The sequence below is a fragment of the Archocentrus centrarchus genome, chromosome 19 (genome assembly GCF_007364275.1).
Source record: "Archocentrus centrarchus isolate MPI-CPG fArcCen1 chromosome 19, fArcCen1, whole genome shotgun sequence".
NCBI lineage: Eukaryota > Metazoa > Chordata > Actinopteri > Cichliformes > Cichlidae > Archocentrus > Archocentrus centrarchus.
Window position 1 is genome coordinate 1928427 of NC_044364.1, and position 72089 is coordinate 2000515.

The 72089-nt window shown below is 41.3% G+C and overlaps 2 protein-coding genes across 2 annotated transcripts; one reads left to right on the forward strand and one right to left on the reverse strand.

Annotated features, from left to right (window-relative positions):
* Window positions 1-8998: 8998 nt before the first annotated feature.
* Window positions 8999-39208, forward strand: gsg1l2b (gsg1-like 2b). The gene is made up of 5 exons (XM_030755120.1): window positions 8999-9432; window positions 10335-10382; window positions 13220-13372; window positions 31480-31591; window positions 36240-39208. Exons 1-5 carry the CDS (start codon window positions 9132-9134, stop codon window positions 36538-36540), a joined length of 915 nt encoding a protein of 304 aa, XP_030610980.1. The 5' UTR covers window positions 8999-9131; the 3' UTR covers window positions 36541-39208.
* A 282-nt stretch (window positions 39209-39490) lies between these two features.
* hs3st3l (heparan sulfate (glucosamine) 3-O-sulfotransferase 3-like) lies at window positions 39491-55569 on the reverse strand. Its single transcript, XM_030755286.1, has 3 exons — window positions 54765-55569; window positions 42296-42525; window positions 39491-40961 (listed from the first exon to the last, which is right to left on the reverse strand). The coding sequence occupies exons 1-3, from the start codon at window positions 55265-55267 to the stop codon at window positions 40573-40575; spliced, it is 1122 nt and encodes a 373-aa protein (XP_030611146.1). The 5' UTR covers window positions 55268-55569; the 3' UTR covers window positions 39491-40572.
* Between the last annotated feature and the right edge of the window lie 16520 nt (window positions 55570-72089).

Sequence of the window (72089 nt, forward strand, 5' to 3'; positions counted from 1 at the left end):
CAGCTTTGGTGATAACAGTCTTCTATTAATGAACTACCAGGTGCTTTTTGGTCAGTATGGATGGTGGTTTTCGACTCTTCCATAGCTCCCACTTGCGTTGCATAAATAAAGTATTTGTTATCCTGTCAATTATACCCTGACATATTCCAGGGATTAGCAATTAGTTTCATGTGTTGTCTAGTCTTTTTTAGCACAAATGTTATCAGTTTGTTTCACTTTTGGAACTGGTTATTTCTTTTAATTAAGTTTAATAACTCAGAACAGCTACACAGCACCTAGCAGTTTTACATTTCATATTTAGAGCAGCAGTTTATTCTACCTGTAGGAGTCATAAAATCCTGCACAGAGATGCTTCATGATTCTGTTTTCTGACATTAAGAAAATCTAATACTCATTCTTGTTGAAAGTACTGACCAAATCACCCATTACTAAAATCTTTAAAATCTAAAACTACTAAAATGTTTTAACTATTAAATACTAAAATACATTAGATGGAGCCCCTGAAATGGGATCTGCAGGTAAAGCCTATTCAGTGGGGATACAAAACAACAAAGAAATAATAGAAATGAGCATAAGAAAACTGCTACATTTTATTGATGGTCAATTACAATTTTAAAGACCACTTTTACTACAGTGCTCAGACCTGACCAGTGTCATAATTGAGGGAACTACATTTACTTAATGAAGATAGTAACAGGACAAGCAATAATGCCTGATAGTCAGGCTATTGCAGTGTTCTGGACACATTTTTCTTCAATTAGCTAACAGACTCATATAAAGATGCACAGTTTATATGCCTGTAAAATAAATAAATAAATAAAACAACTTTATGTCCATTTAGTAGATTGGATTTTAAACTCATTATTCTCTGCATGCTGGGGAGTGATGTGCCGAACAGATTTCCACTATAAATATAAAGACGTCTGTTGTGTTTGATGTCTTTGATTAGAAAAAGCTGACAGGCCTCCACAGGCAGTGAAATGTGCTTCCACGCAAGTGGAGGAATTTAACGATGGAGGCAGGTGAGTCACTTCCTTTCCATGCTTCCTACTTCTCTTCTTCGAACCCACCCCCCCACCCCCCACAGTCTCTCAATCTCGCTCTGTCTTTGTTGATTCGTGTCTGTGATGAATGATTCTGAGCTGTAACTAACAGACAGACTGTGACAGATGCTCACAGCCAATTCATCCCTCTACATAATTACTCTCTTGCCACCAACAGAGGCCACGCATGTAAAGTACATACAGGCACACACCCCTCACGTATACTCAGTCCTCATAGTAGTCAGTAAGACCTTGTGTGCATACAAATTGGCAAAACTCAAATTTGACTACGATTGAATCCCTCTAGGTGGCGCTCTTCTTAATATTACAATGTTCACGCAAGCAGAAAGTATGGGATTGTCTAGAAGGCGATCATGTGCAGGGTAACAGAGGGTAACAGTTGCCTATGTTTTTTTTAATTCCCTGGGCCTGGACCACAGACCACACATATCAGGCTGAATGAATTCACTGAGACACCCACTGGTTCATGGACTATTTTTTATAGACCTCAAGTTTGATATGACTTTTTTTAGCTGGATGTGACCATATTTGGACAAGGGGGGGGTTGAAGCATCATTGCTAGCACTGACTAGCTAGCTTGGTTGCCAAGCTGTAGTGCTGATTCACGGTGATATTAAATGTGAAATGCCAAAAAAGGCTTACAGAAAAGTGTTTAAGTGTCTTTTAGTGCAGCTAAACAAGACCAAACAGCACCCAGCTGTCACTCAAAGCAGTCAGTCCTGTAATCATACATAACTTTCCTGTAAATGTTAATATGATTTAAATGTCACATGCCCATCACATGCTTGATTTGGCAGAGTTTGTGAATTTGTGTCTCTGGCCATTCACTTGCCAAGCAAATATGTAAATATGGAGCCACATCTTAATAATAATCTTAATTTAAATATGTGACTTGTGTAAAAATGTATTCCTGTCATAAATTAAGAAATTAGCTTTAGGTACCGAAACTGTTTTACATGTTTGTGGTAGTTCTGCTTCATTTTTATGCCCCCAAGCCTTGAAGTTGAGAAAAGTTTGTTGTTGGACCAACCCACGTTTTGAAGGACCAGACAGTTTAAAAGATGGACGTAGCTACTGTGATGTCATCCACTCTTTTCTGAAGTCCCATTTTGAAGCCTTGAGATTAATGTTTTCATTGTTTTTTTTTACAAAATCAAGACAGCAACAAACAACAACAACAAAAAAAAAAAAAACCAGGGCTGAGTCTGACTGTTAAATTGCTTGTTCATTGGCTAACAACTTGCCAGAGTGAAGTTGTTAGCCAATGAGATCCCACGGATAATCCTCCAAGTTGAAAGATAGTATGACAAAGGCTGGTAAAATCGACTTACTGTCATGGTCAGGGGTCCGTTGGACCCTGTGGGTTTTGGTTTGGCTTTAATTTATCTGTTCTGGGGTTTTTCTTTTGTTGTGGGATTTGGTTACGTTTGATTTTCTAGTTCCTTGTGTTTTTTTATAGGACACTGTATAGTACCAGAGAGACACCATCAACCGGAACCAAATTCCTTGTGTGTGTAAACATACTTAAAAATAAACCTGATTCTGATTCTGATTTCCCAGTGTTCAGTGTCAGGTTTGTGTCTCTGTTCCCTTGTGTCACTTCCTGTTTTATTTTGACAGTCTCGTGTTCCCTCTGCTTTGTGTTTAGTTTTACTTCCCCTTTGTCATTAGGTTCATTTGGTTCACCTGTCATCCCCTGTTGTTTTCACTTGCCCTAATTCCCTTGTGTGTATTTAAGCCCTTAGTTTTCCTCTGTTCTTTGTTGCGTTGTTGTTCCCCAGTGTCCCCTCTTAGCTGTGTGTTTTGTTTTTGCTTTCTCCCAGGCTTCTGGTTTGTTTTTGCCCTGGTGGAGATTTCAAGTTTTTGTGTTTTGTATTGTTCAAGTTCCTGCAAATAAACCAGTCTTAGTTTACGTCTGCGTCTGTCCTGCATTTGGGTCCTCTCCCTCCACACACAGGCCCCCACCGTGACACTTAGTGGGTGTTTACACCCATAAACTCATTTTGGAGTCCTTAAACTCATTAGGAAAGTGTTTACGGGGGTCACATCAGAGAGGCATTTCCTCATAGACTTCTATAGGACTGGAAATCTTTTTGCAACCACAGCTACTGCCTTCTGGTGGCTTTCAGATAGAATACAGCTTTATAGCTCTTCCACATTGGTTTCATTTTTTTTACCCTGGGAGCTACATCCATGTTTTACACTGCATTTGAGACTGACTCACTCTTGGAGTGAGCCTGAGTGAGCCTTAAGGGGCCATTTGAACTGCTTGTTTTTTGGGGGGGGGTTTGTTTTAACTTTTCAACCTTTGAAGCTGCAGGTTGGTCTGATTTCTTTCTTGAGAATTTGTCATTTTGTTAGTGTGTGGTGTTGCTCACCAGAATGGAGCCATAGTTAAACTATATTCCCAAACAAAATTTCTCCAACTTAACCCTTTCTGCCCCAGACCAGACTGAAGTGGTCATTAAACCGACTTGACATTTAAAAGGCTGCCAAGTATGGGAAATTTCTGCTTTGACTGAAATTGCACAGTTTTCTTTAATTTCTGCTGTGTGCTAAGTGCTAAGTGCACTCTAATATTAACAAGTTAACAAGCCTTGTGTAACTTTGATTCCAGAGCAAATCTGTTGTGCCTCGAATCTCTTTGGTATTCTTCAGTATACAGTACATACAGTACCTTTCTCTGAATTTGACCTCAGCCAGTAGCATCACCCTTCTTCTCACCCAAGGTGACTATGTGAACCAAGGCAGATGAAATCTCTCCAGTATTTATTTCCCTGCCTCTGCTGCTTGCTGTCACATATTCAGGAATGGCGCTGCTGGCACACGAGACACCTGACATCTTTTATCTGGGCCCGCACAAGGTCATCCCATATCGTGAGAATGTGCCTTGCTGCTTGCCCTTGGAGTTTTTCTTCTCTGGCTTTAGGGCAGAAAATGAGTCAAGCAGCAGTGCAGGCACCCTCAGTCGGATATTCCAGCTGGAGTGAGTCCTCCTTCCTTCTCATACGTTACACGTCAATATACATCAACCTGACGGTGACGGAGAGCCTTGAATCAGGATAACAGACCGGGGATTAAACACTGTGTGTGTGTGTGTCATATCCATGAACTGTAGATACAGCAACCCACTATTGATTATATGTAATTCCCCTTGGAAAGGACACACACACACATACACACACACACACACACACTCACACACAGAGTGAGGTTATGTTGGGTGTGGCAGCAGAGGCAGTGCATACATTACTGATATTAATTATAATGATTTTAGCTCAAGTGTTGGAAGAAAAATGTAAAGAGGGCTAAAACTAAAGTATTGCCAGACTATATTGTGTCTCCTCTGAGGCTACAGCAGCATAAAGCTACTGCACCAGTTTAGTGTGTGTAACGATGCAGTGGTATAGGTCAGAAAATGGGGGGAGGGCAAATAAGAAAGAATGATGAGTAGTAATCTCACGGGACAAACATTTGCAGCTCTTTGACAGCCTCCTATGACAAACAGGCACCATTTTGCTCACTATTTTTCATATCTGCAGCGTGTAGGCAGAGGAAATTACAGATGGACATCCCAGCATGCTGAATCTTCTCAGAAAAGCAAGAATACACAGTCATTTGAACATAATATTTGCACAGAGATAAAACCCTGTTCCACATATTAAGTGACTTGAGACAGTCTGGGTATTTTCACACCCACGCCGGCCTTTTAACCACCCTCATCCACTCCCTGTGTGTTTCTATCACTGATTGAAAGCCGTCTTGCCCACCCTGACCTGATACAGGCAGAGCAATTCCCCTAGTAGCAATTACATGGAGGTGCTATCTGTCTGTTTGTGGGGTGATAAACTTTTTGCTGTCAGCAGTTAGTTATACTCTCTCCTTTCGTGGAGGGACCTGCGGTAAAGCTTTCAGATGTTATGGCTCCAGAAAAATAAACCACATATTCAAGCAGGAATTTTATAGATTTTGAAGCTTCTCCACTGTCTGGGGTTTACCTGAGGTTTATTCATTTATTTAGATATACAGTATCATCTCCTTTCATCACGTTAGACGAGCTCTTTGAATTTTCCTCAGTATCCTAAAATCTGCTACGTTATGGAAAAACATGTTCTTATTGTATTTTTAAGAACATAAATGTGTCATTATTTGGTTGTGTCCTCTGAGGAGAAGGCTAGTAGTATTTTTTGCTTCCAGCTGCTTGTAGGAGTCTTTCCTCAGAATCAGGACTACCTACAGGATCCATGCATACATCCCACAAAGTGAGAACAATATCGTTAACTTCATTATTTGATTATAGCTATTATTTATTCTCAGAGATGCAGCTTGTCACCAGCAGTGATGTCAGTTACACATTACTCTAATCTACAGTAACTTACAGTAACTTATCCAAGTCACTGTGCGTTACTATTTTTGTCATTTTCCTCAGTACAAAGATGTATTTATGCTTTCTTCTTGCGTCTCAGGGACTGATGTCTGACAGATGTGACAATTAAGTCCCGTTTTCAGCATGAGGACAATAACAGCACACAGACACACAAACGTAACAATGGAGGGAGGAGAGAGATGCGCGTGTTCTAGCTGGAAACACAGGCACTATTGTGTCAGGGCTGAGGGCTGAAAAACTTAAAACTACAGCCATCGAGTGCACAATTTTTTTTATTGATGTCAGATTATTTATAACATAATGGTGATGGATGCTAGTTCGGGGGCGCCCTGTGCCCAATGCCCCGACTGACTGTAGAACCACTGCTGTTTATTTCCTTTTATAGAGGAACTAATGGTAAATCACAATCTTCTCTTCTACACCTCACACAGGTTTGATGTCATACACTCTCATCAAAGTGAGGTCAGTTTTATTGGTTGAATATTATGTGATCATTTTCAACTGGCTAATTAGTTTTCTAACCTGTGTTCCATTAGCTTCATTACCAGCAGTGTAAAATGGATTTGGGAACAAATCAATGCAGATTGAAGCATTTTCTGCATCTCCAACTGAAATGCATGCAAATCCCCTTAACATTGCCACTGTAACTGCACAGCTTTATTCATTGGCATGACTAACTTATGGTTCAACAGGTTTTCATGCAGCACTGGGACACGAAAACTCCGAGTTTGAGTTAAACTATTGGGATAAAATATCCTGCAGCAGGATTTGGTCGTGTTTCCTGGATTTAATGCTCATTTCTACAGTTTGTTGTTTTCTCTCACGCTTTGATATGTTTCACTTTTTCTGAACGAACTCTCCTGCCTTTTCAGCCCAGACACTTTAGCCCATGTTCCTGCCTGCTGCATCACCAAACCTGCTCCACCCTTCTGCTCACCTTCTTCCTCCCTCTCTCCTGATTAACCCCTGTGTACCCCCATCACACACATGGTTTTGGACATATGTCTGTCTTGTAAGTTACTTGTTACAACTGCACATCAATCTGATTTATCAGACTGTGTCTGCCTCACACATTTGGGCCTGTTATTAGCTGTTTTATATATTTGCAGTTTCTCTGTTTAGGGTGCATTTCTGCATTTGGCCGTGCTCTCAGTTAATTGTGTTTTTCTCAGTTTTCTTGTCTAAATGCTTTTAAAAATTTTTCTTTCTTAATTTCTTTATTTTATATGCGCACGTGTTTTCTTAAGTAACATGTTAGAGCAGCACAAACAGAAGGCTAAGGGTAAACATGTATGAATTGGTTAAATGAAATAAACGTAATGCTGTTAGAAACATGCTGTAATCACAAATTCATTTCATATTATATAAAATAGAAGAGAGGGACATGTTGCAGTGTTAGATGCCCGTTCAGCCTTAAAGTGTTCTTGAGGCTGAAAATCTGGTCGTTCTTCAGTCAGCGTGAGGAGGAGAACCAAGAGAAAATGTTTTATTCAGGTGGACCTCGTGGGTTCGTTACCAGGGCAGAAATAATTCAACAGGACTGATCTTTACAACAGATTAACTCCACTGAATCAAAATCGTTTTATCACACAAAAAAATCTGACACAGTGACGCGAAAAAATAAGAAATGATTGCAGCTCATTTCTTGAATGTAGTTCTGCACTGAGGGCGGTCAGTATCAGATTTAAACTTCACTATTATCATGAAACTCACAATATTATCATGATCTTGATAGAAAGTTTGACAAAAATGCAGTAACAATAATACTCTCTGTCAAATTCATTTCTTTAAGTCAGTATATTGTACTTTCTCTGCAGGCATGAGACCATAACTGCACAAAAGCAGACAATAAGAACGATTACATTTATTTTAAATTCTCATGTGTGCATTTCTGAGACGATGTGGAGCTTTTATTTTTAAATATGATGGTTATTGTCAGGACACAGTTGTCATGACACCAGAAGTATCAAATTTAGAGATTCAGTGGGTTTCCCAACAGGACAGGCGTGTCAGAACATCTTCAGTAGCATGCAGGGATACCAAGATATGCAGGTTATTTTTTTATTGGTTAACATAAAAAACAGGTGAATACTATACTAATCAGTTATTATTAGGGCTGGGACTTTAACGCGTTAATTTCGATTAATTAATTATGGGGAAAATAACGAATTAAAATTTTTAACGCATTTTAATCGCACTTTGCACCGTGGAACGTTTCTCCGTGCACGAGTTCCAGGCATACAGATTATATCGACGGCCCACGTCCATCGCAGCCCACAAAGACCGCAAAGGCCGGAAGTGAGCGTCTAGCCTTCATATCAGCATCACCTGCCGTCACCTCTGCGTAGCTCATGTCGCCTAGAAAACCGTGAGTGAAGCACAGCTGTGTAAAAGCAGCTGGTTAAACGGAGAACGAACTTTTTCTCCTTTTTGTGGTTTAATTTGAATTATTTTATTCAAAATAAGCTGTTAAAACAAGCATAACACATTTCAACATCAAGGAATACAGCTGAGAGAATGATTAATTTCCATTATAACAAGTGAGACATTAATGTTGAATAAAACTATCCAGTTATGATGCATAACTTTAATTTCAGGAGTTTGTTTATCACAGGAGCACTTCCACCCTTCGTTGGTCTGTGTAGCAGACTGGTGGGAAAATAACATTTTGAAGTTTAAGCTTATGTATATTGATTCATTCATCAACCAGACTTAAATTAATATTTATCATGTTAAATATTGAAATGTGATTAAAATGCGATTAATTTCGATTGATTAATTACAAAGCTCCTAATTAATTCAATTATTTTTTTTTTTCGAGTCCCACCCCTAGTTATTATATGATTTGTTTTGTCTTTGTTTACACATGATCTTTAGATATTTGGTTTGGCTTCATTATCAGTCTAGAAGAATTAAGTGAAATAAAGAAAATGACATGTTCATTGAGTTTAAAAAGTGACCCTTGACTCCAACAAGGAAAGCAAGCACGACTGTCAGATTGTGCTATTTTTGCTCATTTGTCTTCCATTCAAACTCTTCTGTTCAAATACAGCTGTGACCGCACCCCCCACCCCTCACCCACCCACCCAGCTAATGGTTAAAAAAAGCCACAAACCAACACAAAAGTGACTTGATGAAATAAAGTAATAACATAAAAGTATTCTCTGAACAGGCTCTGCTGTAAAAACACTAAATGAATGTGACTGTATTTTTCTGACTGCAGCAGTCAAATCCTGTTGTGCTGGTTATCGCAAACATGATGATGATCAACTGCAGCCTCTGACAACAAGTGTTTAAAAAAGGGTCATTTTTACGACATTTGATAATTCTTTAAAGGGCTCAATGAGTTCTGAGCTCCTTAGTGTCGTGAGACTGAAAGAACTGCGTCCGTGTGTGTGTGTGTGTGTGTGGGGGGGGGGGGGGGGGGGGGGGGGGGGGGGTCAGGTGGGTGTGTGTGTGTGTGTGTGGGTGTGTAGGGTGCCTACAAAATGTGAGAGTCCGCTGCTCAGGAGGAGCAGATGCGAGAGACGCGCTGAAGGAGCCAGATGTACCGCAATAATTAGCCGCGGATATTAATGGGAATAACGGGATTATGAGGATTTGAGGAGAAGTGACCAGAATCCGGTGTCATACAGGGCGAGGGATTAAGTCAGGCGTCTTTACTTCTTCCCTCTGCCGCTATGGGGATAGACCGGCGACGGAGAGCGTCGCTGGCTCTCACCTTGAACTTTCTCGCCTTGTTTCTGGCCGTGTCGGCTCTCACCACCAGCTACTGGTGCGAAGGGACGCGGAAAGTGGTGAAGCCGTTCTGCACCGGACCGGTCACCACCAAGCAGTCGTTCTGCATCAGGTTCAACAGCACCAACATCAACGACACGCGGCTGGTGCAGTACATCTGGGAGACCGGAGAGGATAAGTACGTGCTGAGGAAGTTTCACACCGGCATCTGGTTCTCCTGCGAGCAGAACATCAACATGACCGGTAAGTTTGGGTTTATACCGGAGTAACGCCGGACTGCCGGTGGGGTCGGAGCGCGGCGCGGCGCGGCGCGCTGAGGAGGTGCGTCACCGAGAGAGACGCGCCGGTCCAGTAACAATAAAACTAAGTCCCGCATCAACAAGGACTGAATCTGGAGATTAATATACGAAAATGTCACACACAAAACTTATAATCTGACCATCAGTGTTAATAAACAGGTTTTTGTGCCCATCCAAAGAATATCAGATAATGAAGTTCACAGTAAGATTTGTGGAAACTCAAGTTGAGGATGTAATGCCAGGACAAGGCAACACATTCAAACTGTAAACATGAATAAAAAAATAATTTTATCATAATTTAACATCATAATATAAAATATCAAGAAAACAATAGAACATTTGGGAACCTGAAAAGAGCTAACTAAATATAAGTTATGTGGAGTCTGAATAATTTTTGGATTTGTGTTTTTATGGCGCCACAAAACGTGGAAAAAGCAAAGTTAACGGTGAACCGCACCTGCTTCAATGGTACTGAAAGCTGATTGGCTGACTGTTCCAGAAAAGCCAGCTGAGGGCAGCAATATGAGGCCAGAAAATGTGTCTGTGTGCAGACCACTGTAAAAGCATTGAGTGTGTTGGCAGTGGAATCTCTGGCCAGCACACAGCTACATGCCTCATTGGAGGAGATTGTGGCACCCTGCGGGGGGGGGGCTTGTTACTGCACAATCACAGAAAGGAAATCCCTTCACAGACTGTAACAAATACTGATTTTTTTTTAAATTCTACATCACAGCTTTATCTTCAGAAAATATGGAGGAAAACCAAATGAAGTCTCAGACTCATTATCAGCATGTACACTCCTGTCACTGAGCGCCAATTAAATGTTTAATTTATGTTCTTTTACAGGTGAAAAATGCAGAAACTTCCTTTATGTTGCACCGTCAAATGAAAGAGGTAAGAGTCTGTGTGTATAAAATGTTGCTGCAAATAAGTCTCAGTGGTGGGAAGTTGTGTATATAAGCGAAGGACTTCTTATTTTTTAGTTTTGTCGTCTCGAGGCTGAAAACAACCTGGTTTCTCTCGTCTTCGGAGCTGTTTTCTTGTCACTCTAAATAAGCAGCTTAATCTGAAGTGAGCGTTTTTGCCGGGGTGATGAAATATTGGCCAAAGTCATTCATCACTGAATATGATCCACAGACATGTAAAAACAACATGGGTTAGGTTTAGACACAAAAATAAGTTGGTTTGGTTTAAGAAATAATAAATGACTCAGATTATTACTGCTCAGTGTTTTGTCCACTCATCCATACATCCTAACCTCCTCCCAAAATCCTGTTAATGGCTCCTTCTGCCTCTACTACAGTAACAACAGGTAGCTTAAAAATTATTTGAAAGGGAGTCAACATGAAGCTCCATCCCCAGATGTTTTTCCCCCTCATGTAATTATCTTATATTGGATGAAAAAAAAAATCAATGGCTATTGGTGACACTGGAGCTGTGGCCGCACTGATCGCATGTGCTGCTGGGTAATAAGAAACCAAAATAGAAAATCAATCAGATCTACACAGTTTTCTCCCAGTTAATTAGCGCCCTCCGCCCTGCTCGGTGTTTAGCACACAGACACACACAAGATGGCCTCGGTCTCTGGGTCACTGCATTAAACATGCGTTCTCCCCGATGGTCAGGTGGAGGGACTCATTTAGAAAACACGTTTAAGCCCCGCCTCTGTGACTGACCACTGTGGGTGCTGGGTGGGAACTGGAGCGAGCCATCATGATGTCACACATTACACATTTTTTTTTTTCCAACCAAATATGAAAAGCAAGGAGTGGATGTGAGTGAGAACCCAAGGACACAATCCACCCATGTCCCCCACGAGGCAGCAACGTGTCAATCAGAAGGTAGCCACGCCTTAAAGCAAACCCACGTGTGTTATCTTCTGACCCCAAACGAGACCTGCAAAACATGAAACTCGTGATTAAGCTCATTAGGAAATTAAATACTGAGGTCATAATTCACATGGGAAGTAGGGTTATTTTCTCATGGCCTTAGATACAATTGCACTTGTAAGCAGAGTTTTCCTCTGCAGGCTGTTGCAAAGAAAGCAAACTGTGTTTACTGTTTATGCATTTATGTCCGAAACTAAACCAAACAGGAGAGGAAAAAATCTGTGCTACATTTCCTGGCACCAGCAGGGCCATTAATGGATCCTCCTGTGGGTCACATCCAGAGGGTCAGTAATGTTTCCCAAAATGTCAACTCCTATATTTTAAGTATAGCTAGTGTTTAGTTAATATATTATGTATGATATTCAGTATTTTTCCTGTTTTTTTTTGGTCATCATGTTATATTAAAAGTTCAATTTATGATATTTGCCGGGAGTCAAAAACTATCACATGAGAAGGAAGATACGTACTACACCAGGAACAGAACACACACACACACACACACAGCAGGAAAAAGAAGGAAGGACGTGAACCCAAAGCCTGATTGACCTGCTCCTTTATTTCCAGAAAACTCACACAGATTATTTGAACTCAGTCGTACTAAAACCGACCTCACAGATCCTTCCTCCAGTGAAATTAGATCCTCCAAAATGTCCCATTTCCTCCCGTTTAAGTAACACTTGTTAAAAACTACAGTGTCGATTTTAGAAAATTACTGTTCTCTTAAAATAAAAATAAATGAAATTACATTTGTCTTGGAAGACTGGGGGTTAACTCCCTCAGATGGTACCGAGTGACGGGGTGGCGCTTTGTTTTCAGCCGTTCCACACGATTTGTTTTCATAAAAAAAAATATTGAATTAAAAAATATCATCTTTATCCTTTAATCCCTCCTACACACACTTCTGATAGGCTCGGGTCTTTTTGTAACTATGCAAAAAAAATAATTAACTGTGTGCACCTATGTAAATCCAAGATGTGGGCAGCAAATTATAGATCTGTAACCAGGCAACTCCATATGAGCCTCTCATCAAACAACCAAAAAAAGGATAACTCAGATTTAAAGAGATCTTCAGCCACTGAAACAACGTGAATGTGAGACTCTGTTCTGTTATCCTTTAAGCTTTACATTAAGTTTAGCGCATCCATCTCTTTGCAAACCATTATGATTAAAATATTAGGATATATCAAAGCAAAGAAAAGTTTCTATGAAAGGGATTTAATTGCAGCGTTTTAAAGGCGTAAATCTCCTCTAATAATATTTCCTTATCTTTTCCACCTGCCCACTCGAAATGGAAGAAATCTTTTACTGAAGTCAATTTAGAGCAGCACAAAAAAAAAGACTTTCTAGCTGAAGGATGTAATTCTGTCTGGGTAACAGGCATATTACTTTTATTACACACCTTATGATTAATTAACCACGCAATAACTGCCTGCCCTTGGGTGATATATGCAATTATACTACAGCTCACACTGACAGGTTTTTAAATCCGCTGATATTTTGTCCTAACACGTATACAGACTCAAGCTTATACAGACCCTGCGTCTCTCGGTAGATCATACTCTATATCGTCTCCCTGACTGTGAAGGTTAATGATATGGGGGATGGGGTCACTGGTGCACCATTCCCGACTCACTCCTCCCCGCTTCCTCTGCCTTTTCACGTCGCTGCCTCCCCCCTTCATTCTTGCTTACCCATATTCTCTCCGCCACCCCAGTCTCTCTTCTCTCTCAGCATTGTACCGCACTTCCATTGTTCACTCAACCATGTGCAACACCATTCCCACAATATGAATATTTGTCTTCCTCGTTGCCGTTCCTTTTCTATAACAAATTGTCTTCACAGGCGTGCTGTGGCTGTGCATAGTTGCAGAGTGCCTGTACATCCTCCTGCTGGCCACCGGAGGCATCCTCATGTCCATAGAAGTGTGTCACTTTGGCAATGTCATCGACGGTCTCAAGCTCAATGCCTTTGCCGCCATATTCACTGTGTTATCAGGTGAGAAGCATCAGTGTATGTACCACATTTGCCATCAAATTAGTGAAATTAATCAAATTGTTGGGATTCAGTGGTTGCAAAGAGTAACATGATTTCTGTGTTTTTATTAAAACTGAAGTCATGTTTGAATTTCCTCACTTTTAGTGCAAGGACATGAAAAGATTGACCATGACCAAAGTATCTCCAATCTCCTTTCCTTTCAAGAGAACTAACTAAACTTTATATTATTATAACTGCTCCAACTGATGAACATCAAAAATAAACTGGAATACCAGGATAACCAGCTTCCAAAGGGAGAACTCACTGCATAGCTATGACGTTAGCCTCTCATGGAAACAGGCAGTTTTGGGGGGGGTTTCAGTGCAGCCAAGGATATGTAGATGGCAGATATGCTCTCTACATGGACTGAACCAAAATGTGTTCAGACGGCATGGGTCAGTAAAACAAAAACTGAAATGGAAATCTTGATTAACTGTCTTCCATTTATCACATACAGTACCAGTGCCAAACGTTTGGTACTGGTACTGTATGTGACTGGTACTGTACTCCTCTGGAAATGGTCATGTACAGGGACTGGACTGAAACTGAGTGGAACCAAGCAGTTAATGTCCAATGCAAGGAGGTCTGGCTCCATGGAAGTAAAATCCACTGCAAAGAAGAATTAAAGGGACACTTTGAAAACACGTCGGAACTCAATAGTGAAAAAAATCATGTTGGATATCTATACTGATATGGATCATCATTTGATGAAAATGAAATTTGTCAACCTCCGGAGGCTGAATTCAAAGATGCCCCGAAAATCAAAGTGAAAAAAATGATGCAGCAGGCTGGAACCAAAATTTCATTGCAGGAACTCAAAATGGTTCTCAGTAGGTTGTATGACAATGTCGGGGCTCCTAATGAGATGACAAATGGTGTCCTGGGGATCTCCCCCCAGATCTGGACCAGGGCATCACTGAATTCCTGGACAGTCTGAAATGCAACGTAGTGGTGGACGGACCAAAGCATAATGTCCCAGAGGGGTTCTGTTGGCAAGCATGGAGGCCAGTCAGAGGTATCAAGTCCTTCATCCTCCAGGAACTGCCTGCATACTCTCGCCACATGAGGCCGGGCACTGCTGTGCACTAGGAGGAACCCAGGACCTACTGCACCAGCGTAGGGTCTGACAATGGGTCCAAAGATTTTATCCTGATACCTGATGGCAGTGTGTCCCTCCATGGGTATGCCTCCCCAGACCATCACTGACCCACCCCCAAGCCGGTCATGCTGAACGATGTTACAGGCAGCATAATGTTCTCCACGGCGTCTCCAGACCCTTTCAGGTCTGTCACGTGATCAGGGTGAACCTGCTCTCATCTGTGAAAAGCACAGGGGGCCAGTGGTGGATCTGCCAATTCTGATATTCTATGGTAAATGCCAATCAGGCTCCACGGTCAGTCAATTATTAATAAGATAGTGTTTATTTGTCACATGCACAGTTATACACAGTACAATGCACAGTGAAATGTATTTTGTACCTGCAACCATATATACACACACATATAAATAAGAAGAATAAAAATTAAAAAAAAGTAATTCACACTATACACTATACTCTATATACTATACACTATACACACTTTTATAAATTATAATATTTACATTGTGCAATAATGGTCCAGTTAGGGCTCAGAGTTGAGCAGACGGATGGCTTGTGGGTAACGCCGGCCTGATGGGAGCAGGGAGAAGAGAGAGTGTCCGGGGTGGCTGGGCTGTTTTAGGATCTTCATGGCCCTCAGCCTGCACTGCTTGGTGTAAATGTCCTGCAGGTTGGGGAGGGTGGTTCTGATGGTCCGTTCAGCTGAACGAACCACCCTTTTTAGGGCCATGAAGTCCTGCTTGGTGCAGTTTCCCATCCAGGTGGTGATGCTCCCACGCATGATGCTCTCGATGGTGCAGGTGTAAAAGTTCCTGAGCACCTTGAGTGGGAGCTTGAAGTGTCTCAGCCGCCTGAGGAGGTAGAGACGCTGTCTGGCCTTCTTCACAGTGATGTTTATGTGATGAGTCCAGGACAGGTCCTGTGAGATGGTCACTCCCAGGTATTTGAAAGTGTCCACTCTTTCCACCTCAGCACCACTGATGACAAGTGGATGGTAGTCCCTCTGCTGCTTCCTGCTGAAGTCCACGATCAGTTCCTTTGTTTTGCTGACGTTGAGCAGGAGGTGGTTCTCCTGGCACCAGTTCTCCAGGCGGGAGACCTCTCTCCTGTAGGCTGTCTCCTCATTGTGAGAGATTAGTCCCACAACAGCAGTGTCGTCAGCAAACTTGATGATGACGTTGGACTCTGACGTGGCCTCGCAGTCATGGGTGTACAGTGAGTACAGCAGAGGGCTGAGCACACAGCCTTGGGGGGATCCAGTGTTGAGGGTGAGGGAGGATGAGGTGAGGTGACCCACTCGTACCACCTGTGGTCTGCTGGTCAGGAAGCTGTGAACCCACCTGCACAGGGATGGGCCCAGGCCCAGGTCCAGCAGCTTAGAGACCAGCCTGGAGGGAACTATGGTGTTGAATGCTGAGCTGTAATCTACAAACAGCACTCTCACATAGTTCCCCTTACCAGTGTCTATGTGTGAAAGGGTCTTGTGGAGGAGGAAGGATATGGCGTCATCTGTGGATCTGTCTGGCCGGTATGCAAACTGTAGTGTAATATTAAGTGAATGCAGCTTAACTGTAAATGCCTTTGGAACAGATGTTTATTAGAGACGTGAGTTTGTTAGTCCTGATATCAGCTCACATTAAAAAAGAAATACTGTTCCAGAATGCAGAGCTTTTAATAAAATGTGGACTTCTAAGTATTTATTTACTGAGGTCAAAGGTAAAATGGTGTGCTGTATGTGGAGAGCAGATTGCTGTTTGAGGATTACAGTTTGCACCAAATAAGTAGGTAACAGTGTGGTCACTGAAACTGCAGTGATGTTACGCTCCTTATAGATACTGCCTTCTTTGTCTCACAAAACACTGCAGGAACACACACTGATCAGGTATAACATTATGACCACCTAATATTATGTAGCTCCCCCTTTTGCTGCCCAGACAGCCCTCACCCATCAAGGCAAGGACTCCAGCAGACCCCTGAAGGTGTGCTGTGGTCTCTGTACCAAGATGTTAGCAGCACATCCTTTAAGTCCTGTAAGTTGTGAGGTGGGGTCTCCATGGATCAGAGTCCAAGAAACATCCACTTGGACAGCAGGACCCAAGAGTTTCTGGCACCTTTCTGTCAGAACCAGCATTAACTTTTTCAGCAATTTGTTCCTTCCTTGGACCATTTTTGATAGATCCGGACCACTGCAGACCAGGATCACCCCAGAAGAGCTGCAGTCGTGGAGATGCTCTGCAACAGTCGTGTAGCCATCGCACTTTGGTCCCTGTCAAACTCGCTCAAATCCTCACACTGCCGGGCGCCTGGGAGGCTTAGTGGTGAAGCCGGCGACCACATACATATGCCGCGTTGCGGTGTGGGTGGCGCGGGCTTGAGTCCCGGCCCATCACCAACCTGCCCGCGTGCCTTCCCCTGCATCTTTCCCCCATTTCCTGTCTCTCTCCACTGCCCATAAAAGCCGCTGTGGTTAAAAAAAAAAATCATCACACTGCCCATTTTTCCTACTTTTAACATCAACTTTGAGGACAAAATGTTCACTCACTCTCTTTTATATCCCGCCCACTAACAGGTGCCGTGATGAAAAGATAATCAGTGTTATTCATGTCACCAGTCAGCGGTCTAAATGTTATGCCTGATTAGTGTAAATGCATCTTTTGATATACTTTTGCCAAGTACTGTAAGTAAACAATTCAAAAACAAACACTTGGGGTACATCCGGATGTTATTCAGTTTCAGTTACAGTTTAAAGCCACTGAGCCCTTAGTTCTGATTTCATGTTGGCATTTATCCAACCATATATCCAGGCCAGTCGCAGCCTCTCAGCCCCTGAAAAGATTTCCAGCTGGTCTGCAGTCTGCCTCCCTCTCTCGGCGGAGGAATTAACAATGACCTTCTCTCTAATCCACTCTGTGAAAATGATCCTGACCACCACACTCTGGGCAGTGATTCAGCAGTGAAAGATTCTCGGCTCCACAACAGTGACTCACAGCTTTTTACTGCCTCGGCCAGTCAAATTCAGAAAATGTGTAAAAAAGAAAAAAAGCCACAGGCTACGAATCATACACCCTGGTCCACTCTGTGACCAATTTCTTTGATGTTTAAAATTTGTAACATACCGTGTACAATGTATCGATTCTAGTAACTCCCAGTCTGTACTACTTAAACCACTTTTGGACTCTAGAATAACCTCTTGTAGACCTTGTAGTAAATCTAATGCTTTAATAGATCCACAGCTCACCCAAAGTGTGTCAAGATTTCGTGAAACACACTTATTAGCGCTTGTTACGTCTGTGATATGAGAAAATCAATACTATTCTCATGTCTGGCTAGAGAGACATACTTTTTAGCACTGCTTAATTTAAAGACTTCAGGCAGGGGTGCACAGCTAGTCTGGCTATATCAACGAATGCCTCAAACACCTACAAAGATCATAATTTAGCATGTTGTGCTTGATTTGTTTAATCCATTCATAACCTGAAATACAGTACTGTGCAAAAGGCTTGAGGGCTCCTCATTTATTGATGTTTTGTGAAGAAAATAGGAAATACATGCAGGGAAACATTCAGTCATACATGGAAATACATTATATAAGGCAAACACAGAGTTTGTACAATTCTAATACGCTTGAAAGTCAATATTTGGTTTGACCGCCTATGACAGTCTGAACTCTCTGAGGCAGCTTTCTTGTAATTTCTTTAAGCAGTCTTCAGGAACAGTTCTCCAGGCTTCTTGAAGGACATTCAAAGCTCTTCTTTGGATGTTGCTGCCTTTTGTTCTGCTCTCTGTCAGGATGATCCCACACTGCTTCAGGAAGGATGAGGTCTGGGCTCTGGGGAGGCCGATCCATGACTCTTCCATTTTGTGTTTTTCTGTCCAGGTGTGCTTTTACTGCATTGCCAGTAAATTAAAAAGCCATTAAATAACAAATTACATTGCAGTAAAAACCCACCGCAGCAGCCCGGCTCCCCACCAAACTTCTCCGGGGCCGGAAGAGCCGGATCCCAGACCAACAGTCCCGGGAGTGCAGCTGATTGGATGCCACCGAACTAGGTGCTGGTGCAGAGTAAACTACTGATTAATCTGGGGTTATGGATTTAGATACTTTAGCATTTATGCTCTGAGCTAACCTGTCTACACGTTCCAAACACCAATAAATGGCGTGTAATTGTTCAACGATCGAGGGGGGGTGAGTACTGCTTCCTGCTGAACAAGGGCGGCACAAACTGCTGCCGAGTCTGGTCAGATCATTCTGTCAGGTTCAGTTTTGGCTCAGACAACAGTTTGTGCACTTTAAGTGTTTATTTACAGGAGAACAGGTGAGCCCATCTGAAGGGGAGCTGGGCTTGTGCACAGGAGTTCTGTGGAGGAGGACAGATAGGTTTAATGATGGCATGGACAAAAATGCCCAAATCTGGATGTCCAAGGACACGAAAGTTCATTTAACGCACCTGTCCAACAACTGAAAAAGGCAGCGAGAACTGGAGATAGCAAGCAGGCAAGAGCAACAATAACAGGAACCAAGGTTGGGCCAAACTTCCCCATGGCAGCGTGAAACGATCTGGCGAAGAGCTAAAGCAACATCCAGACTTTAAATACCCAGCACAAGAGTAAATCAGGTGCAGGTATGGAAAGGAAAACCCCGCCCACAGCCAAACAGATGCCTGACATCTGACCCAACTCGCCACCTGTGTCCAGACAACAAAAGGTTTTAAACAGAAAAACTCACAACTGCCACATCGTGACACCCTCCTGACCTTCTCCATACCTACTGACCGAAGTTCCAAGTTGCAGCTACTGCCATACAGTAAGGAGCTCACAGCGAGCTTCCCAAGTTTGTACAGAAAACTATGAAGCCATATACAGTGATGAGGAAAAATCTTGAGCCACCTGACATTTCTTTCCAAGGAGACAGGCTTTATTGGTCATTAACAATAGTTTCAGAGGCTTTCTGGTCTATAAAGTTGGATATTGGCTGCTTTTTCACCCATTTTCAGTCCAATCCATTTTTTTTTGTTTTTTTAAGCCACTCAACACTAAGCTTTGAATCATTCAAGCATAAAAAGGTACCTAACTTTAGTCAGAACCACCAGAGCCGTTCTTCTTGCTTTAAGCAAAGTCCTCCTAGAAGCAATGCTTGCAACTTAGCAGACATCTTGAAACACCATCTACATTATTTGGGCCATTGGTTTAAAACACTAAATTAATCTTAATTTCAGTGGTCATTGGGACATAAATACTGCATGTATAGAATCACCAATCAAATCAGAATAAAAACTGCTTTAAACCTTTGCTCACAGACAGGAAACCAATACTGACGTTCTTATCACGAGAAAGAAAATCTGTCCAATATGTAAAAGGTCCCGATGAAGAGAGTCTAACAAAAACCAGGATGGAGATCAATGTCCTAAATAATAGCAAAAAAAACTGTGGAAAGATTAGCTTAACTCAAATCCAGAGGAGCCTTACTGCTTTGGTCTAACTCAAAGACAAATTACTTTGATTGATGATTTTGTTGCAACAGTTTGTTTTAGTGAAATATGTTTTGTTACATTTTATAATTGGCACAAGAATGAGACAAATTACAAAACTGCACTTTTTTTTGGTCTCTGCTTGGTTTAACATTGCTGTCATTTGTACATGAAGGCATGCCCCTGATCAGAAGACAAGGTTTTAAGGCTTTAAGAGAGAGAAATTCTAGAGAAATTCATTCATGAGACATATAGGGATATTTGGTGAGCCTGAGGCTGCGTATTGATTCATTCAGTGTTGGATTGCACTAGTCTGATTTGATTTTAGGCTAAGTACAGAGGAAGCCATGTTCCCTTTTGAACTTGTTGGCATGTGAGGCAATGAAGGAGCTGTGGTATCAATAGTTAAATACCCTTAAAACCTCATATCATGTGTCTGGTGCCTTGTTGGTGCTATATGACTTCTATTATTCCTTGCAGTTCAAAAAAATGGCAATGACCTTTCATATTTCTTTTAACCTGGAATTCTTAAAAAGACAGAAGTAAAAACAGAATGAGAAGTTCTCATTCAAATCCATATATGCTGTTATATGCTGTGAATATCAAAAACTGACAGTCCTGCCAAAGCATTTCAGTTAGTTTCAAGAGGTGGATTTGATCCTGTGCTTCATATTGTTATTTAGAGCTGATATGCATGTTGCACCATATTAATGTAAAGTAGTCACCATGACAGCAGCCCTCACCCCACCCCCCTTGTAGTCACAATGACATCACACATGCATTGATATTACACACAAATACACCACAGACTGTATATAAAAGATGGATGTAACTTAAGCATCTTAAACAAACATTTTTCCTGTTTTCAAAAAGACATCAAGTAACATAGAAGTCTGCGGACAGCGTTCAACGACTTTTGTCTCTGACCTCCAGTACCAAAGGTTTGGACATACTCTCCCATTCATATGAATGGTACTTTTGGTACTGTACATAAACATTTTCTTGATCAGTTTATGTTCTCAATTACTAGTTTGATTAATAATACTCAATATCCTCCATGTTCCTCTAATTATCAGTTTTCTCACGTGATAACACTCTACTCAAGCCTTTACAGCAGCTGTCTCAAACTCCCGGCCCACGGGCCGCTTCCAGCCCCGCCCCCTACTGGAAGTAGGGGACGATTTGATGTCAAAAATATAAGACAATTTGGCCCTTTAAGTTACTGTTTTGACATTTCACTAACTCCTCTTAATTGGAGGGGAAAGTGAAATGTCAAAAAACTTAAAGGGCCAAACTGTCTTATGTTTTTGACATCAAATCGCGGGCTGGAAGTAGGAGACGGGGCCGGGAGTTTGAGACTGCTGCTTTACAATGTGAGCTCAGTTGACCACCTCTTGCCATATCTCAACTGGGATAGGCTCCAGCCGAGAAATGGAAAACATGACAGTAATTTATGCAATTTGTCATATCAATAGTTTGCTTTTATGAAGTTGTGGATTGTGCGTCACTTTTATTTGTGAGACTGTATTTTCTCCTTTCCAAATTATAATCATCAAAGCTGACAAATGAAGCCAATCAGAGGTGCCAAATCACTGTCTGCCGGTCACTGAACAGCTCAATGCAAATAAATATGACTTGAAAACTTGCTTCAGTGCAGAATGAAATTCTAGTGTTTTATCAGTGTGCTGCTTAGCACTAATTACTATATGTGTGTCTGTGTATTACACCTGTGCAGTTTACAGTGCGCTAACCAAGCTAGCTAGCATCAGCTGATCACTCCAGCCTTTCATTCAAATATGACACTTCTGATTCTGAAAAATACGCAAACTTTGAGGTTTCAACATGGAGAGTTCAAAACAGCCAAGACGGCCCTACAGCATCCGGAGCCTTCAGGAACTCAGGGCGAATCTGGCCCTGCCATCAAGGAGTGGTTTAACTACGTCAGTGACCCCCCTCAGTGATGGGTGAGTCGTCCCCCTCATCCTTGGCAAACGATGCCTAGAAATCTTACAAGGTCCTCAACAACCGTGTACAAATTCTCATCCCAGTGTGAGTGAACATTAAAAAACCACCTGAAACCATGCAGTGCATTTTAGTGGCAGGGTCGGTCTGAGATGGCACCTTTTCAGGGTCACAGCAGAAAAACTGTTGACCATCCTTCAGCCATCCTGTTGTGGTCTTGTGATGTTTTTCAGCTGAGAGGAGCTGAACCTAATGTGACCTCCTGCCACTAAAACTCAGGAGCTGTGTTTTCACACACTTACCCCGGTGTTTTGCCAGCTCGAACCTTCAGTCAGATAGTAAGTGACCTCCCAACTCTGCGTCATGTTTTATTTATACATGGCTCGCTGTCTGAAGAAGTGAGCCGTTTGCATAAATGGAAGGGATGAAGCCTGTGAGGTTTGCACTCAGCACTGAGGAGCGCAGTTTTTATCCCACTGAAAAACAAAATCGTTTTTTGTGGCGGTGTGCAGGCTCCCAAACGGCCTCTGGGGTTCAGCGCACTTGTTTGAATTAAGGAAGGTGTTTAAAATTGGCCTGTTTTTAATGGGGTGAACAGGTTGTGAGTGGATATGGTAATGAGGTCCAGAGGAACAATCCAAGAGAGCAGATTATATTTTACTGCAGCTGTCAGCTATGTGGCGCGTGAGGAGGATGTGATGCGATGATGGAAAAGAGAATTGTGTTTTGATATGAAGAATGAACTTGAGTTGAACTGAACTTGGGTAATTAAATTTACCAGTTATTGTGCTGAATGTGTGTTTAGAAAATAAAGACTGGTTTTAATAGGCAGTGCCTGTGGAATACAGTAAGAGTGGTCATACTTACTGTACTGTGTGTGACAGACCGTTGCTCGTTAGTGTGTAAAGAGCCTCAGAGAGCACAAGAAAATACTGAGCAATCTGCAGCTGCTCCAGCAGATACTTAACAATCTGAGACAAAGTGCGGTGACATATTTCTCACTTTTACAACAACTGTTGTAAAAGTGCCGTATATGAGGAGCAAAGCATTCGTATTACTTTAATTATATTTTGCATTACTTTCACAAAGCTTTTATTTAAAACACTGCAGTTCATTAAAAAGCTTACGAAGCATTTAAATCCAGTTTATTAAAGCAGTTAAGTTTTCTTAATATAAAAGGAATCAAATCTTTTATATAATTTCCAACTTTTTCAAAAACACGTCACTCTAGTATCTCTGTTCTCCATTTGTGTTACACAATGATTTACATTGTTGCCAGCTGTCAACTGCTTTCAGACGGTTTCATGCTGCCAAACAAAGGGAGGCTCAACGTTTCATTCTTATGAGAAAGTTAGGCATGAAAGGGAGCGCAGAGTTAACGTGCCTTCAGTTACATGTGAAGGCCCACAGACCTCTTTGAAACACACCATACCGTAGCTCAGGCTTATCTTGTAGCATCCTGCTGTTTGTAGGAGTCTTCTTAGTCTATTAAATAACACAGCAGCCGGTTTCATATTTCCACAGACCGGCCTTTAAGGTGTGGCGGATAAATACAACACAATGACTGATACGTCCAGCATAAAAACTGGGCTATTTTCTAAATGTAATAATAAATGTGAATCGACTGTGTACTTTATCAGCAGCGTCCGGTAACAACGCGCCAACAACATAAGTAACACTGGTCTCTGGTCGCCATGGTAACATTTAAACATGCCTTCAAAATAAGATACATCGCAAAAACAAATATCAAGTACATGAAAAGTACAACTCACCATAACGCTCAATCAGTGTGAGCCCTGAGCTCGATTCTCTGCAGCTTGCGGGTTTAATTTTGGCGTGACCGAGACAAGAATCATCAAGAGTGAGTCATAGGCGGATGGAATGGAGAAGAAGCCCAATTTTCAAAATAAAACATTGTTCAGCCTCAGATAATCCACAGTATTCCTGACTTCTCGCCATTACCCATAATTCATAGTGGAAGCTGGTAGTTTACTTCTGTTTGCGCTGTTGTTCACGGTTGCAGGCTCACACACTTCCAGTTCATTTAAACATTTTGACACTGCAGTTTCTTTTACCTGCCTAAATGGTACCACATCAGAGGTGGAGACATTGCAAAGATGTTTTAAAAAGCAGCGAGGTAACAGTGCCTCACCCGTCACTTGTGTAAATGACATGAAATTATGGCCTGAAGTCGCTACATCCACATTATCAGTTACCTTGTTTTTTCTGAAGGTGTTGATGGTGAGGAATCACGTACTTATAAGAGCACCTTCAAAGTAATAAAATCAATAAAGTAATGCTGAACAAACAAGTCACAGCAGATGACCCCCCCTCCCTGAGCCTGGTACTGATGGAGGTTTCTTCCTGTTAAAAGGGAGTTTTTCCTTCCCACTGTCACCAAGTGCTGCTCATAGGGGGTCGTTTTGACTGTTGGGTTTTCTCTGTATTATTGGAGGGTCTTTACCTACAATACAAAGCACCTTGAGGCGACTGTTGTGAAAGCTCATTTAAAAAGGGTGGCAGCAAAGTGGAAAACTGGTCAGAGAAATTTGAAATTCTTTATGGAAAACATGGATGCTGCATACTCCTGACCAAGGAGGAGAGGGACTGTCTGGCTCTAGCATCCAGTTAAAAAAAGCCTGCATCTCTGATGGTATGGGGGTGCACAAGTGCCTATGAAATTGGCAGCTTGCACATCTGGAAAGGGACCATCAACGCTGAAAGGAATATATATGTTTTAAAGCAATATATGCTTTAAAGGGAAGGCCTTACATATTTCACCAAGACGGTGCTAAACCGCATACTGAAGCTAGCAGCTTGAGTTCATAGCAGAAGAGTGCAGATGTTGAACTGGCCTGTCTGCTGTCCAGGCCTTTCACCAATTTAAAACAATCGTAGCATCATAAACTGACAAACATGACAAAGACCCAGGACTGCTGATCAGCTCCCAGATGTTTACAGGATGCTGTTAAAAGAAGACGGGATGCTGCGCAGCGGTAAACATGGCCCGGTCCTTTTTTACATGTGTTGCAGCCATCAAATTCCAAATGAGCTCATTTTTTTTCTTAAAATTACATTTTCTCTGTTTAAAACATTTTCAGTGTTTGTATTGTGAATAAAATATAGGTCCATGAGATTTGCAGATTATTGAATTATTTTTATTTACATCTTACACACTGTCCCAACTTTTTGGGAAGTTTACTAATATTCCAGTATGAGGGAATATGTCTCACAGTATCTTTAAACAAGTTCTGTATGAATGGTTTTTGCTATGCACTGAAATATCTGTCCTGTGAGCTTTGTTTTAATAAAAATAGCACTGTGAGCCGGTGACCTCCTGTTTCTGATAATACCAGATACTCAGGAAAAGACTGCTGCTCTGCGACCCGATCTACAACCCAGCCGGCTGGAATTAGATGAGACCTAATGCAGTGCAAAATAAATAAACAAAGCACTGCTCTTCATGTCTTTGTGACTTTGACTAAAGCATATTGTTTGTGCCTTAATCTTTTCACACGAGCGTTGCAGCTTGATGACGTGCCCGTTCTTGCAGCTTGATGTTGTTGCTGTGAATGGTGTATGGCTGCAATCCAACAGGTCTGAGATGCCTAAAAATGAATAGTGTTAGGTTTGGCACAGCCTGCGACCCGTATTTTATAACTCACAGAAACATATGTATTTTTTTTTCTTTTTTCATATCTAGTTTGTGACAGATTTCTCTTCCAGTCCTAATCACAGGATTAAAAGCTCAACCACCTTTTGTACACTGGATGAATCACCAATTTTGTGAAGAGAATGATAAAGGACAAAATAATCCTTATTGTCAGACTTCAATTGTAGCTTGTGCTCAATGATAAAACAGATTTTAAAAATCTAGCTGCCCCCTGGTGGCTGTGAGGGAGCCCTACAGTATATATTACACTAAACTGCTTTCTCTCTCTGGCTGTGAACTGTGTCGAAAGTGTCACGTCTCTGACGCTGTGTGTCCACGTTAAGTGCTCTGACACTAAAAATAAATAACCTGAAATGACATTTATTGACTTATTGGAAAAAGTGACCTTGTGTTAGAAGAACAAGCGTAATTTCCAGATGACAGAACGTGCCGAGACTCAGAACTCGCGGTTTGTTCTGCTCATTCTGATGCACAGCTGCCTCTGATCTGCATAGCATTATGATAATGTAGCACTGAGATATCTTTAGGAATAAACATGAGACTGATAGGGATAAGATAGGTGTTTGGTGCTGAATCTGGTGCACTCGTGTTCAGTCCAGGGATTTGGGGGGGCTTATGTGGTAATCGGATTGGTAGGCTACAAATCCAATGCTTTTTATTCCTGCTCTGTTTTGTGTGCAAGGCAAAAAACATGAGGGGGGGGGGGGGGGGGGGGGGGGTCAGGTACAAAGATGAAAATAATAAATGAAGAGAAGCACAGAAAACCAAGCAAGACACAGGGAGACTATAAGGACAAGGAGTATAGCACCGACTGGACGAACAGAAGATGCGCTCTTAAATGAGCTAATCTCTGCTTTACTTTTTGTACCCAGGACTCTGTGGACATGGACTGGGCTCAGCTGACAGTTGCTGAAACCTCCAACAAACAGCAGTTGTCCAATTACAGGCTGACAACAGGCCAGTCAAGCATGGGATTTCTTCCCATAATGAAAAGGGTGGAAATAAATAGGAAAAGTCTTGTAATGTGTGGGCTAGCTTTACTCCACTGGCTTCTTATATAATATAGCGTATATATAATATATATAATCTATCCCGTCAGTGTTATCCATCTTGTTGAACATTAGAGCACAACATTTGTTTCTTTACATTCTTTAAAATAAATTGATGTCTTGTATTAAAATGGAAATGTTTACCTTTTTACACATGAACTTAAGACGACTGTGGGAAAATCAGGTTGGAATATTTTACACAGTTGATGATGGTAAATGCACCATAATATGAACAGCTTATATTCTTATGCACTTACTACCGCAACTTAGGCAGAAATACAAGCATGGCAGCAGGGGTAATTATGTCGTAAGTTGGGATTGTATACATCTATTACTTTTTCTAACTTTCTAGCTGTAATCGCTGCAACCTTTTGGCATTTAACCTGCAAACGTGCACAGACAATTAAGAGTTGCTCAAAAACTGATCACAACAGAGACGTGTGACTCACAGTAGCGAAACTCTTTCATGGCTGGAGTTTTCATTATTAGCATCATAAGTGCCAGTGAGACTCTATATACTGTACTGTGACTAACTGACTGTTCATACTGTTCTATGGGATAATAATTTGGTTTTGTCCACATCCATAAAACACACAAACATTATTTTTTCTAACTTCGCAAACTAAAAGCAGCAATATTTCTTGTTTTGTGTTGTATTTACATGTATTCTACATGGAGCTTAAGCTAGCTCGGAAGCTAACTTTTTGTAGCTGTACTGTCATTACTTAGAATCACTTCTAACTAAAACCATGTTTCTGTTTGGGTCACAGGTTTTAAAACCAGCTGGCTAGAAATGTGAAAAAGTCTAATTCACACAGAAAGCTAACTTTAGAAAGTTTGCTAACTACAGCTGGTGCGTGAGCAGCAACAATAACAGCAGCATCAGCATGGCTGCTATTATTTTCACCTTATTTAGTCTGTAAATGTGAACATAGAGAGACTTCAAGAAAGGCAGCATTGAGTCCTGTCTGTGGATATATTATGTCAACTCAATGACACCGGTGCCATAGGAGGGCGGACATTATCGGCTGATATTAGCTATTTGATGACCTGTTAGTGACAGCATTTATAACGGCTGATGTAATGAGTGTTGACGTTGCGTGGCTTGTTCATCAGAGGGGATTCTGTAACTTCCCAGGTGGTAAAACACGTTTGGAACGGCACTAACACAATAACCAGCTGAGTAAATAAATAACTACAAATAAATGTTAGGGAAATCTATTTATCTTTCATGTGTCTGGAAAAAAAATATTGTCCGACATATCAGAACATTGGATATCATTATTGATATCTTTAAAATATCCTCTATCATTGCGGCACATCACAGCTGTGCTACATGCTTTAGTTAGGATTAAAATGAAGGCCCAGTTTGAGGAACAGGACTGTGCTGTTCTTTTCACTCATTGACTCTGGACGGTGTTGAGAGACTCAAGAATCAATCGAGTGTATGAGCATGAAAACAAAGCTGTGGATTTACTGTTCGATCTACCTTCCCACCTTCACCTGAGGTCTGAGTCGACGACCCTTTTTTTCATGATGATAACGAGACGATAACTAAGCAAATTTGCTCTAAACCCGGGGAGGACAAACTAGCCTGTGATTGGTCGTTCCTTCCGATAGAACTAAGTGATGTAACCAATGTCAGCAGGGAGAAAGAAAGAGCCGATGTATGGACACATTTGTCCTTTGACGTTGTGACAAACAAAACGATGTGTAAACCATGTGGGGCGACTATCTCGGGTAAAAACACGACAAATCTTCAACGACATCTGCAAACCAGTCACCCAGATCTCCATGCAAAGGTCAGCACTTTAATGTCCTGCAGGGTAAAGTGTTTTTCCCAGTTTGTGTTCAGAGAAAATCTCCACACCGCGGTGGATTAGCCTTTATAATCTTAGTCCTGAACACTGCCCTGTACCTTTCAGAGCGTCCTGCTGTAAAACGCTCGGATTATCTCAGTAAGGTGGTGTTCATGATCAGGTGTGTGGGAAGCAGGTGAAACGCTAATGTTAATATTATTAATAATATTCCATAACTTTTAATGAATGTTTAATTTTGTGTGTATAATGACTAATTCAAGGGAACTGAAGAAAAAGCATTTACATTTTACACCCTTTATATTTTAGTCGAGTAAATCGACTGTAGATTTAGTCGACTATATTCTTACGATGATTCGTCGACTAAAACTAAAACTATTCAGATGACTAAATTATGACTAAAACTAAATCAAAATTTCCTGTCAAAATTAACTGTCATGATCCTGGGCCTTATGCCCAGCATTTTGTGTTTTCCTTCTCATAATTTGGTGTTATGGTGTTTCTTAGTTTATTCATTTAGTGTCCCAGTTGTGTTGTGGTCCTTATTTGTTATTAATAGTGTTCCCTTTGTGGTACCCCTGTGTTTGTTTTGTTTCTTTTCATGTCTCTGGTCTTCTGTGTATTGTGGTGTTACTTCCTGTGTAGTGTCAAGTCTGCATTTCGGTCTTCGCCTTGTTGTTTCCTGTTTTATTTTGTCAGTTCTTGTCCCTTGTGCTCTGTGTTTAGTTTTACTTCCCCTTCTCATTTGTGTAATTAGGTTCAGCTGTGCCCTCACCTGTCGCCCATTCCCTAATTACCTTGTGTATTTATAGTCTCAGTCTTCCCCTTGTCCTTTGTCGGATTGTTGTTGTTTTGCGGCTGTGTCTGCTCTCTGGCTCCCTGTTTCCAGGATATTTCTAGTTTATTCCCAGTCTAGGTTATCTCTTCTGTTTGCCTCATCTTTTGGTTTCTGTTGCCACTGCACTTTTACCTAAATAAAGATCCGCTTCTCATCACTCTTACCTGCCGTCTCCTGCGTCCCGCTGTTAGGTCCTTACCTCCATACACAGCCATACAGCCCGGTCACGCACCGTGACATTAACACTGGTTTCTTCAGAATATAATGTGTTTCACAGCAGGTGTGGTGCTACAGCCACTGGGTCATGGCTGCTGTGACTCAAATGTCTCGAGTGTAAAAATTACAATTAGTTATAAACCTTTGTTGTTTTCTTTCTAAACTGCATATTTGCCTTGAGGTGTGAGCTGAGCATGCAGAGCAATAGTAGCTTAAAGGGAGCAGGGTTTAGGGAAAAATACATTCTCTCTCTATTCCCTTCTTCCCCTCGACTCTCATGGTCTTCATCTTGCAAACAGTAACAACACTCGGATCGGATGTAATTACCATATTTATGCCTTCGTGTCTTTCATTGCACCAGTTGATCCTATTCCCAAGCAGAGACCTGCTTACATGCATAAGTAAATAACTCACTAACACTGCTCTACCCTGAAATTCACTGCAGGATTTATTAGCAGCAATAGCATAGCTGGGATTGTTTTCACCTTGTGAGTCAGCCTGTTTGTGTCATCATGGAAAATTGTGCTCCTGGAGACATCTACTTTAGCAGGAACTGCTCACAAAGGCTGCTCTGACAGCAGGTCTTTAGATGATCGTGTTGGGTTGTCAAATAAACGGGTAAAGTGGACCCAATTTATATATAACAGTTCATGAAAAATGGTACCTTGATTACTCACTAACATAATGTAAAAAGTGCCTAATGAGGCAAAAAAATCCAAAACAGTGACAAAATCCAGAAGCAGAGGAATTCAAAGTAGACAAAGCAAACACGAGAAAACGATCGAGAATCAAAAAGTTGAGTGAATAGAGACGAGAAGTGATTTATTATCCTGACCTTCCTGTCTAATCACTCAGTCACATGGACGTGACCCAGTGCATTTAGGTATGCAAACATGGTAAAGACGACCTGCTGAAGTTCAAACCGAGCATCAGAATGGGGGGAGAAAACTGATTTAGGTGACTTTGAATGGTTGTTGGTGCCAGACAGGCTGGTCTGAGCATTTCAGAAACTGCTGATCTACTGCGTTTTCCCCACACAAGCATCTCTAAGGCTTCCAGAGAACTGCCAGAAAAAGTCGAGTGAGTGGCAGTCCTCTGGGAGAAAATGCCTTGTTGATGTCAGAGGTCAGAGGAGAATGCCTGACCGCTCTGAGATGATAGGAAGGCGACACTAAATCAAACAGCCACTCATTACAACTAAAATATGCAAAAGTGCATCTCTGAATGCAGAAGACCGCACCTCCGGTCTGCTAAGGAAAAGAAACCGAGGCTACGATGCACACAGGCTCACCAACACTGGACAGCTGAGTAGAGTTTAAACATCACAGAATAAAATCTCCCAGCCACGTCATTTCTGCACCAATGAAGTTTCTGTGATGAGATCATAATCTGACCAAAAAAGAAAAAAACAGCAGCATAAACATAAACAGCAGCCCTACTCAGTATGACTCACTTAAAAGGTGACTCACTACACCTCAGTACTCTCTGCAGTAAAAAGAGTAGTGAAGGAAACATGTAGTGTCAGCAAATACAGAGTAAAAGGCATTATTACTAAAATATTACATGTTTAATACTCGTGGTTCCTTATCTAGGGATTGGACCGCTGCAACGATCACAAGTTCTCCAACATTTGCACTGTCTGTAAGTGCAGTGTTTGGACTGTATACGGTTTCATACAGGTGATGTTTCATGTTTATCTTGAAATGTGCCACATTGTGCAACACTGCCACCAAGTGGTGTCTGTCAAGAAATGCACTTAGCACTCAGAGGAGGATTTCAGGCTCTGTGTTGGTAAATCTTACTGATCCCTCTGTGTGTGTGTGTGTGTGTGTGGTGTGTGTGTGTGTGTGTGTGTGTGTGTGTGTGTGTGTGTGTGTGTGTGTGTGTGTGTGTGTGTGTGTGTGTGTGTGTGTGTGCGTGTGTGCGTGTGTGTGTGTGTGTGTCAGGTCTGTTGGGGATGGTGGCCCACATGATGTTCACCACAGCCTTCCAGCTGACTGTCAGTTTGGGCCCAGAGGACTGGAAACCGCAGACGTGGGACTACAGCTGGTCCTACATGTAAGTGATGTTCTTTCTTTGCATTTTGCTTCCATTTTGTAATTTTTTTAAGTGGTCGTTTAAAGTTTTTCTTTGGTCTTCGGCTGCTTTTTCACTCAGTTTCACTGCAGTCCTCGTACCTGACCATTTTCAGACGAGTATTTGTTTTTGTTTGTTGAGCCACTGACCTGCGACTCATTCAGGCTTAAACAAGCCCTCTAACCTCATGTGCGTCTACATGACATCATTTTAAATTTTATCTTCAGACACTTTGTTACTAGCAGCCTGTTGCAAGAATGCATAATTTCTTTAGTTGAATCTGCAATAATGCCAAAGATTAGTTTGACAGAACTGAAAACTTGACATATTTTGGCATGGTGTGCAGCGTGTCCTTAAAAAAAACCAGGAAACTGGACAAGTAGAGGACAAAAGAAGAAGTGGCAGGCCTAAAAACCTATGACTGAAGAGTATCTGAAAGTCATGTTTCCAAAATATATATATATATATATATATATATATATATATATATATATATATATATATATATATATATATATATATATATATATATATATATATATATATATATATATGAGAAAGAGCAAAGACCTGACACAGGATCTGAGAGATGCTTCTGACCCTCGGTGGACTCAGTGAATGAGTGGCTGTCAAAGAGCCTTTCTTAAGGAAGGGAAACAGGGAGAAAAGACTGAATTATGCCAAATTACACAAGAACCAGGAGAGAGTTTGAAGCACAATATAAAGAAATGGTTTTAAAGGGGGCCGCGGCACTCTTGACGTTGGGAACCACCGATGTAGAGAAATGTCATGGGAAAAAAAAAATCTCTTTCAACATGCTGTTAGGCAGCAAAGTCAGACCCTGCATGTGAAAACAGTAAAAGTTGACTCATTTCACAATAATAATAATAATAATGATAAGAAAATCATAAACAAAGCATTTACACAAAGTTTGAGAGAATCTTCTGAGCATTAAACTCGAACCTTCAGTCAACAGTGACTTCTAATCATAGTTTTCTACAACACTGTGGGCACAGGTGTGTCACATGGGCAGAACACACCTGCAGGATGCTCACTCCAGCTTGTATTTTAGGTGTGACTCCTTTGCTTTGACATATAGGATTAAAAAAATCTGTTCTGCTCACTGGAGGAGAGGAGCCTGTTAAACCTCAAAGGTGAGATTCTACAGGGGCAGCTTTTTTTTGTGTTCCAGTGCTTCCTGGTACAGTAAATTGTCCTAAAATTATGCCCTCCTTCTATGCAATTTTCACAATTTGCAAAACCATCTGCGGGGCAGACTGAACCTTTTAGCAGCCTGGTTCTTGCCTACTTTTCAGTCTTTTCATCTGCTGCAATCACAAGTTCAAACCTGAGCTTTTTAAGCAGCTAAAGGAAAAAATCCCACTCTAAAAAATTGCTTAGGCTGTTCTCTTTGTGTCTTCTTTGCTGTTGCTCTCAACCTCCTATTCTGGGTTTCTGCCTGGTGATACCCTGCTCCCTCCAATTACCCTCTGTCTCCCCACCAGCCCTGTATCAAAATAATTTATTACAATTATCTGCACATTGGTTATTTAATTTTTGACTGATTTAAATTATAGAAGTTTCTCCAACAGTACAAATATGTAATAAACCATATGTGGGTAGTTTATGTCATTTTACCACAAATTTCAATCCTTTTCACGTTTTTTCCATTAAAATTTGAGCCCAACTGATGTAAGATTTTTAAGACGGATACTGATACAATATTCAAAAACATCGGAATGTCAGATTTATTTATTTTCATTTATCGTCCATTATAAAAACATCTATAAATTTATCAGTCATCATAAATGCTGATTCTAATAAATTAGCAAACATCCAATATTGGCCGATAACATCAGCCCACCGATGGATCCGTGTGGCTCGAGTGAAAACTGATCAGTTAAATGTTTATTCATTGAATAAACAAATTATTATGCCTCAGAAAGCATTCAGGTTTGCAGCCTGTTTATTAGCATTAGGTGACTAAGCAAAAGCAGGAGTGATGCATTAAATCTAGCTGTGTAAGGAAGCAATTCCTTCATTCCCATTGGCTACACCTTTGCAATAAGACAGTGAGAGCAAACAGAAAGCTGTTATCAGCTTCATCAGTACAGTAATTTTTTTTAGGTTATTTAATAGAAAAGGGAATACTGGACTCATAAATATACATTGATTAGTGAGTAATCCCATCTTCCAACAAATTGATGCAGTCTCATGAACTTAGAATAGGAGTGGATGCAGGTTTCTGGAAGACACCATGCACCCCCACAATCTTGAATGCAGTGGCTGAGATGGGCATCGCTGTTCCACCTAATATGAAGTATGTCTTATAAGTTACTTTTAATTTAAAGATCACAAATAGCTCCACCACTGCTCTCGCCTCCTTCATTTCCACCTGATCCTCCTCACCTCATCGTGCTTATTTATTCTCGATATTGTATTATGTATTACCAGCAGATTAGGCATGCAACCCTCTGGTCAGCTGATTCCAAGCCAGTGGTTCTTAAATCCAGGCCTCGTGGCCCAGTGTCCTGCAGTTTTTAGATGTGTCTGTGCTTCAACACACCTGAGTCAAATACAGAAGTCATTATCAGTACTCTGGAGAACATGACTGCATACTGAGGAGGTCATTCAGCCATTTGATTCAGGTGTGTTGGATCAGGGACACATCTAAAACCTGCAGGACACCGGGCCACGAGGCCTGGATTTGAGAACCACTGTTCTAAGCTAACATTATACCAGGTAATGTTAGGCTTGAGTGTCCTAAAAATCATGCTTTCCCTGGTAAACACTGTTAAACATTTTGATTAGATTCTTACATCATAAGAGTTTATTAGCTAAGTGCCCGAGTCCAACAGTGTTAGATAGACTTCAAAGAAAGTTTCACTAACACCGGCTAACAGCAGCTAACAGTAGCTAACTGCGGCTAACAGCAGCACTTACCAACAGAAAAATTCAGGATGTCCTCAACAACTCACCTCAGTATTGCTGTCATCAGATAGAAGTGAGCTTCACTGACTCATCGATTCCTTTCATAAAGAAAATAGATATGGACACCCAGCATATCGATAGCTGAGCTAAACGGACTGATAGCATACACTCACACAGTTGCTTCCCTTACAGGCCACCGTAGCTTGGATTATGCATTTATTTGGGAGGGTTCAGAAAACAGAATTCACTTGACTACAATTTGCAGTCTACTGACGTCTAGCAGTGAGATTTTTTTCACACTGTATTGCCCTTCCCTCCTTATATGCATTTAATTTGTTACCTTGGTTTTTGTGGGGTAGCCATTGTTCTACACCCCATGTTTTCTCTGACTCACTTTTGGGATTTATGGTTTTTCTGCTATGATTATCCATCACTTTATTTAAAAGGCTTTTTTTACTCCTCACAGGAACAATCTGGTTTCTGTCTGCATGCAGAGTTTTTCTTTTGTTTGTTTGTTTGTTTTAATGTTGAACAGTCTCTTGAGGGTCTTGTGTTAACCTAAATAGTACAAAAACAATTCAGAAATAATATTAAGCTATTGTATATAAATCCTACACAAATTATATTTAAACAAATTTGCTGACTATCACCTAAAATTATGGGAAGTCTTCTGGGAGGATTTTCCACTCATTTATTTGGGTTTATTTATTTGTGCCCTTTCTCTGCTCCATACCAGAAAACACATTATTTATCCTAAAAAGTTAGAGGCATGCTGTCCTTTTAACAGATTTAAGTGAACTTGCTCCAAAACTGTGAATAGCAACCTTCAAACAAAAGTGTGCATGTATATTATGCTGTGCTTAAATTCATAATTTTAATATATTAAAAAAAAAAGCCATCTAAACAGGCGTGTATCTTTTCTTTGGGTATTGTTTGCATTCTGATCCCTAATCAAAGCAACACTTTGTTCACCTGTCAAACAATAATTATTACTTAACAAATTATCTTGACAGCTTTTTATGTTGGTATGAAGTAATTGTTGTGTCAAGATATTGAAATAATTTGACAACCTGTTTTCAGTGGTCTGGATTTTGGGGAAAATAAGCTTTCTGTGTTATGATTATTAAAAAAAGGGCTTTCATATCAAGATAAAGTTTTTTGTTTTGTTTTTTTTTTATGCATTTTCCATATATAGTCATGTTTTAGCATTTAAAATGCCAGAGTGAAAGGGAAGGCCTACAAAGTGGTAGTGAGACCCAGTATGACATGTGGAGATGCTGGCACTAACAAAAAGACAGGAGGTGGAGCTGGAGGTGCTAAAATTTTCATTGGGAGTCAGGGAGTGACCAGAAGGGACAGCTCGGGTTGTGCAGCTTGGACATAGAGGAGGGACTGTAGATGTGCTGTACTGGGCAAAGGATGTTGAAGATGGAGCTGCCAGGCAGGAGGAAAAGAGGACCACAAAAAAGATTGATGGATGTAGTGAAGGAGGACAGGCAGAGGAAGAAGGTCCACCATGGTGACCCCTAAAGGGAGCCTGAAAGAAGAAGAATAGTATTAGCATTCATAATGTCATCTATTACTGTCTTTTCTTTTAGTACATTTCGATGGAGATTACAGAAGAAACAGAGTAATTTTTTTATAGTATGAATTCTGGTGTGAATGAAGGGGTTCATGCTGTTTTTGTTTCTTTCCTCAGTTTGGCATGGAGCTCTTTCACAGCCTGCATGGCGTCTTCAGTCACCACCATCAACCGCTACACCAAAACCATCCTGGAATTCAAGCACAAGCGCAGGAACATTGAGAAGAACCTGAAGATCAAGCAGAAGCTGTTGGAGCTGGACTCTCCGGAGCAGGTGTGGGACATGTACATCAGCTCTGTGCCGAGCACTGCCGAGGAACTGCTCGACCTGTCGTCAGATGGACGCAAACTCTCCAACACCTCCATCTTCTTGGACCTCAATGACATGCCAGACCCACAGGGGGAGGAGTACTGCTAGACGAGCAGTGTGTAGCGTTTTGGGATGTGATTATGTCACTGTCGAGTCCAATGTCTTACAAGGGTGTAAATACTGTAAACATAATGAGATCATGATTGAGACCTCTGGCGATTTGAAGTGATGATGGCTAACAAACTAGCCAAAAGATTCAACATTTAGCATATCAGAACACTGATCTGGGAACACATTTCTGGTCACTTGATAAACGTAACTCTGATATTCACTTTAATTTTAGCTCTGTTTTGGTCTTCACCAGCTCCTGAGAAGCAGAACTGGATGTTTAGCTGCAAACAGTTCACTGTGTTCACCAACTGATGAGAGAGGTCAACCCAAAACCATAAAACCGCACCAGGATGAAAGGTCTACAGAGCTGGTAATCTTTATGACTACAGTGTTATTTTCATCTCTTAACATTTAAGGTAGAAGCTTTAAAGCTTTTTGTTTTCTTACATGTCGCTAGCCTCATAGCATTATGGCCTCAGTAATATTTTGGCCAACTTGAGATATCTGATAACTCTAATTTGCTAACACTGTAGAAAAATTAGTTTTTTCTTTTTTTTCGCAGCGCTTTAAAAAACGTGTTAGGCAATTATGCTATGAGGCTAACGAAATAAAAACAACATTTTTCTACGGTGTTAGCAAAGTAGAGTTAGCCAGATATCTCAAGTTGGCCAAAATCTTACTTAGGCACTTGTGCTATGAGGCTAACGATATGCTAAAAAAAAAGGTTTTTATTCATGTTAGTTAGCAAGGTTACAGCAGCAATTATTGTTGCTAGCAGATAGTCTTTGTACCTTACTTTCAATCAAGCTAAAATGCATGAAAAAAAAAGTTATTATCCAACTTGTAATTTCAGATCATCCTTTGCTAGCAAATATTTTATGGTGTTAGCCCTTTACAAAAAACAGAAAAGTTACGTACTAGGTATATATTCTCTATAACATCTACATTAAATTGGAATTTGTATAGGGATAAAACAAAGTAGGAAAATAGCAGTTTTTCTACATTTAAATTCTGTAATTTGCAGTTACTCTAAATTGTGAATTGCATTTGAAAGCAGATCAACAAATATACTGTCAATGCACCATCAAGGCTAATTACTCTACTTCAAAATTCAAGTGTTTACAGTGATTGTACTGTTAACTCAGAACTCATCACATTTACGTGGAAATCTGATTTTGAATCTTATCCTGGTTCTGATAAAATTCAGAATATGAGGCATACGTGACTCCACAGGGATCCTGGGTTGTAGTCAGCCGTGTCCAGCTAATAGTATCCTACACAGTGGTCCTTTTAAAACTGAGATAAAGCCTTATCCAGATTTCAGAAACCAGAATGTGTACACATGTAAAACATAACGAGTATACTATTGTCTGCACTGATGCTCAACTGCTCCATGTCTAGTACTTATCTAGAAAACATGTCGCTGAGCCCACCACAGTGGTTCTGCACATAAAGAGGTGGATATAGTCACCGTAATGTTCTGAGGATGGTGTTTTGGATGTCTCCATCACAGGGCGTGATAGGATGGATCTGATGGGAAACTGAAGTCACTGCCTGAAGGTTAGCTGAGCCCCAAAGCATATATGCTACATTATCTATTTTATTCTAAATGGGACCATAAGTGGAAATAAATATATAGGAAAAAAGACTTAAAACTAGCAATTGAAAGCATAAACTCATTATGGAAATGTTTACTCTGGTGGTAAATCATCTGAGAAATAGAGCAATTTTTTTCATAGACGTCTATATCCATCATACTGTTTTACATTAGGAGTCCCCCCCAGCGGCCATTAGTATAAATGGGTTGAAGAGAAGGTGAAGCTGAAGAACCTAACCTCAGAACCTGGTTTCCTCATTTTTTGTTTATTTATTGATGAAGGTGTACAAAGTTGCTAAAGCTGTGTGTGTCCAGGACTCACTCAGCTGTAAATGCGCATTGCTGGACCGCCAGTATCCATATGTTGAGACACGGCCCCCAACCTTTCAAAAATGTAAACCAAATGGGATTTAGTAGCTTCAAACACACCTCGTTAGGTCTGCACTTCCAGAGAATTCAGATTTATTGTTGAGGTGATCGCGAACTGAAAATCAAAGGACTGTAGCAGCATTTCTCCATTTTACTCATAGGGACAAAAGATGATTTTAGAGTGTACAGGATGAAGGTTTCGGGGATGGAGGATGCCTATAGGCCGCGCTGAGTGCCTTTACTTCCAGCAGCATGCCTCCGCTCACACAGCATGCTCTGTGCTCACTACATATTAATAAGGGCAGTGCTGTTTCTCAGAAAAATTACTGCTTTAGAGGAAACATGTAGCTGTCTGCGCAAACTGCCAAAATTCATCAGCAAGAGGACCGCAGCTCTCTTGAAGCTCTCTGTGTTAATATTTACTTGATGATGGGGTATTTTTCCTGTACTGACAAACCAGGATTGTTGATATTTACAGTCATTTAAGTGCATTTCAAACTATATATTTGTGTACCTTATTTATTTGTTCAGTTCAAAGTGAAATGTAACGTAGATCACCGTACAGTTTATTCTTCTTGAGTTTCAATTATATTTGACCTTCTGGGTTGCAGTATATGCTGAAGCATGGATTGTTGTGTCTTTGTGTCATGACTTATTTACAGTGGCACTTTTTTTGTGTAGTGTTCCTTAGTTGCTTTTTTGTGGATGATTCTTTTAAACTTAATGTATTAATATGAATAATGAGTTTTTATGAAAAGATTTATTTAAAGGTAAACAAGGAACATGTATCGAAATAAAGAAGTCGTTTTTATCAGGTTTTCTGTTCCCTTCATTCACCACAAGATGGCAGTGCTGCCTGACTTTGATACACGTGCACGCATACAGGAAGTGCTTTTAATCACAGGGTTGAACTCAGTCACCCTTGCAGTCCAACTCAATAACCACACCAGAGAGTGCACAAATATTAATGCAATTATTCACTTTATTACAGATACCACCAGACTTACTGAATCTTACCGCCGAGGCAACCTGCAGCCCCTGCATGTCAGCTGTAAAGAGATTTACATTTGCAAAACAACTGCACTGATGTCATTCAGCAAACAATGAGCAAGAGCAACTGTGAGAAAGAAATCTTTGTGTGTTTCAAGCCTTCATACTAGTGCAAATACATGCAAACTGAAAGCTGACAACCCTGTAAGCAGAAGCAGGAAAGCTCCGTGCGTCACGTCCACCGATGGGCCGAACCTCCTCACATTGATTGAACTTGTCTTTTTTCTGTTGTCCTCCAGTGGTCCCTTTACTTTGTATAAGGTACAGCACAGGAGGCTGACTTTGCAGTGGGATACTAACTTAAATCCTTCACATAAATGTGCCAAGAGGCAAGCGATCCACACCAGTTCCCCTACATCCATTTATCCACATTCATTATTCAAGAATACAAAACCACTCAGTCAAATCTGAGCTCATACAACGATTCTCTTCTGCTGCTCCCCACATAAAAGATTCATCCCGCTTTATTTCAGAAACAATGCTTGGAGGATGGTGCTCAATATGTAGGCACTGATTGCTCTTAAATTCTTAACCAGTGAGATTAGAGAATAAACAGGTTGAAAGAGAAAGTTATGGAAATTCAGGAGTGTGAAAATTTGTCAGATCTTGAGTTCCTTGTACTGAGCATCGGGATGAAACTGCAGAGATGCTAAAAGCTACAGTGTTTTCACTGTTCTACAATTATACAGCCACAACTCACAGCAACCACATTCTCATGACCACCTTTGCACAGAAAAGCTTTTTTTTAACCACTCTGACTGAGCGTCTATGGTATATAAAAAGACATGGCTGTCTTTCAGACAGAAGGTGATTGATTGGTAGAGTTGAATGGACTGACAGGGTTTTCATTATCAGGTCTGTGCAATGCTGCTTGGCTGGTCATAAGCAGATAATTGGCTCTCTCTTCTGCACTCGTAGTCACTGCATCTGCCTCAGTCAGATGGCATGTTAGCACAGGCTTCTACTCAAAGCAGCGCCAAAAAAAAAGCCTCAAGTTCCACCCAATCAAAGGGTCACTGCCATCCAAAGTCCTGTCCTGCCATCTGATAGAAGCGCTGGTTATGGGGCTTGTAGAAGTCCCTCAGTCTCTGAATCACTTCTGGGTTGATGGAGGCATGCGTCCTCCCTTTTGTCTTACCAAGGCAGTGAGGCTTACTGCTTCCCTCTGGCTTTTTGAGGCAGGGGAATCCTTTTGTTTTGTTGAAGTAGAAGTGCTTGTCCGTGACAATCCTCTGGAGGCCCAGAAAGTCCTGGACTTTGCCCAGTTCTCCGGCTGGGTCTGAGATGAGCCTTTCCCCGCTGACCAGATGGATCTGATTTCTGGGGAACCAGGCCAGCCAACGCTCCATGTGTTGGGCATACAGGCCGATCCACAGCGGGCTCCACAGAGAGTCGATCTGACCTAGAGACAAAGACACAGGAGATAGAGAGAGCAATGTGTGTGATTTATTCCCAGAGATCACTAGCATCCTTTTGTGGGAGCCTTGACAGAGTGGGCTCAGTCTTCTTTACTCCTTCTAGCTAAGGATGGTCAGATGACAAGGATTTGGCCAACTGTGTTCACTCTTTGGTCTCACACCAATGACCTTTATCACCGTGACCAAGATGAATTCTGTTATCTCATAAAAACGAAGCATGCCAAGGTCTGGGTAAGGAAACAGAGAGTTCTCATAGTCAACATGTTAGATGTGGAAGACGTGGGCAGCTTTAAACTAATGCAGATTGTTAAATGCAGACTAAGTTGGTGCAGCTTCAAAACAGACCTGTGGCAGCTTTTGTGAATGCCTAAAGACGGGGAGGCTGGGTCTGGGAATTCAACCATCAGAGTCAGAGGTGCTATGGATAGGTAGAATGATGACTGTTTGTTTGTTTGTTTGTTTGTTTGTTTGTTTGTTTGTTTGTTTGTTTGTTTGTTTGTTTGTTTGTTTGTTTGTTTGTTTGTTTGTTTGTTTGTTTGTTTGTTTGTTTGTTTGTTTGTTTGTTTGTTTGTTTGTATCAGGCTTCTAGCATTCTTTTCGGTTTAGTTTGGCATTTTAACATGGGAGTCTGTGGGGACTGACTCACCAGCTTCGAAGGGCCATGAGAGGAACTGCAGTTGTTTCTCTTTTTTTTTTTCTTTAACTGTTCATTCTACTGATCTGAATTATAAGTATTTTTTTTTACTATTAATAGCTGTATTTGACCCAGTAACACTTTAATTTAACTGCCTGCTCGGCGTCTGTAAGCAGCATATAAACACTTAGTAACAGGTTTATGACACACTTTAATGTCTTAAGCACATCCAGATTTTTATAAATATATTTTTGAGCAAGTTTTTTTTTCTTGACATCCATGTATGGAAACTGGTGTAGATAGAAGAAGAAGAAGAAGAAGAAGAAACAGCCTTTATTGTCCCACAGAGGGGAAATTTGGGTGTAACAGCAGCCGCAGTTATTATAAATATAAATAAAGATATAATAATTTACACTATTAAGAAAAGAATATATATAAAATCAACAAACAAGATTAACCTTAATACTACCAATAATAACACTATATACAATGTACATGATAATAAAAAGATAATGAAAGCTGCTGTAAAAACATTTTTATGATACAGGAGATACAAGAGAAAAATATAGAAGTTAAGAATTTATGATTTTAGTGTAATGTATTTATAATAATTCATTAGATTTTTTAATAATGCTTCTAAATTCTTAAAGATAAATTAAGTAGCATTTCAAGGCTCTGCTGTACCTGTGGAGCGGTTCTTGAAGGCCAGACTCTCAAAAGCGGGGATGTTGGGGGTCTTGGAGATGATCTGTGTGTAGTCAGATATGGCTCGGGTCACGGGGTCACGGACGACCACAATCAGCTTCACATCTTTAGACATGGCATGGACTCGTGCTGGTGTTTCCACGGTAACAAAGTAACGAGGCGTCTTCTCCATAACAATCTGGCCGTCCAGGGCTTTGGGCATCATACTTCTGGAAGCACGGGAAAGTAAACAAACGAATTTACACACAAAAAAATAAAACCAAAGCTTGCAATAACATTTCTGTTAATATGAGGCGGATATGATATGAGTGCAGCATCAAATATAGATGAAATAAACAGAAAGTCTGTATTTGGATGAATCACTGAATTACGATATACTGGATAGATAGTTATAACTTGTTCTCTATAATCCAACATATGGCATTTTGACTAGTGTGTGACATGTGAAGAAACTGTTTTTTTTGTTTTGCATTTTTGGCCACAGCGGCTTTTTTTAGCAGTGGAGAGAGACAGGAAATGGGGGAAAGATACGCGGGCAAATTGGCGACAGGCCGGGACGCGAACCAGCGCCGCCCGCACCGCAACGCGGCATATGTATGTGGTCGCTGGCTTCACCACTAAGCCACCCAGGCGCCCAGAAGCTGTTTTTTTAATGGTATGAATGGTTAGCTTTGCTTAGCATTACAGCTGGCAACATGGTGAAATGCATAATGTTAAAACATTTATCAAATCCAACTCTGTTAAATCACTTTGATATCTGCATGTATAGATACAGCGCCCTCCATAATTATTGGGAAAAAGATACTATTTTTGTAATTTTGCCTCTGTACACCACCACAGCCGATTGTATATCAAACAATCAATATGTGACTGAAGTTCAGACGTACAGCTATTTTTATACACAGTCCCCCATTTTCATGGGTTCAAAAGTAATGGGACAAACTAGCATAATTTTAACTATAAAGAGTCTTTTTAATAGTTGAATGAAAAAAATTAGCAGCCCATGTCTGCCTGAAGTCTGGACCCCATGAACATCACCAGATGCTGTGATGTTGTTTGTGCTTGTTTGTGGGTCTTTCTGCATTCAGTTTTATATTTAATAAAGGAAAAGCTGCTGTGCTGAGATCAGGTGTCTGACTTGGCCATTGAAGTCAGACACCCATAGACAAATAGCCCATTTCTTGACCTTTAGAAACTCTTGGGTTGCTTTTGCAGTTTGCTTTGGCTCATTATCCATTTGCACTGTGACATGCTGTCTGATCAGAAGCTGTTTTTCTGCACCTCAGTTGTCTCCTGTGGTCTTCCAGGCTATCTGGTGTTGCTGAGCTGCTCAGCGCGTTCCTTCTTTTTGGCGTCTCCTGAAGCCTTTGCTGTGTCACTGACAGCTTTATTTGGGTTTTGGAGCTTAATGATCTCTTTGGGCCTCATATTTAAAATGACATTAAAATTACATAAAATACCAATTCAATACTTTGTATCAACTTCAGATATACTTCATTTGTCATAAAATAAGAAGGGAGCACACCTGAGCTGGTAATGAAACTGCTTGTCCCATTACTTTTGAACCTCTGAAAATGGGAGACTGTGCATAAACATTTTTAAACAGTTGATGCAAAATTTTTATAACACCTCTTGAATTAGAGCTGAAAGTCTGCACTTCAGTCCCATATTGATTGTTTGATTTACAATCCACTGCAAAACTGCAAAAACTGCAAAAACTGTCTTTGTTCCAATAATGTACACACAGATATTTTCCTGAAAATCAGGGTAAACAACGTCACAGTAATCACAGGCATCCTCACTCATATGACCCCATTAGTGGTTTTGACATACAGTACATGACACTCAGAGTGTCCGTGCACGAGTTCTTCTGTGAACCACAGAAACAGGCAGGTACATAAACACATTTCCTTGAATGCAGCTCGCTCTGTTCACCTCCACCTCCCCAACAGAAGCCCAGCAGATGGGACTCATTTAGAGATAAAAGACTCCAGAGGCCCCAGAGGACTGTCTGGGGATTCAGGGACATCTGCCAGCACACCTGCCACACACCTGACTGGCTGACCAAACACGAACAGCCTCATATGCAGCTCTGAATCAGCGTCTCAGCTTTTGCTATGTTGTGTTCTAAACAGACCGTTAAAGCAAACCCAGGGTTTGAGTGGATTTAGGAAAATCAAATATGTCCCCAAAGAGATCTCAATGGACATGTTTACCTGTTATCATCAATGAAATATAAAGATTCAAATTCAAACTGCAATCAGTATTATGGTATTATTTTAGTACCACGGACCATTCTTCAGTACTTTTCCAGGATAAAAAATATCACAACACATTTCGTCATGTTGTATTTGGGAAACATTAAACCATCTTATTATATAAAGCACCTTAAGGTGACTGTGGGGAAGTATTCAGATCTACTGATAGTATAAAATTACTGCAGCTTTAAGTTGTTCACTGTTTTACACAATGTCTTTGGTTTTCAGCGTTCCTGTCCCTCTGCCATGATGGAAAAACTTAGAAGTAAGTAACAAAGTATCTTTGCTCTTTGCTCTGCAGGCAAGTGTGTTTGTGTGAATGAGGCGTGATGTATAAAGCTCCTTGAGTGCTCAGGTAGAGTAGAAAATGGCTAAATAAGAACCAGTCCATTCATTAACAAATGTTCCCATAAATGAGACCTTCATAATAACAACTAAAATTATTGTTTTTTAAAAAAAGAAGACGAACAGAGAGACCAGAGGGGCTTCAGTCACTGATGCTCTAACTCAGTCAAGCTTCAGTGTCTGCAGCCTCCTGTCAGTACATCCACCTACTACCTACCACACACACACACACACACACACACACACATTCAGAGTGATTTCATTTGATCTGATCAGTGTGAGGCAGTGCTCACCACCACTTAGCCTGAAGACTTCCCTTTTAACTCCAATACCCTAGACAGGAGGAGCCGCACAGTCTGTTACACACAACAAGGAGACACGTGCACATGGCCACACACACACACACACACACACACACACACACACACACACACACACACAAGCTGCAAAACACAAACATACACTCATTATTCACTCATTAGTCAAGCATTTGCTGTCATGCTTCTGGTCTCCCAGTGGACCCATTTCTCACCGTCTAACAAACACACACACACACACACACACACACACACACACACACACACACACACAGAAAAAGATACATTTAAAGAAAAACACACACATTCACACGCAAATGCTCTGAAGGCAAAAAGGGTGGGTGTAGTGGATCTTTACCAGACCCTTTAATGAGTGTGTGTGTGTGTGTGTGTGTGTGTGTGTGTGTGTGTGTGTGTGTGTGTGTGTGTGTCAGAGCATTTGCTAGAGTGTTTTAAATGAAAGGGGTGGGTGACTGATGAAGGAATGATGGGAGTGGATACAAACGCGCCTCCATTAGCAATCTGTCAGTGAATAGCCTCAGAGCCAGCGGCCCCATACCATTACCTAAGCACAAAGAGGAGCTAATTACTGCCCCTAAGAGCGCCATCAGAAGAAAAGATGTAATCCAAATATGCTTCTGCTATGAGGTTAGCGCAGACACACTAATTGATAGACAAAATAGCTGTTAGTTTTTCTCATAGCTAAATATGGATTTTTCCCACTTTTGGCATAGAAAACTTTGTGATCCTGGGGATATGACTGGGACTTCAATTCCATTTTCTGCCTGACTACATGGACACTGAAGGTCAAGTTATGCAACATTTGGTCAGAATCAGAAACAGTGTTGCTGAGTTAATGCTGAGTGGGCAGAATCAAAAAAGAGTCATTTAGCTAGAATTAAAATTCACTGCAACAACTTCTGCTACAGTGTGTGTGTTCTTTAATATTTACTCCTTGTTAGTATAATAACTAAATGACTGGGTAGATAAATGAATAAAGCAGTCTGCTTTTTGTACACTTACATCAGCCTGACTGCTCATGTAGAACAATATAAAAAGAAATGTAATTCCCTAAATTGTCTTTTTTGTCGCATGACTTTTCATTTTAACTTAAGTATCCTAAACCTCACAAAACTGCATGACCAAAACAGAAAGTGGACCAAATAAATATCCATAAATCTGCTAGGAAATCATAAATAAGACTTCAAAATTCTGAATTATATTTTTAGATTATCCGCTCCCTGGTTTGAGATCAGAAGGACACACAAACCTAGCTTCAGGGGTCACAAAGTAGTATGATCCTACTGGTGATCCCAAGCCAGGATAAATGGGAGCGTTGCATCAGGAAGGGAAGCTGGTCTTCAATCTGCACCAAATCAAATATGCAGATCCAGCCAGTATCAGAGTAATCCAGTTGTAGTTGTCTCTACATCCACAGATATGTTACAAATAACAACTGCTAATTTACATCCCTTTAATGACACCAAGTCTGTTTCCACTGACTGGCACGTCAGGGCATGCTCTCAATGAGGCGACAGATGGTATCCTGGAGGATCTCCTCCCAGACCTGACCAGGGCATCACTGATCTCCTGGACAGTCTAAAGTTCAACCTGTCAGATGGACTGAAACATGATGTCCAAGAGGTGTTCTATTGGATTAAGGTCAGGTGATTGTGAGGGCCGGTCAATGGTATCAATTCCTTCATCCTCCAGGATGTGCCTGCATCCTCTCACCACGTGAGATCAGACATTGTTGTGCACCAGGAGGAACCCAGGACCCACTGCACCAGAGTGGGGGCTGACAGTGGGTCCAAGGATTTCATCCTGACACCTGATGGCAGTCAGGGTGCCGTTGAGTTTCATGAAGTCTGTTTCTGATTGTTTGGTCAGAGACATTCACACCAGTGGCTGCTGGAGGTCATTTTGTAGCTCTGCAGCGCTCATCCTGTTCCTCCTGCATAAATTAGCAGATACTGGTCCTGCTGGTGTCCAGCTCTCCTAGAGGAACTGCCTGTCTCCTGGAATCTCCTCCATGCTCTGAGACTGTACTGAGACACAGCAAACCTTCTGGCAATGGCACGTATTGATGTGCCATCCTGGAGGAGCTGGACTACCTGTGCAACATCTCTACAGTCCACCTGTAAACCCATTCCTATTTTGGGGGGGGGGGGGGGGTAGTCTCATTGTTGCTCCTCTAGTGCACCTGTTGGTAATTTCATGAACACCAAAGCAGCTGAAACTAAGTAACACACCCCTCTGATACTTACTGACCACATCAATGTCACAGACGTTTAACTGATTTGATGCTAAACTCTGATTAAAAAGTGTTCCTTTAATTTTTTGAGTGTATGTAAGTAAATATAACACTGCAGCTTTCATCACACCAAACACAGGAGCTTGGAGGTTATTTATGGCCTCATATTTTACTTTTTGCAATTACATTCAGAAGTCATAAAAGTAAATTCAGCTTGTGAAAACAATTATTCTGAACAAAATGTTTAAGTTTCAAAACTTTAATTTCTCTCAGGACTTGTTTTCTGTGATAAGCAGAAAATCTGGAAGAATCCAGTTAGCGTTTTCCCAAGGACACCAGGGGAATGCTAACCTCTGGGGTAGCCTACAAAAAGCCTTATCCCTGCTGCACTCCTTTAAGCTGGATGAAGTAAAGCCACAGTGTCTTGAATGCCTACTGGTGGCCAGTGTGGTGTAGGCCATAATAAAGGGGGCTCACCAGATAGCCACACACCTGTGATTTACAACTACTCTGAAGCCCTAAAGAAGATTTTCTTTGGAAAATTTATTATTAAGTTCATGTTTAATGCTAATGTAGCAAGGTAAGAGTACAATTGGACAATGGGAAGAAGGGAGATGCTGACATGTAGCTAGCTAGCTACCTGGACAACTAGCTAGTTACTTTAACCAACAGTTTTCAAAACAGTTCAGTACAGTGAAGACTGCTGTGACTGAGCTACATGAGGTTTGGGCCAGGCAGAGTGACTTTCAAAGCTTAGCAATCACCAGTCTCTGGTGCCTGCAGGGAATCAGGGTTAGTGGCACGAGTGGCTTGTAGCAGATCCCATTAATATATTATTTTGGCATTTCTTTTGTACAGTGACATGAAGGGGTATCTTGTTATGGTCTATGCTTCCACATTAAAGACACATTTTAAACTAAATTGAACCTAACAGGAGTGAAATACTCTCTAATGGTTAAAAGGCAGCAAAATTCCAAATTGCCAAATTCCCTCTTAAATATGTTTGCCGGTCAGATTGAGAATTCAGCATAGAAACTAATACTTTTGCTATAGTAGTGAATCCTATTAAAGGGCTTGGGTGCCAGCACAGCAGGGGAGTGGAAAGGGGGTAAGGGGGGTATTAACCTCCTGTGTTCATTGGCAGGTGAATAGAACCGCCTGGAGACACCATGTGTTACAGAGGAAATGCCCCCAAAAAGCTGAATAAATTGTCAGTTTCAAGCCCCTGTTTTTAGCTGCATCCTTATACTGCTCATTTACTTCTGAGTGTGAGATCAAACATCCAAGAAGATGAACGCATGGATTATCCGGCTGCTTATAATGAGCCCCTGTTTTCCTTTGAGGAACCTCTCTTTTGTCATCCGATTTCCAATATGTCTGCACACCTCCCTCGTGGATTGCTGCATGCCAGCCAAGGCCACTGGCTGCTGATCCTGTAGGGGCTTAGGGCAACTACATGTGGGTGGGTGGGTGTGAGTGGTGCTCAACCAGTGACAGTAGGGATTACATGAAGTGGGATGAGAATGTTATGATGGGGTGGATGTAGTGAGGCGGTGCTGGTGTAAATGTGAGGAGACGGACTACAACTGGTAATGCAGCACCAGGCCTCAGCTGGGACCAAGAGGGGCAGGTGGAGACTAAAGGAGCCAGGACCCTCTAGAGGCTCATCAGTAGCATGCTGTGTCATGCGATGTGTGTTGTGTGTATGTGTGTGTTATAAATGTGAAGCAGTTACATTCTTCATCACGTATAGCGGGAAATATGCAGCAAAGAATCTGGGGATTTGAGGGTGTGCTGGATCAAAGATTGAAAAAGTGGTCTGTTTATCTTTGATGTTTGATCCAAGGAAGAAACAATAGCCATTCAAAGAGCAGCAGCATATTGGCGGCATTCATTATACACACCTGACTGCCTATTTATGAGTCAAACATGAGATTTGGGTGTGTGTTTTTGTGTTTGTATGTATGCATGAGCGTGTTTTTGAGGGACCATTCATCCATTTCCTCTGTATGGGGGACCCTTAAGTGGTCGGTCTATTGTGGATGTGCCCTGTCCACTTCCAGGAGACATCCATCATACAGGGGCCCCACCAGACCACCCCCCCTGCCTTTGCTTTCCAAGCCCCAGAGGAGTGCCCTAATGAGGGCCAGCTCGCCCCACCCGTCTCGGCCTTATGGTGATTGCCTCCTGTACAGTACGAAGCACAGAGATCACACCTGAACCCCAGTTATACAACGCAAGGATTGCTTTTATTTACTTCACACCTCAGTGTGTTGTTTGATAGCAACTTTTCAAAATTACACACACATACACATATACATGTACGTGTGTGTCACCAAGCAATAGCAATAAATCTGATTTGCCCCGCCCACCTAATCCTGCTGAACATCAAATGTTTTGGCAGCTATTCTTCTGTGATTTGCATGATAATTATTTTCCATTGTGCAAACACAAAAAGCACAAGTAGCACCATGTGCTGCGCCATTGCAAGACAAAGTCAACAGTGCATTGGTATGAATTTAAAAGCATCCCTTAACGAGCTCAGGATGAACTGCAAATGCATCAGAGCAGCTGACCCCAGATTGCAATTAAAAACAGGCCTAATGGGTCTCACACAGATTTAGAAAACCTTTAAGTCAACATTTAAATAGTTTACTGTGAAATCGAAGCACTGATTATAACTCTGGTGAAAAGCAATTTTCACAAAAATGTAAAATGATGGAGCATTAAAACATCAAAGCCAAATAACATCTACATGTCAGAGAACTACGTACAAATTAGGCCTTTAAATATCATAAAATGTCATTGGTAGAAAATGAAAAAATAAATAATCTCAGAAAACAGCGTTAGGATGAAAACATTTATCTCTGAAGTAATTTCACTCAACTTTAGGACTTCACACTGAACCATGAATTTAATAGAAGTTATATATATATATTTTTTTTTTTTCAAGAAAATCCATTTTCAGGATCCATTTTGTTCCAATTATCCTTTTCAGGGTCACGGGGGGGGGGCTGGAGCCTAACTGGTTTGTAAGGAACAAGCAGTGACCTCCATGAAAAAAGATGCTAATACTTAAGCTCTAAAATCTGCAGTTCCTCTAATGGCCACTTAAGGCTGGCTCCAAAACCAATTAGATAGACTCCTCCCACAGACTCACATGTTAAAATGCCCAAAGTACAGCATGAAAAAACATTTTTAAAGCCAAAATGGTACAAAAAAATCTATCTATGGCTATTTTCCCAGTTATAACTTCTATACTGTGGGTGAATTTAAAACTCATCCACGACACACTGTCAAGGCTTAAACTTATATTCAGTTCAATTTTATTTATATAGCACCAAATCACAATTAACAGTCGCCTCAAGGTGCTTTATATTGTAGGTAAAGACCCTACAATAATTATAGGCGTGGCCATTTTGATTGGCAGACAGTTGTAACTGGCAGCTGTCTGTTAGCCTCACCTCTGCTAATTTGAGTTAATGAACTTGACCTGAGGGTCTTTACATTACACCTGACTGCTAATGAAGCCTGTTTTTACATTAGCTGATAACCTAGTTAACACTCTTTCGTCCAAATAAGATCTCTTCTGGCTCCAGAAAACTACCGTTGCAGTGGCCAAAAAGTTAATGATGAGGCTTCAGATAGTTTAGTCCAAAGCCAATAACTGATGTCATGGTGTGTGCATCCATCTTTTATATACAGTCTATGGAGATGACCCATAAGCTAAAGTTAGTTAGCTACATATCAGACTTTCACATAGATAGGTGAGGATGGCAGCAGCTTCCATGACATCACTGGTTATGAAGAGCTGCTGTGAAGCCCTGAACTGGATTTCTTTGGTTTACTCAGGTCACAGAAAAGGTAGCTGAGGGCCAGCGGCTCACGGCTCATCCTTTCAGTGCACTTTTTTGTACTTTTTGTATTTCTTATTTGTTAGTTTTTGTGCATTTGTTCGTCCAATCTCTTTGTACATCCTGTATAATGACAATAAAGGCATTCTATTCTATCTACAGCTACACCTGGAGGCCTTTTAGTGAACAGGAAGAATCACAGGTGCAGGTTTAAGACACTTATGTCAGGTTCACTTTCCAAACATGCAGCCTACATCCATCCTTTATACTTTCTATGGCTTTACATCAGCCCCCAAACACAAACCATACACCTGCTTTGTTTTAAATGAGTCATATTCTTTACTGTGCCAGTAAATCAGAATCAATAATATATTGATAAATCTCACTGTACCTCAAGAACAAAATACAACCAGCTCAGCTGTCTGGAGGACAGAACGTCTATTGCCAAACCCAAAGATACAGTACATACACACACACACACACACACACACACACACACACACACACACACACACACACACACACACACAGGCCCAGCTCTGATAACAGTCCCCTGGGTTGAAGCAAAGGTCAGCAGAGATGTGTGAGGCTGCGGTAACACTGACTTTACCCTTTAACCTCCAGCTCACCCAAGCCTTATCTCTTCCTCCTCCACTTTACCCCCCCTCCCCTTTTTTCCCTCCCATTCGCCTGCCATGCCATCTTTCAATAAGAAAGCATCATGAGTGAGATGTGAATTTCCAACTGAGCAATTTTCATGGATTCCTCTGCAGTTGCTTGGAGAGAAAAAAGATGTGCGTAACATGACCCCTGTGTGCCTACGCGAGGGAGGGAGGGAGTGAGCAAGCGAGGGGGGGGGAGTATGCCAATGTAGGAGAAAGCTTCCTGCTAATTGTAACAGAAGCCGAGCTGACCAAAGCTAACCGCTCTAATGCTGGAGTCAACCCAAGGTCAGAGCGAGGAGATAGCGCTATCGATCCCAGGCAGCTCAGTAAGGAGGAAACTTCCAGCCCATCTCAGGGCTCATCGCAGCGCTCTTCCAGATCCAATCTCTGCTCCAGTGCCATTAGTGGATCTTTGTCAGGGGCTCTGATCTCAATAGTCCTGCAGAAACTAAATGTTATTTCACTCTCAAATGGAAGAGGAGTGATTCTGAGGAAGATACACTGTAGCTCATCCTCTTTAATTTAACCTGAAAAAAGCAAAAAATACCTGCACAGAAATGTCAGGTTGACTCAGTAAGCAGCTGCAACTGACCCTCCACGTGTTATTAAAAGTGTATTTTTATCCTCTAAGCTATAGTTCATTTGGGTAACATCAGCGTTTTAATTAATGAAATTTGGGGATTTTTTTGTGGCACAAAACATTGTGAAAACTTTCTGCATTTTAATCACAGACCAGATGAAAAAATTACATTTACGCTTTATACATTCTTTAATGCCTCCATGGGCTCATTTAGGCAGTTAGTTTTGAGCATTATCTATATTTAATTTCACTGTTCACTAAGACATAAACCTGTATGTATGGAAAAACAGTCAAAACTTTAAAAAAAAAAAGTCTGAAACATTTGATGACCCAAAACAAGGTTTTTGTTTTGGTTTTTTTTGTTTTTTTAAACCTTTATTTCACCAGGTAAAAATGTTTGAGAACTAGTTTTTACAAACATGACCTTTTAAAAAATTTTAAAGCTTTTACCTGCTCCAGCTTCTTTGTTAGAGCTCAATCAATGAAATTCTTTGATTGCTGTTTCTCTTTCTTAATATGTTGCTAAGTTTACGACTCAGCTTTGACCTTTTGCTTGAAAGGCTTTCCTTTTGTAGTATTGTAATTAAACTGCTTTCTTTGCAGCGATAGGGGTTCCCAGACTTCCCATGTTACCAGAATTAATAAAAAATAAATCACATAGTATAATATCATAAACTGTAATTCTTTAAAAAATCTTTAAATTGTTCAAGATTTTTTTAAAAGCAGAAAATAATTTAGATTTTTTTTTAAATAATCAGAAACAAAGAGGCGCGTGCTCTTTGTCAGTCTGTGTGTGAACTGCTTGTTATGAAGTGGTGTGAACACATCATTAACTCTCAGCATAAAGTGACCTGGAGTCAGAGGTCAATTGACAGAGCTGACAGTGATGTCAAGTGGCCCAACATGCAGCGAGGCCCATCTGGTCCGAGGGTAAGATGTGGCAATCTGGTGTCACATACACATAACCTTGTGACACGCACACACACACACACACACACACACTCACACAGAGCAGACATGCAGGCAGACAGATGAGGCCACTCTGGCTTTTCCGGTACTTCCAGATTTTTGGAATTTTCTCACTGTGTTTGCATCCCACAGCTTTTGACGTGGTGGTGGTGGCAGCGGTGTGTTTTCCTGTCTGTGTGTGTGGTCATTTCAAAGTAAAAGCACTACCCAGGGAGCAGAGATTCCTTCTCTCACGTTATCTCAGTGGGTCGGTTAAATTGCTGCTAACGTGCCAAACGGGCTCCCAGAGTCAGGCCAACGAGAACATTAGTGAGCCCCTGTAATATACTGTAAGCTGGTTAACAGCATGCAACACAGTCCAGATTTGGATACAGTTTTAATCTGTCATATTTGGAGCAGTTTGTGTGTCTCTGAGTACACGTGCTTACAGTAACACAATTGGAAAAGCAGAATGAAGACCAAACATGTGAAATCTAACATCTGCTCAAAACTTCCTCTTTTTTTTAACCAAAATTTTCCTCAACCAGGTTTGAATAACTTGAACTGGAGTGTGTGTGTGTGTGTGTGTGTGTGTGTGTGTGTGTGTGTGTGTGTGTGTGTGTGTGTGTGTTTCCAAGTTGTCATGAAACAGTCCAAGAACAGAGCCACATGACAACAGTAACATCTGGCTCTGGCTCCAGAGATGATTACTTTGCTGCTCTGTGAGAACTCAGCCTGTGAGGCCTCTGCTCTCTTTCTCCGCAGCCCTACAAACAAACACGCACGCACACAGCAAGTATGGCGGGCGCACACACGTGTACGTATGGACAGATTGGCATAGCCAGATGGCACAGTCTCTTTGACTGTCACCTAAACCTCCTCGGAATAGCAGCGGGTATGTTTGAGTATGCAAACAATACAAGAAGATTCGTTTCTGCAGGATGAAGCTGGTGGCTGCTAATTGGCTCGCAAATGTAGTATTAAAAACGTACCATTTGCATAAAGTTTATTATTGAAATGACAAGAAGATTCACTAATTACTTTATTTTTGTTAGAGTACTGCAGCATTTTAGTTTTTGTTTGTTTTTTACGCAAAAAATGCATATTTCTTTTAGACACCTCTTCTTAAGATAAAGTTTGTAAAAGAAGAATAAAACAAAGAGCAACTTTTTAAAAACTTGAGCGCATTCAGTGCTGAGATCAATCCAGTGCTAAATGTGCGCGTACCTGTACCAGTCCAATCCCCGTGCGTAATGCCGGTCGAAGAAGTGCGGCTCAGACCCCAGGGCGCGGATGTCTGGATGGAGCCGCAGAAACTCCAGCAGTGCTCGAGTGCCCCCTTTTTTAACCCCTATGATCAGAGCCTGGGGTAACCTCCGAGTGGCTGTCCACTCTTTCCCGGAGCTGTTCGCTTCCAGCCCGGAATGATCGCTGCCGAACGCGCTTTCTCCAGCTGCGGTGACACTTTCTTTGGTAACACTGGTTCCGTTTCTCTCGTACGGCCATCCTGCCCCCGACACGAGGAATTCGCTCGTGGGCGACCTTATTTCAGAGTTTTCTGTCAGTTCCGACTCGCAGCATCCAGTGAGAAAATACACCAACGAGAAACAGAGGATGCTCAGAGAGGACGCGATGGTGAGCCGGTGGAAAAGCCGCCGCAGGTCCGTGCTCGGAGGGTGGTGATGATGTTGATGGTTGTAGTGGTGGTGGTGGTGGTGAAAAGTTGCCATCCCTCACAGATCCATGTGTGATAAGGGGCCATTCTACCACAAGTTCAGCTCACATCCTAACGCCGTTAACATCCCGCTAACTCTTGGAGAGTCTCTGTCAGTCCGCTCCGCTGCTCTCCACCTCTTTCGTGCTGCGCGTCTGGAACATATTCAGCATTCTCCACCCTCCGACCAGAAACCCGCTCAAACTCAGTCATTCACTATTCTTTACGTGACATCCAGGATATGCGCCCACTTACTCACCCACACTGGCAATCTGGGGGGAAGAATAACGCTCCAATATCCGAGCCGCGTTACAGGGGGCCTCTCTCTCTCTCCTCTCTCTCTCTCTCTCTCTCTCTCTCTCTCTCTCTCTCTCTCTCTCTCTCTCTCTCTCTCTCTCTCTCTCCACTCCACGGGATTACTCTGCATCTCTCTACCACGGCTTATCCTAAGGGGATTCGCAGATCTCTTTCTCTCTCACCTTCTTTCTTGTTGTCCTTCTTTTTTCTCCGTAGATACCTTTGATTGGAGGGTCGTGGCCTGAGGCTCTTTTAATTCCAGTATTATTTATTTGGGATCGAACTGATGAAAAGAAAAGACCACCTCACATGTGCCATTATCATTCTAATCTAAAGAGATGATTGATCTCTGTGACTCTGTGCCACACATCAGCACATCTAATATTATTACCTCTACAATGAAAATTTGTGTAGAACAAAAACCCTGATGGATCCAGCAGAGAGATTGGTGCAGTTTGAATTTGGATGTATCGTGCTCAGAGCTGACACTCTGCACTAAAACCTATGGCATAATTGGCTTAAGGGTCAGACAGGTTTAGAGTATGTAGTGCAGCTGCCAATAGTTAGCTGACTGACCTATTAACTGAACTATTAACAAATGGTATCAAAATAACAATCTAAAAGTTTACGCATTTTGATCCAGGGAAAAGGTTTGCATGTCAAAAGTAAACACTTCATCACTGGCATCAGGAGTGTGTTGCGTCACAGTCTCCTGTTAGGGAGCTCTGCAATGTTGGCTTTTATTATTGCAGAGTACAGAGCTAAGGTAGGGTAATAGCTCATAGGAGACTCATTATTTCCCCCTCCCAACAACACTTGCACACTGCATGTGTGAATGTGTGCGTGCACACACACACACACAAATAAGCACATACTTCATGTTCCATTTGGCTTACCCCTGTCATTATCCCATAGCAGATGTGACCCGTGCCATAAAACCACTGCATTGTCCTGCATAGATTAATAAGATCCACCATCCATTTCCAGCAAGATAAACTTTATTTAGCCATATTATTGCTTTTATTTATTAGAGCAATAGATTTATTTGTAAGCAAGTATGCAATATGGTAAACTACAGTGCCATGAAAAAATATTTTCCTGTTTCCCAATTTCTTCATTTTTTGCAAAAATGCAGTTTTATAAACAATGATTTCATTTATTAAGGGACAAACGTGTCCAAACCTACCTGCTCTATGTGCAAAAGCAATTGCTCTCCTAACTGGTTGTGCCATCCTTGTTAGCAATCAAGCATTTGCAATAACACAGTGAGTCTTTCACATCACTGTGGAGGAACTTTGGCCCACTCTTCTTTCCAGAATTGTTTTAATTCAGCCACATTGGAAGATTTTTGAGCAGACAGCCTGTTTAAGGTCACGCCAAAGCATTTCACTCTGACTCGGCCGCTCCAAAGCCTTCATTTGGATTTTCATTTGCTTGTTTTTGTTTTTTTTAGCCATTTACAGGTGGACTTGCTGGTATGTTTCAGATTATTGTCCTGCTGCGTAACTCAGGTGTGTTTGAGCTTCAGGGCTCAAACTGATGGTCGGACGTTCTCCTTTCTGGTAAAGAGCAGAATTCATGGTTCCATCAATTACAGCAAGTTTTCCAGGACCTGAAGCAGCAAAGCAGCCGCATCATCACACTACCACCACCATGTCTGACTGTTGGTATGATGTACTTATTATGAAATGCTGTGTTAGTTTTATAGCAGATATAACAGGACACAAAGCTTCCAAAAAGTTCAGCTTCTGTCTCGTCAGTCCACAGAATATTTTCCCAGAGTTTTGGGGATCATCCAGATGTTTTTTTGCAGATGTGAGACGAGCCTTTGTGTTCCTTTTGGTCAGCAGTGGTTTTCTCTTTGGAGCTCTCCCACGGAGGCCATTTTTGCCCCGTCTTTTTCTTATTGTTGAATCATGAACTCTGACCTTAACTGAGCCAAATGAAGCTGGGTTTTTCTGTGACCTCCTGGATGAGTCATTGATGCGCTCTTGAAGTAACTCCTGGGAAGGTTCACCACTGTTCCAAGTTTTCTTTATTTGTGGATAATCACTCTCATCATTTGCTGGAGTCCCAAATTCTTAGAAAGGGACAATTACTTTTTCACAGAGTACCAGGTAGGTTTGGCCAACCTTTTTTCCCTTAATAAATCCAATCATCATTTAATAACTCCAATTTATATTTAGTCAGGATATCTTTGTTTAAAATTAAATTTAGTTTGATCTGAAACATGTAATTGTGACAAATACACAAAAAAATCAGGAAGGGGTGAACACTTTTCTCAGCGCTGCATATATGCTACACCACATGTGCTTTTCATGGGACGATGAAAGGGAGATAATCTGGTGTTACAAACTGGAGCGCCGTTACTCCATCAACATGCTTCTTCTCGTCTCGTTAACTCTTTATTGACAAGTTCCCGTCAGGCTGTGCAAATCAATTCCCCTTTAAACCAAAAGAGTTCAAACATATGAAACACAAGTGAAGCCGAGGATGTTCAAGAATAAAAAGTAAAATCATTTCTATTGTCAACACACACACACGTCCTCCCTACCCCACCATATTGCTATCCTGGCTTTAAATGTGCAAATATGCTTGCTAAGGTGGTTTTTTTGGACCCTTTTTTGGACGGATGAATTTTTTTAACCTAACTATCGAATGATGTGTGTTTGTTTCCTTTTTCTGGGGCCTGATTGTACCGATGGTGCCAGCGTGGCAGCGGCTGCAGACACCCATCTCCCCTATGTTAGTCCTGTCTGTTCTTCTCTGGATGGTTGTTCTGAACAAAATGTCGTTATATTATGACGGAATGACATTATATAATTCGTTGTATGATGATTAATTTCGTTTTATGTATAATGACAATAAAGTTCTATTCTATTCTATTCTGTCTCTCTGTGAATGCTCCCCATATGAACTCTACTGGTCCGTGCTGCTTCCATTATGTCTGGTAAAGTTCAGAGGGGTTGTGTGTTGGGGTCAAAGCTCCAGTAACATTTGTGGTATAAGAACAGCTTTATTTCATAACCAAGGCTTGAGTCCTTAATCAGGGTCACCATGAAGGCCACCAGCTGAAATACACTGCGAGTGCATTTCAGCACATGTCGATGGAGTCGACTAAACCTGCACTGGATCACCTTGTGGAGTTTACAAGCAGGAAGTCTTGTGAAGTCCAACTGGAGAAGAAGGACTTGCGGTCCTAACTGTGGTGTTGGAAACCAAATCTGTGGTCTGTATCTGCAAACCATGGCCACGTGTTTCACCTCCCTGAGCCACTGAGGTTCTTCTAACTTACAAATCAATTTTGGGGGAAATGTGTCTCACTGATTCAAGACTGGGAACTGTGTTGGTGGGGAAAAAAGTAAGAGCAAGCATTTTGCACCATGCCAGTACTACTTACAGACAGTAGCTTCCATTTTATTCCCATGACAGCGTTGCTTTGTTTGGATATATATATACATATAAACTTGCACAATACTTGTCCTTATTTTTGATTACCAGTTTTTAATGCATCTTTCTTGTGTAGAAAAGAAACAAGGCATTGGAAAATTACCAATTACTTTAATTTAAATTAACTTCCACTGTCTAAAAAACAGTTTTGGTGAGACCATCAGGAATATTCCTGCTCTGATAAATGTCCAAAACCATCCAACCCCTGAGTGTCAGTTCAGTAAAAACTCTATCCACTGCTTAACTGACCCTGAAATAAGAGTCATTATGTGCCCCAATTACTCAGTAACACTTACACCAAAGTCACCCTTAAGTGTTCCTTTGTTTCACCGAGACATGAAGAACATTTATGAGGAGGGGCAGAATCAGACGCATACGCTGAGGCTCTGTAGCACATTGTATATCCTATTATTTCCTGTTTATTTTATTCTCCATCCTTCCTCCACGGATCAAGAGGCGAGGTCATCAGGTGAGGTTGTGTGTCTTTTGTCTGCAGTCGCCCTGCAGATTGTTCTGTGATGAAGTGGTCATCTATAAAGTGTGACCTGGGGTCAGGGCTGAAGCCCGGGCAGTGATTCATTATCCAAAATGGGAGCACAGCAAGGCGATCCATTCCGCATCACAATTTATGAAACAGAGAGGTTTTAGTAGTGTTTTTTTTTTTTTTTTAAATATATAAATATATGAGCATGAGTCACTCTGTACTGTTGATGTTTTAAGTTTCTTTGACTTTACAGTGTAATTAATTTCAGAAGGTTCAGAGGTGTTTCAGTGCCACACGAGCTCCTCCAGAATCGATGCATTTGTCACCGACCTTGAATTTAGTCTGATTCCTGCGCAGCCAGTTTGACTGCATCTTTCATCTTCACCTGCCCTGATTGACAGTCTAATTAGAGGTAAAATAATGGTAAATGTAATCAAGGCTAAATTACAGCCATAACTCACTCAGTGGAGAGCCTCATACCTGCAAGCCAATCACAGTCACAAGCTAATGAACTACTCTCACTGACCAATGACCTCACCATCCATTTCAAACATAAGAACCTGGTATTAACATCTCTCAGCACCACAGGCCATGCTGAAGTGGTTTTTGTGGAGCTCTTACAAGGTCACTGCACCCATATTACCAAAAAGAGAGAAGAGCATATTTTCCTGCTCAGTGGCATTGAGAATGAGAGAAAATGTGTTTTTTTGGGGGGGGGTCGGTAGCCCCACTTGTGCCATGTGTCATTGTATTTTTTTTATTATGTCAATCCAGTTTGAAATGTCCTACTTTCAAAGGCTAATGAGCATTCTGTGAAACTACAAGCACAAATTAGCACAAAGAAACAATGAAGGTGTCACTGGGTTTGTGAGTGACACCATCTGTGAGGGACATCACTGAGTTATTGTCAATCAAAAATATTAGGCATACATAAGAAACATGAATTTGGGGGGGGGGTACTTAACTGAAGACATGTTTCATAAAAGTTTTATTTTTTTAAAGTTTCGGTTCTGATTTTACAGGTGTGCACCTGATCACTATCTGCTAGGCCTCACCTCACCTACCACGCTGGTGCCACCTGCAAACCAAGCTTTCAAGCTTTAGCTCATAACTTAGCTCCACCCTCTTCATCCAAACACAGAAACTAAAGCGCAGCAGCAGCCAGATTGCTAATGTTGAGGCTATGTCCATCTTTTATGTGCAGTCTATTATTAGTAATTCAGGCTATGAATAATGGTCTTCACTTATGAAACCACACTTACAGTTCCAGGTTGTCCATTTGTGGTAAATGAACTAGTTCTTAAATAGTGCTTTCTCCTCTACGTTGAGCACTCAAAGCACTTTATGCAACATACCTCGTTCATCCATTCACATGGACATGCCTCCAACACAGAGGCTACAGAGACGACTCTGCATGCAGTCTTCAAAACAGCAATAACTTGAAATAATAATTTGCAGAGGAATGCATGCAGTGACGACAGTGGAGAGTTTTTACTTCACTACAAAGAGCTTCTTTGTATATTATGGCTTCTGACACCTCCACAGCAGGAGCTAAGCTAAAGGAGCGGCAAGCGCACTGACACGATTAGTCCACATTAAGTATGCAGTATGGTTGAGCCTGTAAAGCACTCCCATAAACTGAGCTAGCTGATCTCTCGTTTGCTGCTTGGAAATAAGACTGGAGTAAAAGATGATTTGGCTTTTTTTGACTTTTCAGATCCTAAAGGACCAAATTCATTCAGTTCCTGCCTGCTCCTTTTCCTGTAATTGTTTGTGTCAGGAAAAAAGAGCATTTTGGCCACACCAAGATCACTGCACAGTTAATAACAGACAAATTACTGTCTGCAGCTCTTTTGAGGAGACTTGGTGTCCCGTTGGTGTGAGTGAATCAGAGGACTGCTGGGTGAATGAGTCCTGCCAGAGCCACACCCTGATCAGAGGGCTGCACCTCCTGCTCACCCAGCACCTTTTCCACCTGTCGTTTGGGCCACATGCTGGCCAAGAAAACACACAGTGGTGTAAACACAGTGAGTAAGTGTGTGTGTGTCTGTGTGTGTGATTGACCCATAGGGTGAGCAGAGATCAGAGGTAGGTGCCAGATCAGATCAGCTCAAGGCTTTCCAAGAAGGATAAGCTCTACTTATGCTGCTTAGGGAAGGGTCTCGCGCGTGTGCGTGTGTGCGTGCGTGCGTGTGTGTGTGCAGTTCTTTTGTGTGAGCCCTCGGGGCTTTCATATGTGTATGGTTTAGTTTTAATGAGCGTGGTGCTTCTTTGACCCCACCATGTCGTAGCTGCGGTGAGGTTATTGCCTAGTCCTAAAACACAGGTCACGGTCCACTGATCGACTCAGCTGTTTCAATTATGTAAGTCTGCAGGTTGTGACCAGGTTTTATTTATGAGCTTTTAATACCTGCTAGCTAAATTTACCCTTCAGAATATGGTGTAAATCCAGCATGCAGAAATATTAGTCAGATCTGAGTTCTTCTGTTAAATTCAGACATCATAGTCCGCCTCAGTCGAATACTTCCAACTTCATTTTGATATTTTGTTACCAGCCTTGTAAACAAACCTGCAGAGTGAAGAAGGTTTGAACTGCCATGCTTGTGTCAGAATCTTCCGTATAAAAGGATATTTTATGGTAAATTATGGTAAAATTCTGGGTACAGTTTACTGATTATTAATAACTGAGGAAATAACTGAGAGGGAGGGAGTGTGGCGGGCCAGGAAAAGCTTTGACATCAACTCTTCTGATCTGCTCTTTACACATGATCATGTGTAACTGTATTTTAATGATGCACTGTACAATTAAGTTAATTTCAGGTACGTTGTTTCCCTAACATTAAATATAAGAGAATACATGCAGATCACATACTGACTGCATCATCAAGACCACACTTCCTAGTTTGATTTATGAACTGATCACAATGGTGTAAACAAGCTTCATAATTATGACATTCAGTTCCTCCAGTGGCCACTGGAGGCAGCTTCCAAAAGTGAGTCTATCCCCAGTTACTTCCATGTTAAAATGCAGATACTGTAGTAGCACTAATTTGGTGGAAGTGGTGATCCACGGTGCATCTTTCTAAACAGACCGTATGGGGAAAACACCCATGGGTGAAATCTGAAAGCTCAAGACAAACTGTCTAAGTTGCAAAACCTAAAGAGGTTTCTGGACTCAAACACAGCCAGGGCTCTTCTGCATGAGCGTTTCTCCTGCCATTGAAAAAACTAGGTTAACCCTGCCTGTTGGTTCCCAGTTCATGCTCACAAAAGAGAGTCTTAGCTTTAAAGAGTTTTTTCTTGGCTAAATTAATCTCATGTTACAAAGTTATTTTTATGGTTGTATGTTTTATGGATAAAGTAGGATGTCTAAAAGTCAGATTGTGGTATTAACTCAATCAAAAATATGTATTTACTATATTCATTCCTGCATTACTGTATTCATTATTCAGATCATATACAGATCATATAACGTAGAAACTACCTTATCCCAGAAATGACCTCTTAGGACATTTGTAGGTGTGCTTTGTTATGGTCTGTAGCAGTGGGCTTCAATTCAAATTTAAGGAGGTCCAGTTAGAGAAAATTTGCCATCTCTGCTGTGACCCGTTTTCTCACTGTGTGATTCCCTGACTTACATCTTTGGACTTCTGCATTTCATCTCCTTGCTGAGTTTTCAGTTTTCATGAACGCTCTGAATGATTTGATTTACTCAGTAGTATCACATGGGATGGGTTAAAAAGTGCACAACTGGTCTGTGTGTTTCTTGTGTGCATACCCATGTGCAGCTTTTTCCTTTGTCTTTACAGTAGTCAAGGACAAAGGAAAAAGCTGCACATGGATATGGGTCCATAAAGAACGGCATCTGGGTCCGTCTCCAGACCGCAGTCCACCTATTGGTAGCCTAGGGTCTATAGTTACATATGTTTTAAAGTTGTTGGTCCTTTAGTGGCTGTGTTAGTAAGTGCTTGTAAACTATGTCCTAGTGTTATCACCTTTAGATAGGACAGAACTGGTAGCTTGAACTTGAGTTCAAGGTTGAAAACGTGAAAGTGAGGAGTTATTGGGTCATACCAGGATGTCTTTACACTGACCTATGGATGGATGGATGGATGGATGGATGGATGGATGGATGGATGGATGGATGGACGGATGGACGGATGGACGGATGGATGGATGGACGTTTGGACGGATGGATGGATGGACGTTTGGACGGATGGATGGATGGATGGATGGATGGATGGATGGATGGATGGATGGATGGATGGATGGATGATGACTGACCAACATCCTGCTCTGCAGCTGGGTTGTGCCTTCTCTAGAACAGTCAGGGAGATATAATGTGCTTGCTAGGCCAACCTTAATCTGCCCCACTGGCCTGACGCAGGTGCCAACATGGCTATCAGCATCGTCGCGTGTCCTCAGAATGCAGCATAATCAGGCTAATCAGCAGAGCCACACCCTTTAAGCCTTAAGTTAAAAGATTAACACAGCTGAAGGGATGAAGGTTTTTCCGCATGGAGGGATCGACAACATTCCGAGTTAGTTCAGAAGCTGGAATGAGCCCACAGGTGCTGCAAGACTCAGTATGTATCGACAGAAGTGTTCCTCTATGGATCCTAATGGAATAATAATGAATTGTAATTGCAAAGAGCCTCTCTCTGGGTCTTGATGCATTTTTAGTATTGACCCGTCTGCAGTGAGCTGAAGCATGAAGACCTTGCATTCCATATTGATTTGCCTTTTACAAGGAGAATCAGTGGTGTGATGTATTTTTTCTCGCAGTTTTCTGCCACCAGAATGTATGATTACACAAGCCACGGTGAATGTACGCGCACGCATCACTGCTCATAACGCACACATCGACAGGACCCAGCCTCACTCAACCCAACCACCCGACTCTAACCGCTCGAGACAACAGGTTAATGTCCCGGCACTCAGAGGGGCTGAGTGCAGAGATAAAGTGTATGAGTGAGTAAGAGAGAGCGATACGGGGAGAAAAAAGAGATTAGGACTACCTGCTGGAAAGCCTGTCCTCATTTCCGCAGGCTTTCAGACACATCTGCTAGCATTGTTTAACATCCCCATTGTAAAGAGAGACGGATTATTGCTCCCTTTGGCCTCTGAGAGGAGGGGAGACCGTGTAACGACATGGACATTATCCCTGATAAATCTGTTATCCAGGGTTTGTGCAGGGATACTCTCTGCAAAGGGATTAAAGACAGAGAGAAAGTATAGTAATATAAGAGTAATCCCATCCAGTGTCCTGCTCCACCTTTTATAAAAACCTGTTGTCATCAAAAGAAGGACTTCTCCTCACAAAATTGTTTCCGCAAGTGTGTTTTTATATAATTTACGAGCTCATTTTGAGGCTCAGAGACCGTCTCTGCTGCTAATGGATGTATCACTGTGAAAGCTCTTTAGTTTTTTCATTCCACAGCTTGCAATAAAAGAAAATTAATCCTGAGCATTGCTCATATGGAGTAATTAAGCATTCTGTCCAGCTCCAGGCTTCCGCTTAATTACAATACGAAACAACATTTTCATGGATATAAAAATTTGCACAGTTTCAGGTTTCTGACAGATTTAAACAACAGAGCTTTTTATTCATTCATTTATTTGACCCATTAGCTATTTTTCTCATATTCAAGCATCAAATCACAAAAGCAGGATATGTTGAGCCAAAATGAATCAGCATGGCTGGATGAGGATTACATACCACTAGATTAGTGCTACATTTCACCCCTGATTTCAAACAGGATTAGACCCTTAGTGTATTCACCTGCCTTTCATCAGTTCAAGTGTCGATGCACAAAATATTATATTTTCCTCACAGAAACTTTGCAGTCATGTCAGGATATCAGATGATTAATTTTTAGGACAAAGTAGGACTCCCAAAATTTGTCTCAAATCCGGCTTTATATCAGCGTCAGCTTGCTGAGTTTATTGTTCTGGCACTCAAATGTTATTACAGCTTCAGGCATTGTTCAATACTCAATAGTTCCCATTCAATGTCATCCCCATGTCCACGTTTCAATCCAAATATTGTCCACATCCACCAAACGACCATCTTTTCCTCCGCTTCCCTCCCCCAGAGCAGCAACCAGCCATGGACTGATTACCCCGTTCACTCAGCTGGACCCTTGGGGCCTTCGTCTCATTGGCACTTATGTGTTTGTGAGAGTGTGTATGTGTCTGCATATTTATTTAAGAAGCCATGTTAGCTTTTAACACATCAACAGTAAAATTTTGTGGCATCTTTTTGGCATTTCTCTTATTATGAAATCCAAATTTGAAGCATTTTCCAGAACTGGTCAGAAAACAGGTTCAGTGTTGTAAGATAAATTCTCACATGCAGTCTCTTTATGCCACTGTTACACGCTGTGTTTGAGTTCAGCAAACAACAGCTGACAGAAATCATTTAACTGCTGTAGAAGAACATTATGGAAAAGTTAAAAATACATTTTGGATAACAAGTGATATTAGTTCAAAAATGTGCTCGCTGTGAAACAGATTGAACAGCTCACTGCCTAAATTGTGAAACTGACCACACAGTTGGCTCCAACACAATAAGAAGCACACATCACACCATCAGCATCTGCCTCCGCCTCAGTCTGCAGGCCCCTCGGCCTGAAACCCGTCCGATCTGGCTGCTCCGCTCCGGATTTCACTCTTTATTTGTTCAGATTAGTCCTCCAGCCAGTCAGCAGCGCGCCCGGTCCTCTCACACTCTGACCGGCTCTGCTCCAGCTCAGCATCCCATCTGTTCAGCCCTGCAGTAATTACTCGTCTTTTATCTAACTACAGCCCCCTGGATATTTATCGATCAATAACAACTGGCCTGCTCTGATATTACAGCATCAAAATACATGTAAACATTGAGTGATGCTAGGCAGCCCAGCGCGTGCAAATGTTGTTTTACATTCATTTCTGTGGGGTCAAAATGATGTCCTCGGTGGTTCTTTTATCCCACTCATCCCAAAATTCACTCTATAATGAATAATCCTATTTTAGGATATGTCATGAAATATGAGACGATGGGGTTTGAATTTAACAAAGTTACATGATTTTTAAAATCAGGAACATTCCAGAGCTAATTTAAAGCTGTTTTAGATTATATCTTCTTAAATTTCATTCAATGGAAGTTTCTCCGAGCTAAGTTTGCTAACTTCTAGTTAGCTGCCAAGTAATTGCTGGGTTGTAAGCTTGTTAACGAACTCCCTCGTTGATGGGACTCATTTTTTATGCAGGTTATTCACAAGATACTGTATAAATGTGCCATGACCCCTGTTTGCAAACCATTTAATGTATGAAATGTCAGTTTATTTTCCAATACCAAAATATAAGATTCAAAGGAGATGGTGACATGAAGCTAATAATAGTGCAATCCATTTTTGATCCACTTGTATTCCCGAACTTTAGTTTGATTCAGAAAATGCTGCAAGTTGCAAAAGAGAAAAGTAATTAATAGCTACAATTCCACAAAAAATGTAATTTAATACATTTTTACCAGAGAAATTTAACTTGTCATAAATGCTGGTTTGTCTACAATGTATTAAAAAAAAAGCACTCAAAGCTCCTTCACAAACACTGAGCTTTAAGTCAAAAAACATATTTTTATAAATAGTGATCTTTAAGATTATTTTTTCTGTTGGCCACACTGTATCCAAGCAGCACAAAACTATTGTTATTGTTGTTAAATAACCCCAGTTCCACCCAACATCCCACCATACAGTGAAAACCATCACATCTTGTAACCAGGTTAAACATGTAGGACAGCTTTACATATCGTTTCCACACATGTGTGGGTGTGTTTCTGTGCCCTGTGATTGACAGCTGTGTTTTGTGTGTATTGTCACAGAGAAAGAAGCCCATGTGGCTGAGCTGTGACATATGCCGCTTTTACCTAATGGACTCACACAAACACATGTACACAATAAACAGACGAACACATACACAGCATGACCACTCTTGGGATAAGACTATTGTCTTTGTAAAATAGAAATATCTACAGTGGCAGAAGGTTATTGAGGACACTGTAAGTGCTGTATATTAACCACAGCTGCTCTCAGTGTAACATTTATATCACACTACATTATTTTCTCAAAAATATACTAATTTTCAAATTCAATTTAAAAAGTTAGCTTGTATTTATGTCTGTGTTTGGGGGGGGGGTTCTTTCCACAAAAATAATTTAATTAGGATAACTTATCTAAAAAATTAATATATTAGTATTGTATTAATGTATTAATATGTTATTAATAATATAAATTAATATGCACAATATTATCAGGCTCTTGTTTTCCCATTCGGACAGAGGTGATCCAATCAAACGTAACAACAAATGTTCCTTCCAGCAACAGAATGAAATGATGTTAGTTTAAAAATAAATGAATAAATCCCACTACAGTAGATTCCTAAGAAGACCGTCTGCTTTGGCAGACCCTCTTTTACCCTTTACTCTGCACAGGGAAGGAGGCATCCTGTTCACTTTACGGAGATCAGCAACAGAGTTTTGGAGTCCTGACATGTAATACACATCATGTGATTTGTCACTGTCTTACTAAAATAAGGAAAACCACCCAGGAAAATCACAGCATATGAACTAACACACCCCCTGCACTGGCTTTTGAACTGTGCACCAATGAAAAGCTGGGTGGTCCCAGTCGTAGCTGCATGAGTGGTAATTTCCATAAAGATTTTTAAGTTTAGACTGAGCTTACAACAGGACAGTTTTCACTTCGCCTTAATGAGTTCAGCCCAAAGAAGGCCCAGACTGAACTTTTGTCCTGTCTCGCTCCCCCCTCAGCACATGGCCCCCCCTCCCTGAGCCTGGTTCTGCTGGAGGTTTCTTCCTGTTAAAGGGAGTTTTTCCTTCCCACTGTCACCAAGTGCTGCTCATAGGACGTCGTCTCATTGTTCAGGTTTTCTCTGTATTATTGTAGGGTCTTTACCTCACAATATAAAGCACCTTGAGGTGACTGTTGTTGTGATTTTGTGCTATATAAATAAAATTGAACTGAATTGATGTAATCTAAACAAATTGTTGTGAGTTGTTACCTCTGATTTTTTATTTTTTTTTAGGTGCAGACAACTTTGCAACTTTTTGAAGCCTGCTGCTTGCAACAATTCAACATGATCATATCTTTTACCAAAAAAATTGAATTTCTCACTTTTTAATCAATTAATTTCAGGGCTTTAATTATCTGAAAGTCAATGAAGTTGTGCCCCGTTCTAACAACAGTGGACATGGTTTCAGGCAGTTTTTTATCACCTCATTCTAGTTCTTTGTTCTTATCTTTATGACCCAGTCATGGCTCTTTCTCTGGGTTCTGGAAATGTGACTGGGTAGCATCAATAAAACACTTGACAGAGACATCTAAGTTTTTAATGTGTGGTCTTTCCTATTCGACATGTCTCCATGTCTGTCAGAAAAGGGTTTGATCACCTTCAGCTCACTGTTCCTGGATTTTGAAGGGAAAAAACACGACATATGAAAAGTAGCTTTGCTCCTGAGGAATGTTGGTGGGGCTAAAATCCCAATCTGCCAATATTTGACTTCTTCTCTGTTGAGTGAAAGAGTAAACATCATTGGATTCTAATGGAAATATTCTCTTAGACATAAAAGCTTCATTTAATATGCTGTTATTTATAAATGAGTATGCTGTAATGGTTCTGTGTATTTCTGTTTTATTAAGCTCTTGTTTTTTTCTGCTAAGGCACATCTAAGCTCCTCTAAAGCAGGCTCGCCATCATCTACATGCTCTAATACTCCCACAGAGACCAGAGCTGTTTGCCTTTATTTCAGCTGGGCAGAGAGATCACAGGCAGCAGTCCCTGCATCGATCCTCAGAGTCCCGTGAGTCCAGCACAGCTTCTACCAGCGTCCCTGTGGTGATGACTAAAGTGGGGCCTCCATCAGAACTGATAACAATCCCCAATCCATCAAATGGTAATATGTTTATACAGTGACAGTGTGTACACTCTCCTATATAAAAAAGAAAAACACTTGTTATGCTGAAAAATTATTTCTTCTGGAAATTCAACGTAAAAATAATTATTTAGTTATTAGTTATTGTTTAGTTATTGGGTTAGGGCTTAGAGTTAGGGTTGGGGTTAGGCTACAGTTTGATGGCAGTTCTGGTTTTTGCTGCTGTGTACTCACGTCCTACTGTCCTCTTGCCTGCTGTGATCTGTCACTGCTTCTCTGTGTATAACAACCTGACTTCTGCCAGGATATCAGGACTCCTTTGGATACTCTGCATTAACTCCTAGGGCCAGTCTGAGGTGGTCCAAGGGTGGTGCCCTGTCTTTGTTAGGCTCTAGCAAGTAGGCTAGCTTGCTAACCAGCTGCCAGTGCACGTCCTTTCCCAACATGACAACCATTAAAGGTTCCATATCAGAGCTCCTGAGTCTCTGCTGCCGCCTCACTCCTGAATACCTGGATGACTTCTGCGTCACCCCCGTTATGCACGCCAGTTGCATCCCAGTTGTTTGTTTTGGGGGGGTTTAAAATTCTCAGGCCTGTTACCACTTGCTGTTGAGGAAAATGAAGATATAGCCCGACGTGATCTATTTGGTTGAGTAACGTTTTAAAAGATGGACCAACGAAATTAGTTTTCAGCTGATCGGTCTTGATCAGTGATCATTAATTTGTCTCTGATCTGATTGCAGAATTGTAACTGTGTCACTGCAATATGAAAAACAACTGTGACCTGTAAACATGCAGATCTACATGAGACTAGTGAACCTAATGGCAAATGTTCTGGAGGTATATACAGCAGTTTGTATTTGTCCTAACCTGGAACGCTTTATTTGGATAATCATTTTAACCCGGTGCAGTTTAATCTCTCACACTGAAATGTCTCTTTCACCTCTTTCCTTTTAAACGTCTTCAAGGTTTCCAGCTGAGTAACAGTTTGGTGAATGGGAGCACATGTATGCTGGAACAGTCACGTTCTTTGCTCCACCAGCACCCAGTATCTTGTCACAGTATTACCCAACAGCTCGCATGGCCTTCATTCACTTATTCAAAATAGCCCTTCCTGCCTGCAGCAGCAGCATAGCTCCAGCCAGCCAATCAAAGGGCAGAGTTCCACCGGCAGAAGCACAACAGTTACCAGCAGCTCTTTTCATAACCAGTGATCCGAGACTTGTTAGCAGGCATGTAAAAGACACACAGACTCGCACTCTGTCTCTCTTTCACACACACTGGACCTTTTACCGGGTATATAAAGAAAATGCTGTCAGCCCGACATACCAGAACAAAAGTCTTCTTAACAGACAATTAGGAATCTCCCTGCTGTTCTTGTCTGCATCCATGCATGCCCTCTCTCTCTCTCTCTCTCTCCTTCTCCCACATTATCCCCATTTTCACTCCTGTCCCCCTCTTTCAGCCACTGTCTCTCTCTGCAACCCTGAAACTGACCGTCCTGCAGTTAGGACCGTCGGTTTCTGCTAAGACCGAAGGAAAGGAAAAGAAGGAGACCAGAAAAGTTTAAACAAAGACCAGAGAGGAAATGTGATGTGGCTAAAGGCAGCACTTACAGCTTAGGCCAAACATGTATATAGATTCCATAAAGCCCACTTCCCCTTCAGTTCTGTTTAGGAGTAGGACAGTGGTAAAGACTTGTTTTACTATGTAATTATGATCATTTGTAATTAAGCCTCTTGGTATCGACAAGCATCACGTGTGTTTTATGATTGTCTTCCATAGCCACTTTAACTTTTGAATTTTCTCTTCGCTTGAACGGTCATTTTCTCAAAAGCAACAAAAAAATGTCAACAATTTAAAAAAAATTTTACATGTGTATTTTTTTGTTTTTTACCATGAAGCTGAAGTACGCATTTAAAAACAGGAGTTCACAAACCAGCGTTTGATGGTTGCTGCGTCTGTCTTTCATATTCAGTATGTGACCGAGATTTAAATTCCTTACCCTTCATCATCATTGGTGATAACTCTGACCCTCTGCTGTCAGAATATGTAACTTTTGTTCTCGTTGACAGTCGTTCTCTCAAGTCTTGGCAATCAAGGCACAAATAAAATATTCGTTCTAAGTGACAGGCATCAAAACCTTTTAATATTTTTTCCAAAACAGTTCTCCTTGCTTGAATCCGAGACTTAGACTTAAGGTTAAATGAGGGTTAAAGTAGAAGTGCTTGTATGTGATGGATGAAGGCAAACTAGATGACACTGAAAGACTTTTCCTTATTCACAGTGACGTGAGGGCACAGCGCCTGGGTGGAGGGTTTAGTGCAGAGATGTGTCTTCTTTGCTGGTTGAAGGTTTTGAGGACGGCAGCTCTCTGAGGATGAAGTCGTTTCCCGAGCCGGTTTTTTTTTTTTTTTAATTTGGGGGGGGGGCTAACCCAGCTGTCAAAGGGCAAAGCTTTCAAAACGCCGATGGATTCGTGGCCAGAATCAGAACCACGTTAACCTTCTGAGGTCTGAGTCGTCACCGGTGATGACCTCAGCCAGCCCCGATGCTAAACCTAAATCTAACCCCAGGCTGTCAATCGAGGAATAAAGAAAACAATCATTCTGACTCACACACATCAAAAACTATTCACATTTTTCCCAAAAAGTCTTTTACCTTTCTCCAAAATAC

What these genes read in the sequence shown, in the direction of transcription:
- gsg1l2b (XM_030755120.1), top strand. Translation starts at nt 9,132, where the DNA reads ATGGGGATAGACCGGCGACGGAGAGCGTCGCTGGCTCTCACCTTGAAC. An exon ending in GCAGAACATCAACATGACCG is followed by an intron (nt 9,433 to 10,334) that starts GTAAGTTTGGGT and finishes GTTCTTTTACAG; the next exon opens with GTGAAAAATGCAGAAACTTC. An exon ending in CATATTCACTGTGTTATCAG is followed by an intron (nt 13,373 to 31,479) that starts GTGAGAAGCATC and finishes TGTGTGTGTCAG; the next exon opens with GTCTGTTGGGGATGGTGGCC.
- hs3st3l (XM_030755286.1), bottom strand. Translation starts at nt 55,267, where the DNA reads ATGGCAACTTTTCACCACCACCACCACCACTACAACCATCAACATCAT. An exon ending in CGGGGATTGGACTGGTACAG is followed by an intron (nt 42,526 to 54,764) that starts GTACGCGCACAT and finishes CCGTGCTTCCAG; the next exon opens with AAGTATGATGCCCAAAGCCC. An exon ending in CTTCAAGAACCGCTCCACAG is followed by an intron (nt 40,962 to 42,295) that starts GTACAGCAGAGC and finishes CTTTGTCTCTAG; the next exon opens with GTCAGATCGACTCTCTGTGG.